The 72,089-nt window shown below is 39.0% G+C and overlaps 2 pseudogenes; both read left to right on the forward strand.

Moving 5' to 3' along the window:
- The first annotated feature begins 16,538 nt into the window (after positions 1-16,538).
- Positions 16,539-32,163, forward strand: LOC123037147 (annotated as a pseudogene).
- Positions 32,164-36,872: 4,709 nt separating this feature from the next.
- Positions 36,873-40,958, forward strand: LOC123037148 (annotated as a pseudogene).
- The last annotated feature ends 31,131 nt before the right edge of the window (positions 40,959-72,089 follow it).

A 72,089-nucleotide genomic window follows, 5' to 3' on the forward strand; every position in this document is an offset into this window, starting at 1 on the left:
TCAAAAGTGTGCAACGCAGTGAAGGAGACATCTCCGACCCTATAAAGTATATATATTCTTGATCAGGATCACCTCCTGAGTTGATATAGCCATGTCCGTCTGTCCGTCTGTCCGTCTGTCCGTCTGTCTGTCCGTCTGTCTGTCCGTCTGTCGTTCGTCCGTCGTCTGTCTGTCCGTCTGTCTGTCCGTCTGTCTGTCCGTCTGTCTGTCCGTCTGTCTGTCCGTCTGTCTGTCCGTCTGTCTGTTTCTACGCGAACTAGTCTCTCAGTTTTAAAGATATCGAATTGAAACTTTGCACACACCCTTCTTTCCTTTGCACGCAGTATATAAGTCGGAACGGCCGGGATCGGCCGACTATATCCTATAGCTGCCATATAACTGATTGATCGGAAATGCCATAACTCTGCTGTTTGTTAAGTTAGGAAGTTGGGATTTTCTATGGGTTTTATATTTGGCCAATCAATCCGACCTACCAAATTTCATAAGGATCGGTCGACTATATCTTATAGCTGCCATATAACTGATTGATCGAAAATGCCATAACTTAAGTGTTTGTTAAGTTAGGAAGTTGGAATTTTCTATGTGTTTTTTTGCCCAATCAATCCGACATATCAAATTTCATAAGGATCGGCCGACTATATTCTATAGCTGCCATATACATAACTGAACGATTGGAAATGCCATAACTTTGGTGTTTTTAAAGTTAGGAAGTTGGGATTTTTGATGAGTATTAAGAATGCATCATATGAATAATTTTGGAGAATATAATTTGCAGAATATTCTGCAAGGGTATTTCAACTTCGGCTCCGCCCGAAGTTAGCTTTCCTTTCTTGTTCAATTTAACTTTGATCAAATTTTTCACCCATTTTCATGTCAGTTATTTCTAATTTGACTTGTTTAACGTTGACCCAAAATAGGACTTAGAGAGTCCATAACTTAACCAAACTTAAGCCGATTCCAAAGTGGCATACCTCTCAAGACTTCTGATTCGATTCTCTAAAAATCTGCATTCAAATTTTTCAATTTAACGTTGACCAAATTTTTCTTATTTGACTTATCTAACGTTGACCCAAAATTGGACTTCGGGAGTCCATAACTTTACCAAACTTAAGCCGATTCCAAAGCGGCATACCTCTAAAGACTTCTGATTCGATTCTCTAAAAATCTGCATTCAAATTTTTCAATTTAACTGTGATCAAATTTTTCACCCATTTTCATGTCAGTTATTTCTTATTTGACTTGTTTAACTTTGACCCAAAATTGAACTTCGAGAGTCCATAACTTTACCAAACTTAAGCCGATTCCAAAGTGGCATACCTCTAAAAACTTCTGATTCGATTCACTAAAAATCTGCATTCAAATTTTTCAATTTAACGTTGATCAAATTTTTGACCCATTTTCATGTCAGTTATTTCTAATTTTCCGATGACTTGTAACAGAGTGACTCAAAATTGGACTAAGAGAGTCCATAACTTTATCAAACTTAAGCCGATTCCAAAGTGGCATACCTCTAAAGACTTCTGATTCGATTCTCTAAAAATCTACATTCAAATTTTTCAATTTAACTTTGATCAAATTTTTCACCCATTTTCATGTCAGTTATTTCTAATTTGACTTGTTTAACGTTGACCCAAAATTGGACTTCGGGAGTCCATAACTTTACCAAACTTAAGCCGATTCCAAAGTGGCATACCTCTAAAGACTTCTGATTCGATTCTCTAAAAATCTGCATTCATATTTTTCAATTTAACGTTGATCAAATTTTTCTAATTTGACTTATTTAACGTTGACCCAAAATTGGACTTCGGGAGTCCATAACTTTACCATACTTAAGCCGATTCCAAAGTGGCATACCTCTAAAAACTTCTGATTCGATTCTCTAAAAATCTGCATTCAAATTTTTCAATTTAACTTTGATCAAATTTTTCACCCATTTTCATGTCAGTTATTTCTAATTTGACTTGTTTAACTTTGACCCAAAATTGAACTTCGAGAGTCCATAACTTAATCAAACTTAAGCCGATTCCAAAGTGGCATACCTCTAAAGACTTCTGATTCGATTCTCTAAAAAGCTGCATTCAAATTTTTCAATTTAACTTTGATCAAATTTTTCACCCATTTTCATGTCAGTTATTTCTAATTTGACTTGTTTAACTTTGACCCAAAATTGAACTTCGAGAGTCCATAACTTAATCAAACTTAAGCCGATTCCAAAGTGGCATACCTCTAAAGACTTCTGATTCGATTCTCTTAAAATCTGCATTCAATAGTTATTTCTAGTTTTCCGAGGACTTTTAACAGAGTGACTCAAAATTGGACTTAGAGAGTCCATAACTTTATCAAACTTAAGCCGATTCCAAAGTGGCATACCTCTAAAGACTTCTGATTCGATTCTCTAAAAATCTACATTCAAATTTTTCAATTTAACTTTGATCAAATTTTTCACCCATTTTCATGTCAGTTATTTCTAATTTGACTTCTTTAACGTTGACCCAAAATAGGACTTAGAGAGTCCATAACTTAACCAAACTTAAGCCGATTCCAAAGTGGCATACCTCTAAAGACTTCTGATTCGATTCTCTAAAAATCTGCATTCATATTTTTCAATTTAACGTTGATCAAATTTTTTTAATTTGACTTATTTAACGTTGACCCAAAATTGGACTTCGGGAGTCCATAACTTTACCAAACTTAAGCCGATTCCAAAGTGGCATACCTCTAAAAACTTCTGATTCGATTCTCTAAAAATCTGCATTCAAATTTTTCAATTTAACGTTGATCAAATTTTTGACCAATTTTCATGTCAGTTATTTCTAGTTTTCCGAGGACTTGTAACAGAGTGACTCAAAATTGGACTTAGAGAACCCATAACTTTATCAAACTTAAGCCGATTCCAAAGTGGCATACCTCTAAAGACTTCTGATTCGATTCTCTAAAAATCTACATTCAAATTTTTCAATTTAACTTTGATCAAATTTTTCACCCATTTTCATGTCAGTTATTTCTAATTTGACTTGTTTAACGTTGACCCAAAATAGGACTTAGAGAGTCCATAACTTAACCAAACTTAAGCCGATTCCAAAGTGGCATACCTCTCAAGACTTCTGATTCGATTCTCTAAAAATCTGCATTCAAATTTTTCAATTTAACGTTGACCAAATTTTTCTTATTTGACTTATCTAACGTTGACCCAAAATTGGACTTCGGGAGTCCATAACTTTACCAAACTTAAGCCGATTCCAAAGCGGCATACCTCTAAAGACTTCTGATTCGATTCTCTAAAAATCTGCATTCAAATTTTTCAATTTAACTGTGATCAAATTTTTCACCCATTTTCATGTCAGTTATTTCTTATTTGACTTGTTTAACTTTGACCCAAAATTGAACTTCGAGAGTCCATAACTTTACCAAACTTAAGCCGATTCCAAAGTGGCATACCTCTAAAAACTTCTGATTCGATTCACTAAAAATCTGCATTCAAATTTTTCAATTTAACGTTGATCAAATTTTTGACCCATTTTCATGTCAGTTATTTCTAATTTTCCGATGACTTGTAACAGAGTGACTCAAAATTGGACTAAGAGAGTCCATAACTTTATCAAACTTAAGCCGATTCCAAAGTGGCATACCTCTAAAGACTTCTGATTCGATTCTCTAAAAATCTACATTCAAATTTTTCAATTTAACTTTGATCAAATTTTTCACCCATTTTCATGTCAGTTATTTCTAATTTGACTTGTTTAACGTTGACCCAAAATTGGACTTCGGGAGTCCATAACTTTACCAAACTTAAGCCGATTCCAAAGTGGCATACCTCTAAAGACTTCTGATTCGATTCTCTAAAAATCTGCATTCATATTTTTCAATTTAACGTTGATCAAATTTTTCTAATTTGACTTATTTAACGTTGACCCAAAATTGGACTTCGGGAGTCCATAACTTTACCATACTTAAGCCGATTCCAAAGTGGCATACCTCTAAAAACTTCTGATTCGATTCTCTAAAAATCTGCATTCAAATTTTTCAATTTAACTTTGATCAAATTTTTCACCCATTTTCATGTCAGTTATTTCTAATTTGACTTGTTTAACTTTGACCCAAAATTGAACTTCGAGAGTCCATAACTTAATCAAACTTAAGCCGATTCCAAAGTGGCATACCTCTAAAGACTTCTGATTCGATTCTCTAAAAAGCTGCATTCAAATTTTTCAATTTAACTTTGATCAAATTTTTCACCCATTTTCATGTCAGTTATTTCTAATTTGACTTGTTTAACTTTGACCCAAAATTGAACTTCGAGAGTCCATAACTTAATCAAACTTAAGCCGATTCCAAAGTGGCATACCTCTAAAGACTTCTGATTCGATTCTCTTAAAATCTGCATTCAATTAGTTATTTCTAGTTTTCCGAGGACTTTTAACAGAGTGACTCAAAATTGGACTTAGAGAGTCCATAACTTTATCAAACTTAAGCCGATTCCAAAGTGGCATACCTCTAAAGACTTCTGATTCGATTCTCTAAAAATCTACATTCAAATTTTTCAATTTAACTTTGATCAAATTTTTCACCCATTTTCATGTCAGTTATTTCTAATTTGACTTCTTTAACGTTGACCCAAAATAGGACTTAGAGAGTCCATAACTTAACCAAACTTAAGCCGATTCCAAAGTGGCATACCTCTAAAGACTTCTGATTCGATTCTCTAAAAATCTGCATTCATATTTTTCAATTTAACGTTGATCAAATTTTTTTAATTTGACTTATTTAACGTTGACCCAAAATTGGACTTCGGGAGTCCATAACTTTACCAAACTTAAGCCGATTCCAAAGTGGCATACCTCTAAAAACTTCTGATTCGATTCTCTAAAAATCTGCATTCAAATTTTTCAATTTAACGTTGATCAAATTTTTGACCAATTTTCATGTCAGTTATTTCTAGTTTTCCGAGGACTTGTAACAGAGTGACTCAAAATTGGACTTAGAGAACCCATAACTTAACCAAACTTAAGCCGATTCCAAAGTGGCATACCTCTAAAGACTTCTGATTCGATTCTCTAAAAATCTGCATTCAAATTTTTCAATTTAACTGTGATCAAATTTTTCACCCATTTTCATGTCAGTTATTTCTAATTTGACTTGTTTAACTTTGACCCAAAATTGAACTTCGAGAGTCCATAACTTTACCAAACTAAAGCCGATTCCAAAGTGGCATACCTCTAAAGACTTCTGATTCGATTCTCTAAAAATCTGCATTTAAATTTTTCAATGTCAGTTATTTCCAATTTTCCGATGACTTGTAACAGAGTGACTCAAAATTGGACTTAGAGAATCCATAACTTAACCAAACTTAAGCCGATTCCAAAGTGGCATACCTCTAAAGACTTCTGATTCGATTCTCTAAAAATCTGCATTCAAATTTTTCAATTTAACTGTGATCAAATTTTTCACCCATTTTCATGTCAGTTATTTCTAATTTGACTTGTTTAACGTTGACCCAAAATAGGACTTAGAGAGTCCATAACTTAACCAAACTTAAGCCGATTCCAAAGTGGCATACCTCTCAAGACTTCTGATTCGATTCTCTAAAAATCTGCATTCAAATTTTTCAATTTAACGTTGATCAAATTTTTCTTTATTTGACTTATCTAACGTTGACCCAAAATTGGACTTCGGGAGTCCATAACTTTACCAAACTTAAGCCGATTCCAAAGCGGCATACCTCTAAAGACTTCTGATTCGATTCTCTAAAAATCTGCATTCAAATTTTTCAATTTAACTGTGATCAAATTTTTCACCCATTTTCATGTCAGTTATTTCTTATTTGACTTGTTTAACTTTGACCCAAAATTGAACTTCGAGAGTCCATAACTTTACCAAACTTAAGCCGATTCCAAAGTGGCATACCTCTAAAAACTTCTGATTCGATTCACTAAAAATCTGCATTCAAATTTTTCAATTTAACGTTGATCAAATTTTTGACCCATTTTCATGTCAGTTATTTCTAATTTTCCGATGACTTGTAACAGAGTGACTCAAAATTGGACTTAGAGAGTCCATAACTTTATCAAACTTAAGCCGATTCCAAAGTGGCATACCTCTAAAGACTTCTGATTCGATTCTCTAAAAATCTACATTCAAATTTTTCAATTTAACTTTGATCAAATTTTTCACCCATTTTCATGTCAGTTATTTCTAATTTGACTTGTTTAACGTTGACCCAAAATAGGACTTAGAGAGTCCATAACTTAACCAAACTTAAGCCGATTCCAAAGTGGCATACCTCTCAAGACTTCTGATTCGATTCTCTAAAAATCTGCATTCAAATTTTTCAATTTAACGTTGATCAAATTTTTCTTATTTGACTTATCTAACGTTGACCCAAAATTGGACTTCGGGAGTCCATAACTTTACCAAACTTAAGCCGATTCCAAAGCGGCATACCTCTAAAGACTTCTGATTCGATTCTCTAAAAATCTGCATTCAAATTTTTCAATTTAACTGTGATCAAATTTTTCACCCATTTTCATGTCAGTTATTTCTTATTTGACTTGTTTAACTTTGACCCAAAATTGAACTTCGAGAGTCCATAACTTTACCAAATTTAAGCCGATTCCAAAGTGGCATACCTCTAAAAACTTCTGATTCGATTCACTAAAAATCTGCATTCAAATTTTTCAATTTAACGTTGATCAAATTTTTTGACCCATTTTCATGTCAGTTATTTCTAATTTTCCGATGACTTGTAACAGAGTGACTCAAAATTGGACTTAGAGAGTCCATAACTTTATCAAACTTAAGCCGATTCCAAAGTGGCATACCTCTAAAGACTTCTGATTCGATTCTCTAAAAATCTACATTCAAATTTTTCAATTTAACTTTGATCAAATTTTTCACCCATTTTCATGTCAGTTATTTCTAATTTGACTTGTTTAACGTTGACCCAAAATAGGACTTAGAGAGTCCATAACTTAACCAAACTTAAGCCGATTCCAAAGTGGCATACCTCTCAAGACTTCTGATTCGATTCTCTAAAAATCTGCATTCAAATTTTTCAATTTAACGTTGACCAAATTTTTCTTATTTGACTTATCTAACGTTGACCCAAAATTGGACTTCGGGAGTCCATAACTTTACCAAACTTAAGCCGATTCCAAAGCGGCATACCTCTAAAGACTTCTGATTCGATTCTCTAAAAATCTGCATTCAAATTTTTCAATTTAACTGTGATCAAATTTTTCACCCATTTTCATGTCAGTTATTTCTTATTTGACTTGTTTAACTTTGACCCAAAATTGAACTTCGAGAGTCCATAACTTTACCAAACTTAAGCCGATTCCAAAGTGGCATACCTCTAAAAACTTCTGATTCGATTCACTAAAAATCTGCATTCAAATTTTTCAATTTAACGTTGATCAAATTTTTGACCCATTTTCATGTCAGTTATTTCTAATTTTCCGATGACTTGTAACAGAGTGACTCAAAATTGGACTAAGAGAGTCCATAACTTTATCAAACTTAAGCCGATTCCAAAGTGGCATACCTCTAAAGACTTCTGATTCGATTCTCTAAAAATCTACATTCAAATTTTTCAATTTAACTTTGATCAAATTTTTCACCCATTTTCATGTCAGTTATTTCTAATTTGACTTGTTTAACGTTGACCCAAAATTGGACTTCGGGAGTCCATAACTTTACCAAACTTAAGCCGATTCCAAAGTGGCATACCTCTAAAGACTTCCTGATTCGATTCTCTAAAAATCTGCATTCATATTTTTCAATTTAACGTTGATCAAATTTTTCTAATTTGACTTATTTAACGTTGACCCAAAATTGGACTTCGGGAGTCCATAACTTTACCATACTTAAGCCGATTCCAAAGTGGCATACCTCTAAAAACTTCTGATTCGATTCTCTAAAAATCTGCATTCAAATTTTTCAATTTAACTTTGATCAAATTTTTCACCCATTTTCATGTCAGTTATTTCTAATTTGACTTGTTTAACTTTGACCCAAAATTGAACTTCGAAAGTCCATAACTTAATCAAACTTAAGCCGATTCCAAAGTGGCATACCTCTAAAGACTTCTGATTCGATTCTCTAAAAAGCTGCATTCAAATTTTTCAATTTAACTTTGATCAAATTTTTCACCCATTTTCATGTCAGTTATTTCTAATTTGACTTGTTTAACTTTGACCCAAAATTGAACTTCGAGAGTCCATAACTTAATCAAACTTAAGCCGATTCCAAAGTGGCATACCTCTAAAGACTTCTGATTCGATTCTCTTAAAATCTGCATTCAATTAGTTATTTCTAGTTTTCCGAGGACTTTTAACAGAGTGACTCAAAATTGGACTTAGAGAGTCCATAACTTTATCAAACTTAAGCCGATTCCAAAGTGGCATACCTCTAAAGACTTCTGATTCGATTCTCTAAAAATCTACATTCAAATTTTTCAATTTAACTTTGATCAAATTTTTCACCCATTTTCATGTCAGTTATTTCTAATTTGACTTCTTTAACGTTGACCCAAAATAGGACTTAGAGAGTCCATAACTTAACCAAACTTAAGCCGATTCCAAAGTGGCATACCTCTCAAGACTTCTGATTCGATTCTCTAAAAATCTGCATTCAAATTTTTCAATTTAACGTTGATCAAATTTTTTTAATTTGACTTATTTAACGTTGACCCAAAATTGGACTTCGGGAGTCCATAACTTTACCAAACTTAAGCCGATTCCAAAGCGGCATACCTCTAAAGACTTCTGATTCGATTCTCTAAAAATCTGCATTCAAATTTTTCAATTTAACTGTGATCAAATTTTTCACCCATTTTCATGTCAGTTATTTCTTATTTGACTTGTTTAACTTTGACCCAAAATTGAACTTCGAGAGTCCATAACTTTACCAAACTTAAGCCGATTCCAAAGTGGCATACCTCTAAAAACTTCTGATTCGATTCACTAAAAATCTGCATTCAAATTTTTCAATTTAACGTTGATCAAATTTTTGACCCATTTTCATGTCAGTTATTTCTAATTTTCCGATGACTTGTAACAGAGTGACTCAAAATTGGACTAAGAGAGTCCATAACTTTATCAAACTTAAGCCGATTCCAAAGTGGCATACCTCTAAAGACTTCTGATTCGATTCTCTAAAAATCTACATTCAAATTTTTCAATTTAACTTTGATCAAATTTTTCACCCATTTTCATGTCAGTTATTTCTAATTTGACTTGTTTAACGTTGACCCAAAATTGGACTTCGGGAGTCCATAACTTTACCAAACTTAAGCCGATTCCAAAGTGGCATACCTCTAAAGACTTCTGATTCGATTCTCTAAAAATCTGCATTCATATTTTTCAATTTAACGTTGATCAAATTTTTCTAATTTGACTTATTTAACGTTGACCCAAAATTGGACTTCGGGAGTCCATAACTTTACCATACTTAAGCCGATTCCAAAGTGGCATACCTCTAAAAACTTCTGATTCGATTCTCTAAAAATCTGCATTCAAATTTTTCAATTTAACTTTGATCAAATTTTTCACCCATTTTCATGTCAGTTATTTCTAATTTGACTTGTTTAACTTTGACCCAAAATTGAACTTCGAGAGTCCATAACTTAATCAAACTTAAGCCGATTCCAAAGTGGCATACCTCTAAAGACTTCTGATTCGATTCTCTAAAAAGCTGCATTCAAATTTTTCAATTTAACTTTGATCAAATTTTTCACCCATTTTCATGTCAGTTATTTCTAATTTGACTTGTTTAACTTTGACCCAAAATTGAACTTCGAGAGTCCATAACTTAATCAAACTTAAGCCGATTCCAAAGTGGCATACCTCTAAAGACTTCTGATTCGATTCTCTTAAAATCTGCATTCAAAGTTATTTCTAGTTTTCCGAGGACTTTTAACAGAGTGACTCAAAATTGGACTTAGAGAGTCCATAACTTTATCAAACTTAAGCCGATTCCAAAGTGGCATACCTCTAAAGACTTCTGATTCGATTCTCTAAAAATCTACATTCAAATTTTTCAATTTAACTTTGATCAAATTTTTCACCCATTTTCATGTCAGTTATTTCTAATTTGACTTCTTTAACGTTGACCCAAAATAGGACTTAGAGAGTCCATAACTTAACCAAACTTAAGCCGATTCCAAAGTGGCATACCTCTAAAGACTTCTGATTCGATTCTCTAAAAATCTGCATTCATATTTTTCAATTTAACGTTGATCAAATTTTTTTAATTTGACTTATTTAACGTTGACCCAAAATTGGACTTCGGGAGTCCATAACTTTACCAAACTTAAGCCGATTCCAAAGTGGCATACCTCTAAAAACTTCTGATTCAATTCTCTAAAAATCTGCATTCAAATTTTTCAATTTAACGTTGATCAAATTTTTGACCAATTTTCATGTCAGTTATTTCTAGTTTTCCGAGGACTTGTAACAGAGTGACTCAAAATTGGACTTAGAGAACCCATAACTTAACCAAACTTAAGCCGATTCCAAAGTGGCATACCTCTAAAGACTTCTGATTCGATTCTCTAAAAATCTGCATTCAAATTTTTCAATTTAACTGTGATCAAATTTTTCACCCATTTTCATGTCAGTTATTTATAATTTGACTTGTTTAACTTTGACCCAAAATTGAACTTCGAGAGTCCATAACTTTACCAAACTTAAGCCGATTCCAAAGTGGCATACCTCTAAAGACTTCTGATTCGATTCTCTAAAAATCTGCATTCAAATTTTTCAATTTAACTGTGATCAAATTTTTCACCCATTTTCATGTCAGTTATTTCTTATTTGACTTGTTTAACTTTGACCCAAAATTGAACTTCGAGAGTCCATAACTTTACCAAACTTAAGCCGATTCCAAAGCGGCATACCTCTAAAGACTTCTGATTCGATTCTCTAAAAATCTGCATTCAAATTTTTCAATTTAACTGTGATCAAATTTTTCACCCATTTTCATGTCAGTTATTTCTTATTTGACTTGTTTAACTTTGACCCAAAATTGAACTTCGAGAGTCCATAACTTTACCAAACTTAAGCCGATTCCAAAGTGGCATACCTCTAAAAACTTCTGATTCGATTCACTAAAAATCTGCATTCAAATTTTTCAATTTAACGTTGATCAAATTTTTGACCCATTTTCATGTCAGTTATTTCTAATTTTCCGATGACTTGTAACAGAGTGACTCAAAATTGGACTAAGAGAGTCCATAACTTTATCAAACTTAAGCCGATTCCAAAGTGGCATACCTCTAAAGACTTCTGATTCGATTCTCTAAAAATCTACATTCAAATTTTTCAATTTAACTTTGATCAAATTTTTCACCCATTTTCATGTCAGTTATTTCTAATTTGACTTGTTTAACGTTGACCCAAAATTGGACTTCGGGAGTCCATAACTTTACCAAACTTAAGCCGATTCCAAAGTGGCATACCTCTAAAGACTTCTGATTCGATTCTCTAAAAATCTGCATTCATATTTTTCAATTTAACGTTGATCAAATTTTTCTAATTTGACTTATTTAACGTTGACCCAAAATTGGACTTCGGGAGTCCATAACTTTACCAAACTTAAGCCGATTCCAAAGTGGCATACCTCTAAAAACTTCTGATTCGATTCTCTAAAAATCTGCATTCAAATTTTTCAATTTAACTTTGATCAAATTTTTCACCCATTTTCATGTCAGTTATTTCTAATTTGACTTGTTTAACTTTGACCCAAAATTGAACTTCGAGAGTCCATAACTTAATCAAACTTAAGCCGATTCCAAAGTGGCATACCTCTAAAGACTTCTGATTCGATTCTCTAAAAGCTGCATTCAAATTTTTCAATTTAACTTTGATCAAATTTTTCACCCATTTTCATGTCAGTTATTTCTAATTTGACTTGTTTAACTTTGACCCAAAATTGAACTTCGAGAGTCCATAACTTAATCAAACTTAAGCCGATTCCAAAGTGGCATACCTCTAAAGACTTCTGATTCGATTCTCTTAAAATCTGCATTCAAAGTTATTTCTAGTTTTCCGAGGACTTTTAACAGAGTGACTCAAAATTGGACTTAGAGAGTCCATAACTTTATCAAACTTAAGCCGATTCCAAAGTGGCATACCTCTAAAGACTTCTGATTCGATTCTCTAAAAATCTACATTCAAATTTTTCAATTTAACTTTGATCAAATTTTTCACCCATTTTCATGTCAGTTATTTCTAATTTGACTTCTTTAACGTTGACCCAAAATAGGACTTAGAGAGTCCATAACTTAACCAAACTTAAGCCGATTCCAAAGTGGCATACCTCTAAAGACTTCTGATTCGATTCTCTAAAAATCTGCATTCATATTTTTCAATTTAACGTTGATCAAATTTTTTTTAATTTGACTTATTAAACGTTGACCCAAAATTGGACTTCGGGAGTCCATAACTTTACCAAACTTAAGCCGATTCCAAAGTGGCATACCTCTAAAGACTTCTGATTCGATTCTCTAAAAATCTGCATTCAAATTTTTCAATTTAACGTTGATCAAATTTTTGACCAATTTTCATGTCAGTTATTTCTAGTTTTCCGAGGACTTGTAACAGAGTGACTCAAAATTGGACTTAGAGAACCCATAACTTAACCAAACTTAAGCCGATTCCAAAGTGGCATACCTCTAAAGACTTCTGATTCGATTCTCTAAAAATCTGCATTCAAATTTTTCAATTTAACTGTGATCAAATTTTTCACCCATTTTCATGTCAGTTATTTATAATTTGACTTGTTTAACTTTGACCCAAAATTGAACTTCGAGAGTCCATAACTTTACCAAACTTAAGCCGATTCCAAAGTGGCATACCTCTAAAGACTTCTGATTCGATTCTCTAAAAATCTGCATTTAAATTTTTCAATGTCAGTTATTTCCAATTTTCCGATGACTTGTAACAGAGTGACTCAAAATTGGACTTAGAGAATCCATAACTTAACCAAACTTAAGCCGATTCCAAAGTGGCATACCTCTAAAGACTTCTGATTCGATTCTCTAAAAATCTGCATTCAAATTTTTCAATTTAACTGTGATCAAATTTTTCACCCATTTTCATGTCAGTTATTTCTAATTTGACTTGTTTAACGTTGACCCAAAATAGGACTTAGAGAGTCCATAACTTTACCAAACTTAAGCCGATTCCAAAGTGGCATACCTCTAAAGACTTCTGATTCGATTCTCTAAAAATCTGCATTTAAATTTTTCAATGTCAGTTATTTCCAATTTTCCGATGACTTGTAACAGAGTGACTCAAAATTGGACTTAGAGAATCCATAACTTAACCAAACTTAAGCCGATTCCAAAGTGGCATACCTCTCAAGACTTCTGATTCGATTCTCTAAAAATCTGCATTCAAATTTTTCAATTTAACGTTGATCAAATTTTTCTTATTTGACTTATCTAACGTTGACCCAAAATTGGACTTCGGGAGTCCATAACTTTACCAAACTTAAGCCGATTCCAAAGCGGCATACCTCTAAAGACTTCTGATTCGATTCTCTAAAAATCTGCATTCAAATTTTTCAATGTAACTTTGATCAAATTTTTCACCCATTTTCATGTCAGTTATTTCTAATTTGACTTCTTTAACGTTGACCCAAAATTGGACTTCGGGAGTCCATAACTTTACCAAACTTAAGCCGATTCCAAAGTGGCATACCTCTAAAGACTTCTGATTCGATTCTCTAAAAATCTGCATTCATATTTTTCAATTTAACGTTGATCAAATTTTTCTAATTTGACTTATTTAACGTTGACCCAAAATTGGATTTCGGGAGTCCATAACTTTACCAAACTTAAGCCGATTCCAAAGTGGCATACCTCTAAAAACTTCTGATTCGATTCTCTAAAAATCTGCATTCAAATTTTTCAAATTTAACTTTGATCAAATTTTTCACCCATTTTCATGTCAGTTATTTCTAATTTGACTTGTTTATTTTGACTCAAAATTGGACTTAGAGGTCCATAACTTTATCAAACGTAAGCCGATTCCAAAGTGGCATACCTCTCAAGACTTCTGATTCGATTCTCTAAAAATCTGTGTTTACGCCGCTCTCCCCTCGTTTAAACTGCCCGCGCTTCCCTCGTAGCGAATGCCCACTCGCCCGCACTGGCCAGGCTCTCCCGCTCTCCCGCTCTCCCGCACTGGACGCTTGCGATTCCAGGCTCTCCCGCCTTCCCGCTCCCGGAATCTCTCCACTGCGCTTTGAAACGCAGCGTTCAATTAGGTTTAAGTTAGTCTTTCATTGTACCACTAGTGAAATACATCGCCCGGCCGGTCCGCGCTATAACCCGAAAAGTTCACCGAGTTTTTTTTGTTTCATTACTTTGCGCACCGCGATCGAGTGTCTCTTCACCACGTATTTTCCAGCTTGCGACCCGGCTACGTGCGACAGCCGCAACCACCGACGAAGCTGCCCCCAAGCGACGACATCCCCGACGCCCCACCTCTTCATTTTTTGATCCATTCGAGCCAGATAAGTGCCAATTAATTAATTTTTGTATTAACTGCCGATCGACAGTCAGCCATTCGAAGAACATAATTCGTTTGACTTTCTGTACGATTTGTCTAAAATCCAAGTCCGATTTAATCCGACGACGGCAGTTAGTAAATTACAATTCCAATTCCGTCTTTTATTTCTTCGTTCTCTTTTAACGTGCGGCCATATTGCCTATTTTCTAATTCCTTTTCGTGTGCATATTGATGTACAAGTTTCATATTCGCATTTGGCCGTACATCCACTAAATATACATCCAACATCAAATCGAAGAAAAATAAAAAGTAGAAATCCAAATTAAAGTGTGCAAATAAAAAGTCAAGCGTACAGTGAAAAAAATTAATTTCAAAAAATTCAGTGAACAGTGAAAAAATAAATCAATTTAAAAATTGAGTTCAAATTAATTTTCCACAAAAAAGTGAAACAAAAATTAAGTGTTCCGCCAATTTCGGCCCACAAATATTTTTTTGATATTAATTTTTTATTGTACATCCGCTGTGACAATATTTGCTTACATTATTACAAATCCAAATACAGTCCACAATAAATCGAAAATTTACAACACATACCCGCCGGCAAAATTTACAATAAAATTTTCCGCCATATTGATTACATATATTACATCCATATTACATATATTACATCCATATTACATATATTACATCCATATTACATATATTACATATTCCATATATATATACATACATTTATACATATTTTTTCTACACAACTACACCCCAATTCCGAAAGCTCAAGTATTTCCGTCGGCCATCCAATAAATATATATAAAACGAATTCCTAAAGCTGACGTGAAATAACTTTTGTGTCTCAGTGTGTTTTACTTATTTACATATTTTGGGCACTATCCATCCATACATCTACACATACACGCGAATTGCAGTACCGCAAAAAGCTCGATAATCCCGCGCATTCCAGCGTCACCAATACACAGCCCGCAAAAGTTCGGGCAGTTGTTTTTCAATCATCCAATTAATAAATTAATTAATAAATTCCAACAAAATTAATAAACACCAAGTTCAACTCCAATAAAATTAAACAAATACTGAGAATTACTGCCAGTTCCAAAAAGAAAAAAAAAAAAAAAGGGGGAAAAAATATAAAATACTGTCGCCATCGCGGAACTAGTGGAATCAATTTATTAATTTATTGATTTATTAATTTGTTTCTTCGGTTTCACATTTTTTTTTTCAAAAAAAAAAACGCCCTTTCCAGTATTTTGTCTTCTTATTTATTGAGCTTGGTAAATCTGCAGATACATCGATACTCAATTTTTTCTTTTGGGGATAAAAAGACAAAAATTCGAAAAAATACCACCCGCATACCACTGAAAGGTATTATTTTTGTTTTTTTGTCTCCGAATATTTTTTTAAAATAAAGAAAAACAAAACCAATAAACTCCAAACACTGCCGGGGACATCCAATCCCATCCTAATTCGGCCAACCACCCACTATAAAATACTAAACGACAAATACCTCATCCAATCCAGTATTTTTTCAGTATTTTTATTTTGTGGTATTTTTTTTTGGTATTTTTTTTTTCCATTCTTGCTCCATCGTTCCACCAAAAGCCTGGCGAATATTTCAACAATAATTCAGCCACGCATATCGACTATTTTTTGAGCTAGTCGATATCCTATTTCCACCGGTCCATAAGTGGGTCCGTAATTGTTTCTCTGATTTTTGTCCGAAACATCAGCGCGCACATTCCATCCTAACAGCATCCTAGTTTGGTATGTCCGGGGAAAGTTCCAACAAACTATCCCCTGTTCCATCACCGAAAATACCAAAAATCACGGTAAGGACGCCCACACCTAAAAAGGTCAAGACGTCACCTCCCAAAAAGGCTCCTTCTTCCATCGAAAGAACCACGCGAGCCAGCACAAAAATGGTTGCAACGGCTGCCGACCTCGCTATGAGCCAATTTATTGAAGTCTCGGATCGACTGTCCGAATTGGAATCGCGGATAAATATTCCCTCGGCGGTCCCTCCTACGTTATCCGTCCTCAATATTCGCCGAGACGAAATCCGAGAGGTATGGATCCGCATCAAAAAGAATACGATGCCTGTACCGCATGCCTTGTAGCAGCCGGAGAAGGTGCAGCTGACAGCTTGCCAGTCCTCAAGGCTAAGTACGGGTATTGCTACAGCGCGTACGAAAGGTGCGGTGCCCAGATAGCAGACATGATAGCGCAAACTCCGCAACTTCCGCAACCTTCCCCAACGCCAGCTGATCCTTCTCAGACATACATTCCGTCAGGCTGCCGGCTTCCGCCGTGCGATACCGAAGTTTTTACCGGCGACTATCTTCGTTGGCCAACCTTTAGGGATCTATTCACGGCAATTTATATCAACAATCCCAGACTCACTCCTGTCGAAAAATTATTTCACCTTAATGCTAAAACGAGTGGCGACGCTCACAATATAGTTTCAAATTCACCCCTTACTAATGATGGCTTTTGATCAGCGTGGGATAACCTCACTGAGCGTTTCGAAAACAAGCGATTGTTAGTAAACAGTCAATTAAAGATACTTTTCAATGTACCGTCCGTCACACAGGAGTCTGGGTCAGCCTTGAAAGAACTTCAAAGTACCATCCAGGGTTGCCTTACTGCACTAGAAATGTCCGGTATTCAGGTCGAAACTTGGGATTGCCTCTTGGTATATATGTGCTCGTCCAAACTCCCAAAGCTTACGCTTTCCCTATGGGAGCAGTCCCTCCATAACAAAGCCGAGATCCCTCGTGGACGAAAATTTCAAAGGAAAAAAAAAAAAAAAATAGCCTAAAAGCCTTTACTTTTAAAAATTTTCATAATATCCAGCAAAGCCTGACTTAAACTGACCTTGTTAATCGAAGATATTATGGACATTTTCGAACAAGTTAAGTAAGGATTCAAACCGGACTTGAAAATCCTGTAGAGATTTTCAGTAGATTGCCAGATCAAAAAGTGTTCTAAAATTTGAACAGTCAAGCCGATCTTAGAGCAGTGTTGCCGGATTGATATCGATAGTTGGCAGGGTTTCTTTGGAAAGCCTAGCCTTGATACCTGTCAGCAACAGCTGCCACGTATTTCCGCAGCCATGTTAACTGATCAAGCCCCGGTTCCGCCAACCATTCTTTTTCTCTGAACCGGCGGCCGATACAGACGTGTAGCTCTTCATACGTTTGAAAAACGCGGAAAAGTTTTAAAGTGCGAAATATTAAGTCGCGAAGTGGCATCCAGCTATTTAAAGTGGCCAATAAGTGCTACAAGTGCTTATTTTAAAGTGAGTGCGTTTGCGTCTGCAGTTTTGGTTATTTTTAACCACCAAATTCTCTGCAGATCGCAACAAAGGTGTCTTGGCCGGCGCTGCCGCCAATAAAATACACCCAACGCTGCCGCTGCTGCTGCACAAGTTGCGCCGCAGCCGCATCTCTCGCCAATTCAGAGGAAAACCCGAAAGAAAACCCAGCAAGTCAGTTTTCGGGGCACATAGGTATGTTTTAAGTCTCAAGCCGCTGCCAGTGCAAATGGCTAATGAAATCTTTGATCCATAGATTGTGCCCCACGATATAAACTCCCCGAGAGTTCCAGAGAGCTGAAGAACTAAGGAGAACCCAGCTCAGTGAACCTCTGCATGTAGTGTCCCGAGGAGCACCCCCTCGCGCCTTAGCGCGTCCCGAGGAGCACCCCACATGGTGATCTCCTAGACGGGGCTCCAGTGCCCGACAAGATGACGGACTTACAGCTAAACGCTGCTGCTTCGCTGAGGGAAAATCCAGCAGCGCTTTTCCGGCTAAACAAGTAGCCATATCTCTGCCAGGAGGAAAACAACGACAGATGAGTGGAAATTAAATCCTTTTTCGTACATAATTTGGCCTGCGTGCCATATCAGCCATAACCTAATGCATATCGGCCATAACCATATTGCCTCGCCTTTGCCTTGGCCGATCGAGCCTAATCTAAATTTTTTCTCGGTCGAACTTAACCTCAGAAAAGATATACATTCAACCTCGTGGAAATAACTTTCAATTATCCAACAAAAATCAAGAAGCTGAAAGATAAATTACATAAATATAAAGTTAATTAATTAATTTAAATATTGAAAAAAAATGAAGAAGATGCAACGCCTTAAGGCAAATGGAAATAATTAGTTTATAGATTTTTTTGTTTATTGTTTAGATTTAAATTTAACATTTTCTTAATCTTATTTAAATGAGATTTCGGTGTTGGCTATAAAAGCAAATAATCAAGGCTTGAGTAGAAATGTATGAGAATTTAATTATTTTTAAAACCTTTGCAAATTATCACAAAAATTGTTTTCAGTGTAAGCCACGCAGGAGATCGATCTTCATCGTTGGATACAAATGAGTGAGTCACATCATGCGTATACATTATTTTGTATTTATTTCAATTCTTGCCAAACTAAAAGCCAAATATAACCTCTCCGAATACTCTTTCTACACTGAGAATTAAATGTTACTGAAAATACTTTAAAGTTTAAATCTTAAAATTTATTAAATGATTTTTGAATTAAAATCTAGCCATACATTAAACTCTTAATAGAATTTACAATTAGTAAATTAAATTAAAAATGGAAGAAGACCATGAAATATTTCTGGACTTAATTTAAAACATTCAACTACATTTAATTAAATATTTTTCTGAATTTAAACTTAATAGTTAACTACACTTAAAGAAATATTTTCTGAATTTAAACTTAATAGTTAACTACACTTAAAGAAATATTTTCTGAATTTAAACTTAATAGTTAACTACACTTAAAGAAATATTTTCTGGATTTAATTTAAAATATTCAACTACATTTAATTAAATATTTTCTGAATTAAAACTTAAATATTTAACTACACTTAAAGAAATATTTTCTAAATTTAAAACTTAAATATTTAACTACACTTAAAGAAATTTCTTCTTATCCTAACTTTAAATATTATTCTACTTCACTACTATTTAAATTTAATTTACTTTGTTTTATAAATATAACTTCTATCATCGAAACATCATTATGTTTATATATCAATATTTTCTTATTATAAAGAAAGCCGCTAATTAAAGCTATGAATAACTAAAACCATATATTTTTGAACTCTGCTGAGGTACCCGCGTTCGTAGGGTATTAAAGGGGTCACCGGAGACAGGCTCCAAGGAAGGTGATCATAGGTTGGGAGGGCAAAATGCGACCACAACAACACCAGTGGCTTCGCGATCTCTGACTTTCTCTCTAACTTTTCTATCTCTTTACTTCCTTCCTCAATTTATCTGTTTTCTCTTCCGGTTTCGTTTAACTTATTCTCTCTTGTCGCTAGCTTGCTCAATTCTAGTCTTAGCAATAATAATGTGTAGTTAGTGTTAGGATCTGTACGCGCAAGACCACCACCCCCAAAGCCGACGAGCGAGAGCCGGATCCTATAGCAAGCACCCGCAACTACAGATTCCACCGGAAACAAAACACTTCTCCCAGTCGTTACACGCTACAGTTATAATTCATTATTATTAATAAGAAAAGTGGCGCCCCAACGTGTAGGGCCTCAGTGAGTACAGTAATAACTCATTGAGACTCACCGATAGATAAATTGAAATTCTTTTCTATACCTTTCAAATTTCAACTTTACTTTCATTCCTAAACAAAATTTTCTCGTTGATTTTTAATTGTTTTGGAGAACAGAGATGGAGAACAATAGTTTTCTTTTTGGCCACAATTAAATTTTAACGTTAAAGATTTTCCTACATTAAGTAATGGTAAGAAAGAGTTAGATAGAGGAAAATACAGAAAGCATCGAACTTCTTTTGATCTTCTGGCCCTGTCTGATTTGCCAAATCAGTACTTAAACTTATCTTTGGAAATTAAAACTTTTTGTTAGATTCAAACGTCCTGGAAAATGGAGGTACAGTTTTGAAGATGTACTCTATCCGCGAATGACTAATAAGAAGATTTAATTTCAATTCGCCTTAGAGGAGTTAGATTTGTCAAAGGAGAAGCAGGAATACAACCATTTTGTTTTCGAATAATACGTTGTCCGGTTTTAAATTTTATAAATTCTAACAACCTCCCTTCTTTGTTTTTATTTTTGTTGAAAGATAGAAAACAAACAGTACTATAACTTAAATTTCTTTTCTTTTTTCGAGGAAGTTCAGTATTAATAAACATTATCCTACGATACGTGGACCTCAAGCAACGAGTTCAATCTTATTTTATTTACATTGAACTATTTATCGCTATTACGATTTATATAAATATTTTCTTGATTTCTTGTTGATTCGATATTTCGTTATATCTCGCTTATATTTATCTTATCGTTATCTTACCGTTATCTTATCTGAAAATGGGTTTAGACCGATCCCCAGGCCAAGGCTCACAGGAAGCCACAAAGCCAGTCTGTCCGTTGTGTAAAGCCGAAATTAATTCCGCAGCTGATCTGCTTAAAACGTCATGCAACCACGAGTTTCATAGGAAATGCCTGGAAGCCCATCTAAAGAAAAGCGGAAGCTGTCCAGTTTGCAAAACGTCCTGCAGACCAGTAGCCGATAACAAAGGTTTACAAACACGATCTCGATCTAAAAGTCGTCAAACAGAAATTAGCGAGACTAGAAACCCAGTTGAGGAAAGCCCTGGTACATCTGGAAGCTCAATAAGCAATGTAGCTAGGGATAACAATCAAATGAACACTATTAATGCTATTACTCTTCTTGCAATGGAGCGAAGGATGCTCACAATACTCTCAGAGAAAATGGCTGAACTAGTACAGACAACAGTAGTGGAAAGTGTACAAAGATTGATTGCAACTCCTGCAAATTCCGCCACTAATGGCGATGAAAGATCAACTACGTCTCCACTGTTAGTAGAAGTTGTTAACAACCATGCTGCTAGGGGTGAACAAATACCAATCACAAACATGGCCCTGCCTAACACAGGCTCCCCCATTTCAAATAGAAGTTCCTCGTCCGATCTCATAAACAGGCCCGACAAGGTCGTTCACATCCTAAACGGATGGAAAATTAAATATTCCGGATCCGGTGTGACCATCGATAATTTTATCTACAGAGTCGACGCGCTTACGCACCAAACTTTAGAAGGAAACTTCTCGGTGCTTTGCAAACACGTTAGCGTTCTATTCGAAGGTAAAGCCAACGAGTTTTATTGGCGTTACCACAAGTCAGTGTCAGAAGTCCATTGGGATAGACTATGCTCAGCTCTGCGTTTGCAATTTCGTCAAAGAAGGGATGATGTTGACATTGAGGAGTTAATCCGAAACAGAAAGCAGAAACCCAATGAAACCTTTGATAGCTTTTACGACAGCGTAAATGTTTTAATCGATCAGCTAGAGACACCATGGTCTACACGAAAACTTGCTAGAGTTCTCAAGAACAATTTAAGACCTGAAATAAGGCATGAAATATTAAATGTTGATATTGGAACCGTACCCGAACTGAGAGAAATCTGTCGTCGACGCGAAGCTTTTCTAGACGATGTCAAGCACTCTCATGGTTACTCTAGAGTCACTCCTTTCAGACGTGAGGTCTCGGAGTTGACTCAAGAAAACGAGTCGCAAATCGGTGCCGAATCCGAAAGCGAGTTTGAAGTTGACGCTTTTTCCTTGTTGTGCTGGAATTGCCGCAAAGACGGGCACAGATACCAGGATTGCTTATCGGAAAAACGCGTATTTTGCTACGGCTGTGGAGCAGCTAACACTTATAAACCAAATTGTACTAAGTGTGCAAAAAACTCAAAATTCGGCATTTCGAAGTCGCCATACAAACCGAAGATTTCGAATGCCGCTCGAAACCAGTCAACTATGACCGATTAAAGGTGGATGCATATGTAGAAGCAACACCAACAACAACCCCTGACGTTCCAAATAGCAATGTCAGTCTATTGCATTGTAAAATTCAAAATTTACCTGAAGTTCCTATTCCTTACTTTTGTCCTGAACCACCTATTCAGAAACCAATATCTCGAAGTTCTAGGAGAATAAAATCATTTTGGCAGAATGTCAGAAATTGTAAACTTGGATTGAAGTACATTTGTTCTATTCCTACGGGAACCCGAGATCCTCGTCCATTCTTGCCTATACGGTTATTAGACCGGACTGTATACGGTTTACTCGATTCTGGTGCTTCAATTAGTTGTTTTGGCGGTGAATTAGCCAAAGAAGTCATGTCAAAAGATTATGCTTATAAGTCGTTGAACGTTAGCGCTACCACGGCCGATGGAAGTCCACAACGTATAATAGGAAAAATTAAAGTTGACGTTGAATATGGCGATGTTAGAAAGACACTGCTTATCTATATTGTGCCTTCTCTAAAACAAGATCTGTACTTGGGTATAGATTTTTGGAGACTTTATGATATTCTTCCCAAGAATTTGTGCATATCGGAGTTAGAAGCGAACGATGTTAGCAAAGTCAACAGTGATGTCGAAGTTGATCAACACGACTTGACTGAAGAAAATAAAGCTAAATTGGTTCATGTTATCAACTTTTTCCCTTCATTTACACAGGAAGGGCTTGGCAAGACCAGTTTAATAACCCATTCGATTGATGTAGGTATGGCAAAACCGATTAAACAGCGGCATTTCCCCGTTTCACCTGCTGTGGAGAAGAGTATGTATGAAGAAATCGACAGAATGTTGAGACTAGGTGTGATTGAGGAATCAGAAAGCGCGTGGTCTTCTCCTATTGTCATGGTTACAAAACCGGGCAAAGTGAGAATTTGTTTAGATTGCCGAAAGGTCAATAGTTTCACTGAGAAGGACGCGTATCCACTTCCACAAATCAGCGGAATTCTAAGTCGATTACCTAAAGCCGAGTATATCTCAAGTCTCGACTTAAAGGATGCTTATTGGCAAGTGCCACTAGAAGTGCAATCTCGAGATAAGACTGCCTTCACAGTTCCTGGTAGGCCACTCTACCAATTTAAAGTGATGCCTTTTGGGCTGTGTAATGCCACAAGTACCATGTCTCGCTTAATGGACAAAGTGGTACCCGCGCATCTTAGAAACGAAGTATTCGTCTACCTTGATGATCTCTTAGTAGTTTCATCTAATTTCGAGAGTCACCTAGATGTTCTCAGGGAGATAGCCGTTCACATCAAGCGTGCAGGATTGACAATCAATATTGGCAAAAGTCATTTCTGCATGCGACGGGTTCGGTATCTTGGCCATATCATAGGTGATGGCGGGATACGAACAGATCCTGAAAAGGTGAAAGCAATTACCGATTTTCCGGTGCCGAAAACTCTTCGAGGCTTGAGAAGCTTTATGGGTTTATGCGGTTGGTACCGTAAATTCGTTCCGAATTTCGCTACTCTTGCTTCCCCACTAACCGATCTTATGACTACAAAGCGAAGATTCTCTTTAACATCCGAAGCGCTAAGCGCATTTGAAGTACTGAAGACTCGTCTTAGCGAAGCTCCGGTTTTATGTAGCCCGGACTTCTCTAAGCCATTCGCCATCCATTGTGATGCTAGCAAGTCTGGTGTCGGTGCTGTGCTAGTGCAAGTATCCGAGGAAGGAGACGAGCGTCCGCAATTATACCGTGACCGAGCAGGAATGTTTAGCCGCGATAGTAGCTTTGAGAAATTTTAGAGCTTACGTAGAAGGTCACGAGTTCACCATTATAACTGATCACGCATCGTTGAAATGGCTTATGTCAAATCACGATCTTAGTTCGCGATTAGCTCGATGGGCGTTAGCTCTGCAAAGATATCGTTTTAAAATCGAACATCGTAAAGGTACTCTGAACGTTGTTCCTGATTCTTTGTCACGTGTTAACGAAGACGAAGTAGCAGCTATAGATCTGCAGGAAGGTTTGCTTGTCGATTTAAATTCAGAAGAATTCAAATCTCCTGAATATAGAGATCTAGTAGCAAAGGTTGACGCGAATAAAGACAACTTTCCTGATCTAAAAACGGAAAGTGGATATGTCTACAGGAAAGCAGAACATTTGACGGGAGAACAAAAGCATGATGAATACGCATGGAAGTTGTGGATACCCGCAAATTTGGTTCCTAAAGTTCTTTTCCAAGCGCACAATAGTCCTTTAACTTCCCACGGTGGAATACATAAGACTATCGAGCGAGTAAGAAGGTATTATTTTTGGCCTCGACTTGTACCTGATGTGAAAGCATACATCAATGATTGTGAGACTTGTAAGGTTACGAAATCACCGAATCATGTTCTCAGGCCACCTTTAGGAAAAGCTCCAGAAACAGTTCGACTTTTCCAAAGGATTTTCATCGACTTTCTTGGACCATACCCACGTTCAAGAAGTGGTAATATTGGGATATTCATTGTCCTCGATCATTTTTCTAAGTTTGTGTTTTTGAAACCGGTAAAGAAGATAAATGCAAGTGTGGTTATCAAGTATCTTGAGGGAGAGCTGTTCATGACTTTTGGAGTCCCGGAAACAGTTGTATCAGACAACGGGTCCCAATTTCGTTCCGAAGCATTTCAAAAGCTAATGCGGCAGTACGAAATATCGCACACGCTAACAGCTGTCCATTCGCCCCAAGCCAACGCTTCCGAGCGCGTGAATCGCTCTGTCATCTCTGGCATAAGGGCTTATCTACGTCCAGATCAAAAGGACTGGGACGAGTACCTAAATAAGATATGTTGTGCCTTAAGGTCTTCAATCCATTCGAGTATAGGAACTACTCCATACTATATGGCGTTTGGTCAACATATGGTAACCTCCGGTTCAACGTACTCCTTGTTAAGGAAGTTGAACATGCTAGATGACCGTTCCCTGATGTTTAACCGGCAAGATTCGTTCGAGATAATTCGAGAGGAAGCGACTAAGCAAATGCAGAAAGCTCACGATTCGAACGAAAAGCGATATAATTTGCGGTCACGAGAAGTTTCTTTTGCTGTAGGGCAGGAAGTATTCCGACGCAATTTTAAGCAAAGTTGCTTTCAAACCGGCTACAACGCTAAATTTGGGCCAGCATTTGTGAAAGCCCGGGTAAGAAGAAAGTTAGGAAGTTCTTATTACGAACTAGAAGACTTACAAGGTCGAGTTCTGGGTAATTATCATGCCAAGGACATTCGACAATAGTGTCGCTTCAGGCGGTATCAGTCTAGGGTAACTAGAGTGAGATACCCTAGTCTGATTGTAGCAGGGGGGTTTTGTAGCGGCGCCAGTAGCGACTGCAAAACCTGTTTTGCCTAAAAGCATACTTTAAAAATTTTCGTAATATCCAGCAAAGCCTGACTTAAACTGACCTTGTTAATCGAAGATATTATGGACATTTTCGAACAAGTTAAGTAAGGATTCAAACCGGACTTGAAAATCCTGTAGAGATTTTCAGTAGATTGCCAGATCAAAAAGTGTTCTAAAATTTGAACAGTCAAGCCGATCTTAGAGCAGTGTTGCCGGATTGATATCGATAGTTGGCAGGGTTTCTTTGGAAAGCCTAGCCTTGATACCTGTCAGCAACAGCTGCCACGTATTTCCGCAGCCATGTTAACTGATCAAGCCCCGGTTCCGCCAACCATTCTTTTTCTCTGAACCGGCGGCCGATACAGACGTGTAGCTCTTCATACGTTTGAAAAACGCGGAAAAGTTTTAAAGTGCGAAATATTAAGTCGCGAAGTGGCATCCAGCTATTTGAAGTGGCCAATAAGTGCTACAAGTGGTTATTTTAAAGTGAGTGCGTTTGCGTCTGCAGTTTTGGTTATTTTTTAACCACCAAATTCTCTGCAGATCGCAACAAAGGTGTCTTGGCCGGCGCTGCCGCCAATAAAATACACCCAACGCTGCCGCTGCTGCTGCACAAGTTGCGCCGCAGCCGCATCTCTCGCCAATTCAGAGGAAAACCCGAAAGAAAACCCAGCAAGTCAGTTTTCGGGGCACATAGGTATGTTTTAAGTCTCAAGCCGCTGCCAGTGCAAATGGCTAATGAAATTTTTGATCTATAGATTGTGCCCCACGATATAAACTCCCCGAGAGTTCCAGAGAGCTGAAGAACTAAGGAGAACCCAGCTCAGTGAACCTCTGCATGTAGTGTCCCGAGGAGCACCCCCTCGCGCCTTAGCGCGTCCCGAGGAGCACCTCACATGGTGATCTCCTAGACGGGGCTCCAGTGCCCGACAAGAAGACGGACTTACAGCTAAACGCTGCTGCTTCGCCGAGGGAAAATCCAGCAGCGCTTTTCCGGCTAAACAAGTAGCCTTATCTCTGCCAGGAGGAAAACAACGAGTGATGAGTGAAAATTAAATCTTTTTCGTGCATAATTTGGCCTGCGTGCCATATCAGCCATAACCTGATTCATATCGGCCATAACCATATTGCCTCGCCTTTGCCATGGCCGATCGAGCCTAACCCAATTTTCACTCGTTCGATCTTAACCTCAGAAAAGATATACATCTAACCTCGTGGAAATACCTTTTAATTATCCAACAAAAATCAAGAAGCTGAAAGATAAATTACTTAAATATAAAGTTAATTAATTAATTTAAATATTAAAAAGAAAATGAAGAAGATGCAACGCCTTAAGGCAAATGGAAATAATTAGTTTATAGATTTTTTTGTTTATTGTTTAGATTTAAATTTAACATTTTCTTAATCTTATTTAAATGAGATTTCGGTGTTGGCTATAAAAGCAGATAATCAAGGCTTGAGTAGAAATGTATGAGAATTTAATTATTTTTTAAAACCTTTGCAAAATATCACAAAAAAAATTGTTTTCAGTGTAAGCCACGCAGGAGATCGATCTTCATCGTTGGACAAAAATGAGTGAGTTACATCATGCGTATACATTATTATGTATTTATTTTAATTCTTGCCAAACTAAAAGCCAAATATATCCTCTCCGAATACTCTTTCTACACTGAGAATTAAATGTTACTAAAATTACTTTAAAGTTTAAATCTTAGAATTTATTAAATGATTTTTGAATTTAAATCTAGCCATACATTAAACTCTTAATAGAATTTACAATTATTAAATTAAATTAAAAAATGGAAGAAGACCATGAAATATTTCTGAATTTAAAACTTAAGTATATAAATACACTTAAAGAAACATTTTCTGAATTTAAACTTAATAGTTAACTACACTAAAAAAATATTTTCTGAATTTAAACTTAATAGTTAACTACACTTAAAGAAATATTTTCTGGATTTAATTTAAAATATTCAACTACATTTAATTAAATATTTTCTGAATTAAAACTTAAATATTTAGCTACACTTAAATAAATATTTTCTAAATTTAAAACTTAAATATTTAACTACACTTAAAGAATTTTCTTCTTATCCTAACTTTAAATATTATTCTACTTCACTACTATTTAAATTTAATTTACTTTGTTTTATAAATATAACTTCTATCCTCGAAACTTCATTATGTTTATATATCAATATTTTCTTATTATAAAGAAAGCCGCTAATTAAAGCTATGAATAACTAAAACCATATCTTTTTGAACTCTGCTGAGGTACCCGCGTTCGTAGGGTATTAAAGGGGTCACCGGAGACATGCTCCAAGGAAGGTGATCATAGGTTGGGAGGGCAAAATGCGACCACAACAACACCAGTGGCTTCGCGATCTCTGACCTCCTCTCTAGCTTTTCTATCTCTTTACTTTCTTCCTCAATTTATCTGTTTTCTCTTCCGGTTTCGTTTAACTTATTCTCTCTTGTCGCTAGCTTGCTCAATTCTAGTCTTAGCAATAATAATGTGTAGTTAGTGTTAGGATCTGTACGCGCAAGACCACCACCCCCAAAGCCGACGAGCGAGAGCCGGATCCTATAGCAAGCACCCGCAACTACAGATTCCACCGGAAACAAAACACTTCTCCCAGTCGTTACACGCTACAAAGCCATAGATGATGTACGACCATCAGGTTCTAGTCAGACTCAGCCCAGGGCATCCACTGAGATACCAACCCCAAAAACTTAGAGGGTGCGATCTCTGTAATAGAGAGAACCATCCTGTACGCACATGCGCCAAATTTCTCCAGATGACGGTCGACCAACGCATCGCATATATAAAAAAGAAAACAGCTGTGTTTAAACTGCTTTGCGCGGACACATCAGTTGCGCGACTGCGAAAGCGCACATAACTGCTTCACGTGCCGCGGCCACCATCACACGCTCCTACACCGAGGCAGCCCATCCCCAGCGCGCGCAAATCCAACGCCAACGCCCAGATCCAGACCAAATACTCTCGGTCCCTCGGCTGCCAGTGGCACGCAGTCAACGCTTCAGAATTATTTTGCGGCAGGCACTAGGTCAGTCCTCCTAGGCACCGCTATAATTAATATATGCCATCGAGGTTCCAATTTCCAAGCGCGAGCCTTAATAGACTCCGGATCTGAGGCGACCTTCATCACTGAGCGCCTTTTCAACCTGATTAAACTGCCGTTCCAGGTTATCCGAGCACAGGTCTCAGGACTTAATCAAACGGTCTCCGCTGAGACCAAAAAGATCTGTCAATTCACGATCCGTTCTCCAACCCGGCCTAGCTTGCAGTTAAACACCACTGCCTACGTGCTTCCACAAATAGCCGGAAATCTTCCTTCATGTCCGCTTCCGCAACATTTCCTGCGAGACCTTCCCGAACTTCCGCTAGCGGATCCAAAGTTCTATGAGAGCGCACAAATAGATATTCTAATCGGGGCCGATATACTTCCATCCATTCTACTAAGCGGTACCCGAGCGAACATCTGTGGCTCGCTTCTCGGTCAAGAGACTATTTTCGGCTGGATTCTAACAGGACCAGTACCAGCTCCGAGGCATGATCAAATATCATCCTTTTCCACGCAAGTTGAACACACGTATGAAGCGTCTCTCGATAAACTCCTCACCAAATTCTGGGAGGTGGAGGATCTGCCAGTAAAAGTGGCAAAAGAATCCGACGTGATTTGTGAGGACAATTTTCTTCGGACCACCACAAAAGACGAAACCGGCAGGTATGTCGTGAGTCTTCCTTTTCGAGATCCTGAGAACATTAATTGCTCCCTGGGACATTCCAGATCCCAGGCGCTGGCTCAATTCTTAAGAAACGAGCAGCGGCTAAAAAGGGACAGTACGTTAAAATCCAAGTACGACTCAGTTATTCAAGAATATCTCGACCTCAATCACATGAGAGAAGTCCTTCCTACCCACGATTCAGCATGTTACTACCTGCCACACCACGCAGTGTTAAAACCGGAGAGTACGACCACCAAACTTCGAGTGGTATTCAACGCCTCCAGCCCTTCAGACAATGGGGTCAGCTTAAATGATATCCTTCATGCTGGCCCGGTCCTATAGTCCGATCTAACCATCCAGATCCTGAAGTGGCGATATTTCCGATTTGTGTATAGTGCTGACATCGAAAAAATGTACCGGCAGATCTGGGTAGATCCGAAGCAGACAGCGTTCCAACGTATCTTATTCCGCGATAGGGAAGGGTACATTCGAGATTTTGAGCTAAAAACTGTTACGTTTGGGGTCAATTGTGCACCGTTCCTGGCAATTCGGGTACTGCAACAGCTGGCGACCGACGTGCAACTAACCCATCCGAGGGCGAGTAAAGTTATTCGTGGTTGCATGTATGTCGATGATGTCCTTTCGGGAGCTGACTCTGCAGAAGAGGCTCACCTCACCATTCGCGAGTTGCAGAGTGCCCTCGATTCGGCTGGTTTTCCATTGAGGAAATGGACCTCCAACCACAAAGAAGTTCTGGCTCATATCGGAACCGATCATCTTCTAAATGCCGATTTCCTCGAAATAGATACGGAAAGCACGGCGAAAACTCTCGGAGTCCGTTGGAAAGCAACATCCGATGAGTTTTTCTTCGCCCTCCCCGACCTATCCACCGAAGCTACACTCACAAAACGGCATGTTCTCTCCCAAATTGCGAAGCTGTTTGATCCAGCAGGCTGGCTCGCCCCTTTCGTGGTCTGTGCCAAGATTTTCATGCAGGAGATCTGGCTGCGTGATCTAGGGTGGGATGATGAACTTCCCATTGAACTGTGCCAAAAGTGGCGTGATTTCCTTAAAAGCTACTCAGTCCTAGATCAAGTCCGAATTCCCAGATGGGTTTCCTTCCGCCCAGAATTCCGAGTGGAACATCACGGATTCTGTGATGCCTCTCAAAAGGCGTACGGTGCTGCGATCTATGTGCGCGTCGAGATGGGGCACACGACGCTAGTGCATCTTCTCACGGCCAAGACGCGCGTGGCGCCAGTAAAAACTGTGTCGCTTCCCAGACTAGAGCTGTGTGGAGCTCTATTGCTATCCGAGATGGCCGAATCCATCCTCCCCCATATGCCGATGCTGTCCTCGAAACTCCATTGTTGGACCGATTCCACGATTGTGCTTGCATGGCTAGCCAAACCAGCATGCCAGTGGACAACGTTCGTTGACAATCGGGTAACAAAGATCACCCAGTCCACAGAGGCAGCCAATTGGTCGCATGTTCAATCCGAACACAATCCAGCTGACTTGGCCAGTCGGGGCGTGCCATTACAAGAACTGGTCGACAACTCCCTTTGGTGGCATGGGCCCACTTGGTTGCAAAAGCCACGAGATCAGTGGCCTGCCCAAAGCACCGATTTACAGGTGACCGAAGTGGAAAGGCGTCCTGTCAAGGCCCACGTTGCGTCCAATCCGACAGAAGACATCCTTGATCGCTTTTCCAAGTTAAATAGAGCTTTACGGGTCCTTGCGTATGTCCACCGTTTTGTCCAGCGATGTAGGAAACAGTCGCCGATTCCGGAAGTCCATCTAGAAGCCCAAGAACTTGTCGCCGCTGAACGGCTCATGGTCATTAGCACTCAGCGCAGATATTTTGCTAATGAATATCGCTGCTTGAGTCAAAAGCGTCCTGTGTCCGCGACAAGTTCCATCCTCTCCTTGAACCCTTTTCTAGATGAGAAAGGGCTTATAAGGGCGTGCGGCCGAATAACGGTCTCCGAAAATTTGCGATATGATGAACGACATCCTATAATCCTCCCGTACGAATGTGCACTCTCGCGACTACTGGTAAACTTTACGCATCTCATAACGTTGCATGGAGGTAACCAGTTAGTCGTACGTCTCACCCGGTCCAGATATTGGGTTCCGAAAATAAAGAACTTGGTAAAGGCCGTTATTAACTCCTGCAAGGTCTGCGTTATCCATAAGAAGCGATTGCAAGTTCAGATGATGGGAAGTTTTCCGAAAGAGCGAGTCTCTTTTTCCCGGCCATTCACGTACACAGGGATGGACTACGCTGGCCCTTTCGACATAAAAAATTACACAGGCAGAGCTTGCCTAATTACAAAAGGGTATGTGTTGGTTTTCGTGTGTTTCTCTACAAAGGCCATCCATCTAGAGCCTACATCCGATCTGACGACCGAGAAATTTCTCGCCGCTTTCGCTCGGTTCGTATCCAGAAGAGGTTGTCCCCGTCAAGTGCAGTCCGACAATGGGAAAACCTTTGTCGGCGCTGCCACCCTGCTCTCCCGAGATTTTCTACAAGCCGTAAAAGAGTCTGTGACTGATGCGTATAGTCATCAGCAGCTCAACTGGCAATTCATTCCTCCGGGGGCACCCCATATGGGAGGCCTGTGGGAAGCGGGTGTCAAAAGCTTCAAAACCTTGTTTTACAAGTCCACCGCTACTCGAAAGTACACTTTTGAAGAACTTTCAACCCTCCTAGCGAAAATTGAAGCTTGTCTAAATTCCAGACCGCTATCTCCTATGTCTGAAGATCCCACTGATCTCTTAGCATTGACACCAGGGCATTTTCTAGTCGGCGGACCTCTTCTGTCCATAGTGGAACCCGAATTAAAAGGGGAATCCAAGTCCATTGTAAATCGGTGGCAACACTTAAAGGCGCTCCATCAACAATTCCAAGCTCGATGGAAAGAGGAGTATCTCAAAGAGCTCCACAAGCGTAACAAGTGGCAGTCCCCGACCGCAAATCTCCGCGTTGGCGACATGGTAGTCGTCAAGGAGGACAATCTGCCCTCGAATGAGTGGCGCCTTGGCAGAATCGACTCTGTCTTTCCGGGGGCTGACGGCAATGTCCGTGTCGTCAGCATTCTCACGGCACGTAGGATTATCAAGCGTCCCGTGACCAAGGTGGTTCTTCTGCCAGGAGAACCCTCCAACCGTCTTCCTCAACCAACATCCTCCACATAATTCCCCAACAATCCTCGCCATCGAAGCATCTCAAATCATCTTTTTTTATCCATTACTCCCCACCAGATCACATCATGGTTCCTCGTCCACGCAGCGCTCAGGCATTAGAAAGCAGACGTACTCGAGGTATACATTCCTACCGATGCCGAGTCTGCCGTGGAATCCATCCGCTTCGAAAGTGCCAGAGGTTCCTAAAGCTGAGCGCAGAGAAGCGGCTTCGGGCAGTGCTGATTAATAAGTACTGCTCAAATTGTCTCGCCCACGAGCACTCCGACGGGAGTTGTCGCAGTGGCGACAAATGCAAAACGTGCAACGGGAAGCACCACACGCTCCTCCATATGCACGAGCGTCCCCTGCCGTCGGCTAATCAACAGCGTTCGCGCCGGCAGAATCCGCCAACTCGCCAAGCGCTAGCCCCGGCAAGGCGCTCGGCATCCGCCGCTTCTCAGCAGCGCTCGCGCCGGCAAGATCCGCCAACTCGCAGAGCGCTTGCCTCTCCGCCGCGCTCAGCCTCCTCGGCACCGGCTCCGTCACTGGCGTCCATTCTCCAACGGCACAGCGTCAATGTCCTGCCGACGGCCATGGTCACTTTGGAGACCGGGCTGAAGACCTTCGACACGGCCGCCCTCATCGACCCGTGTACACCGACGAGCTGCATCGACGCATCATTGGCGTCCGCGTTCCGCTTGCCGACTACGACCGTCGGCGACGAGAGCATCTGCACGGCGACAATTCGGTCGAAGTGCGACAACGGCTTCAAGCTAGAGGTGGTCTTGAAAGTGGAGCCGAACGTCCGCATCCGCACCCCCATCCGAGAGCTCTCGGACACCGTGGTCGGCAGATACGGAGACTCAGATACGGGCCCGTTGGCCGACAAACGCTTTTTTACTTGCCGGCAACCATCTCGGTAGTCCTGGGTGCGGATGTCTACGCCAAGGTCATCCGACCGGGCTTCCATCTGGTCGACGAGGGACTCCCAGTGGCCCAGAGGACGGCATTCGGGTGGATCCTGTCCGGCGCCTGCAGTCAAGCCTAGACGACAGGAGTGGGCTTGTCTTTTGCAACGCTAGCGATTGCAAGGGGGCGGAATGTTTACGCCGCTCTCCCCTCGTTTAAACTGCCCGCGCTTCCCTCGTAGCGAATGCCCTCTCGCCTCCCAGGCTCTCCCGCTCTCCCCTCGCACTGGACGCTTGCGATTCCAGGCTCTCCCGCCTTCCCGCTCCCGGAATCTCTCCACTGCGCTTTGAAACGCAGCGTTCAATTAGGTTTAAGTTAGTCTTTCATTGTACCACTAGTGAAATACATCGCCCGGCCGGTCCGCGCTATAACCCGAAAAGTTCACCGAGTTTTTTGTTTCATTACTTTGCGCACCGCGATCGAGTGTTTCTCTTCACCACGTATTTTCCAGCTTGCGACCCGGCTACGTGCGACAGCCGCAACCACCGACGAAGCTGCCCCCAAGCGACGACATCCCCGACGCCCCACCTCTTCATTTTTTGGTCCATTCGAGCCAGATAAGTGCCAATTTATTAATTTTTTTATTAACTGCCGGTCGACAGTCAGCCATTCGAAGAACATAATTCGTTTGACTTTCTGTACGATTTGTCTAAAATCCAAGTCCGATTTAATCCGACGACGGCAGTTAGTAAATTACAATTCCAATTCCGTCTTTTATTTCTTCGTTCTCTTTTAACGTGCGGCCATATTGCCTATTTTCTAATTCCTTTTCGTGTGCATATTGATGTACAAGTTTCATATTCGCATTTGGCCGTACATCCACTAAATATACATCCAACATCAAATCGAAGAAAAATAAAAAGTAGAAATCCAAATTAAAGTGTGCAAATAAAAAGTCAAGCGTACAGTGAAAAAAAAATTAATTTCAAAAAATTCAGTGAACAGTGAAAAAATAAATCAATTTAAAAATTGAGTTCAAAGTAATTTTCCAAAAAAAAGTGAAACAAAAAATTAAGTGTTCCGCCAATTTCGGCCCACAAATATTTTTTTGATATTAATTTTTTATTGTACATCCGCTGTGACAATATTTGCTTACATTATTACAAATCCAAATACAGTCCACAATAAATCGAAAAATTTACAACACATACCCGCCGGCAAAATTTACAATAAAATTTTCCGCCATATTGATTACATATATTACATCCATATTACATATATTACATCCATATTACATATATTACATCCATATTACATATATTACATATTCCATATATATATACATACATTTATACATATTTTTCTACACAACTACACCCCAATTCCGAAAGCTCAAGTATTTCCGTCGGCAATCCAATAAATATATATTAAATGAATTCCTAAAGCTGACGTGAAATAACTTTTGTGTCTCAGTGTGTTTTACTTATTTACATATTTTGGGCACTATCCATCCATACATCTACACATACACGCGAATTGCAGTACCGCAAAAAGCTCGATAATCCCGCGCATTCCAGCGTCACCAATACACAGCCCGCAAAAGTTCGGGCAGTTGTTTTTCAATCATCCAATTAATAAATTAATTAATAAATTCCAACAAAATTAATAAACACCAAGTTCAACTCCAATAAAATTAAACAAATACTGAGAATTACTGCCAGTTCCAAAAAAAAAAAAAAAAAAAAGGGGGAAAAAATATAAAATACTGTCGCCATCGCGGAACTAGTGGAATCAATTTATTAATTTATTGATTTATTAATTTGTTTCTTCGGTTTCACATTTTTTTCAAAAAAAAAAAACGCCCTTTCCAGTATTTTGTCTTCTTATTTATTGAGCTTGGTAAATCTGCAGATACATCGATACTCAATTTTTTCTTTTGGGGATAAAAAAGAAAAATTCGAAAAAAATACCACCCGCATACCACTGAAAGGTATTATTTTTTGTTTTTTTTTGTCTCCGAATATTTTTTTAAAATAAAGAAAAACAAAACCAATAAACTCCAAACACTGCCGGGGACATCCAATCCCATCCTAATTCGGCCAACCACCCACTATAAAATACTAAACGACAAATACCTCATCCAATCCAGTATTTTTTCAGTATTTTTATTTTGTGGTATTTTTTTTTTTTGGTATTTTTTTTTCCATTCTTGCTCCATCGTTCCACCAAAAGCCTGGCGAATATTTTAACAATAATTCAGCCACGCATATCGACTATTTTTTAGCTGGTCCATAAGTGGGTCCGTAATTGTTTCTCTGAATTCTGTCCGAAATATCAGCGCGCACATTCCATCCTAACAGCATCCTAGTTTGTTATGTCCAGGGAAAGTTCTAACAAACTATCCCCTGTTCCATCACCGAAAATACCAAAAATCACGGTAAGGACGCCCACACCTAAAAAGGTCAAGACGTCACCTCCCAAAAAGGCTCCTTCTTCCATCGAAAGAACCACGCGAGCCAGCACAAAAATGGTTGCAACGGCTGCCGACCTCGCTATGAGCCAATTTATTGAAGTCTCGGATCGACTGTCCGAATTGGAATCGCGGATAAATATTCCCTCGGCGGTCCCTCCTACGTTATCCGTCCTCAATATTCGCCGAGACGAAATCCGAGAGGTATGGATCCGCATCAAAAAAGAATACGATGCCTGTACCGCATGCCTTGTAGCAGCCGGAGAAGGTGCAGCTGACAGCTTGCCAGTCCTCAAGGCTAAGTACGGGTATTGCTACAGCGCGTACGAAAGGTGCGGTGCCCAGATAGCAGACATGATAGCGCAAACTCCGCAACTTCCGCAACCTTCCCCAACGCCAGCTGATCCTTCTCAGACATACATTCCGTCAGGCTGCCGGCTTCCGCCGTGCGATACCGAAGTTTTTACCGGCGACTATCTTCGTTGGCCAACCTTTAGGGATCTATTCACGGCAATTTATATCAACAATCCCAGACTCACTCCTGTCGAAAAATTATTTCACCTTAATGCTAAAACGAGTGGCGACGCTCACAATATAGTTTCAAATTCACCCCTTACTAATGATGGCTTTCGATCAGCGTGGGATAACCTCACTGAGCGTTTCGAAAACAAGCGATTGTTAGTAAACAGTCAATTAAAGATACTTTTCAATGTACCGTCCGTCACACAGGAGTCTGGGTCAGCCTTGAAAGAACTTCAAAGTACCATCCAGGGTTGCCTTACTGCACTAGAAATGTCCGGTATTCAGGTCGAAACTTGGGATTGCCTCTTGGTATATATGTGCTCGTCCAAACTCCCAAAGCTTACGCTTTCCCTATGGGAGCAGTCCCTCCATAACAAAGCCGAGATCCCTACGTGGCACGAGCTGAACGTTTTCCTAACGGAGCGTCACAGGACACTAGAAGCCATAGATGATGTACGACCATCAGGTTCTAGTCAGACTCAGCCCAGGGCATCCACTTCCAACTCGGCGTCTCGAAGAATAAATTCATACGAGACAAGGGTAGCACCTAGGCAACTTAGAGGGTGCGATCTCTGTAATAGAGAGAACCATCCTGTACGCACATGCGCCAAATTTCTCCAGATGACGGTCGACCAACGCATCGCATATATAAAAAGAAAACAGCTGTGTTTAAACTGCTTTGCGCGGACACATCAGTTGCGCGACTGCGAAAGCGCACATAACTGCTTCACGTGCCGCGGCCGCCATCACACGCTCCTACACCGAGGCAGCCCATCCCCAGCGCGCGCAAATCCAACGCCAACGCCCAGATCCAGACCAAATACTCTCGGTCCCTCGGCTGCCAGTGGCACGCAGTCAACGCTTCAGAATTATTTTGCGGCAGGCACTAGGTCAGTCCTCCTAGGCACCGCTATAATTAATATATGCCATCGAGGTTCCAATTTCCAAGCGCGAGCCTTAATAGACTCCGGATCTGAGGCGACCTTCATCACTGAGCGCCTTTTCAACCTGATTAAACTGCCGTTCCAGGTTATCCGAGCACAGGTCTCAGGACTTAATCAAACGGTCTCCGCTGATCTGTCAATTCACGATCCGTTCTCCAACCCGGCCTAGCTTGCAGTTAAACACCACTGCCTACGTGCTTCCACAAATAGCCGGAAATCTTCCTTCATGTCCGCTTCCGCAACATTTCCTGCGAGACCTTCCCGAACTTCCGCTAGCGGATCCAAAGTTCTATGAGAGCGCACAAATAGATATTCTAATCGGGGCCGATATACTTCCATCCATTCTACTAAGCGGTACCCGAGCGAACATCTGTGGCTCGCTTCTCGGTCAAGAGACTATTTTCGGCTGGATTCTAACAGGACCAGTACCAGCTCCGAGGCATGATCAAATATCATCCTTTTCCACGCAAGTTGCACACACGTATGAAGCGTCTCTCGATAAACTCCTCACCAAATTCTGGGAGGTGGAGGATCTGCCAGTAAAAGTGGCAAAAGAATCCGACGTGATTTGTGAGGACAATTTTCTTCGGACCACCACAAAAGACGAAACCGGCAGGTATGTCGTGAGTCTCTCCTTTTCGAGATCCTGAGAACATTAATTGCTCCCTGGGACATTCCAGATCCCAGGCGCTGGCTCAATTCTTAAGAAACGAGCAGCGGCTAAAAAGGGACAGTACGTTAAAATCCAAGTACGACTCAGTTATTCAAGAATATCTCGACCTCAATCACATGAGAGAAGTCCTTCCTACCCACGATTCAGCATGTTACTACCTGCCACACCACGCAGTGTTAAAACCGGAGAGTACGACCACCAAACTTCGAGTGGTATTCAACGCCTCCAGCCCTTCAGACAATGGGGTCAGCTTAAATGATATCCTTCATGCTGGCCCGGTCCTACAGTCCGATCTAACCATCCAGATCCTGAAGTGGCGATATTTCCGATTTGTGTATAGTGCTGACATCGAAAAAATGTACCGGCAGATCTGGGTAGATCCGAAGCAGACAGCGTTCCAACGTATCTTATTCCGCGATAGGGAAGGGTACATTCGAGATTTTGAGCTAAAAACTGTTACGTTTGGGGTCAATTGTGCACCGTTCCTGGCAATTCGGGTACTGCAACAGCTGGCGACCGACGTGCAACTAACCCATCCGAGGGCGAGTAAAGTTATTCGTGGTTGCATGTATGTCGATGATGTCCTTTCGGGAGCTGACTCTGCAGAAGAGGCTCACCTCACCATTCGCGAGTTGCAGAGTGCCCTCGATTCGGCTGGTTTTCCATTAAGGAAATGGACCTCCAACCACAAAGAAGTTCTGGCTCATATCGGAACCGATCATCTTCTAAATGCCGATTTCCTCGAAATAGATACGGAAAGCACGGCGAAAACTCTCGGAGTCCGTTGGAAAGCAACATCCGATGAGTTTTTCTTCGCCCTCCCCGACCTATCCACCGAAGCTACACTCACAAAACGGCATGTTCTCTCCCAAATTGCGAAGCTGTTTGATCCAGCAGGCTGGCTCGCCCCTTTCGTGGTCTGTGCCAAGATTTTCATGCAGGAGATCTGGCTGCGTGATCTAGGGTGGGATGATGAACTTCCCATTGAACTGTGCCAAAAGTGGCGTGATTTCCTTAAAAGCTACTCAGTCCTAGATCAAGTCCGAATTCCCAGATGGGTTTCCTTCCGCCCAGAATTCCGAGTGGAACATCACGGATTCTGTGATGCCTCTCAAAAGGCGTACGGTGCTGCGATCTATGTGCGCGTCGAGATGGGGCACACGACGCTAGTGCATCTTCTCACGGCCAAGACGCGCGTGGCGCCAGTAAAAACTGTGTCGCTTCCCAGACTAGAGCTGTGTGGAGCTCTATTGCTATCCGAGATGGCCGAATCCATCCTCCCCCATATGCCGATGCTGTCCTCGAAACTCCATTGTTGGACCGATTCCACGATTGTGCTTGCATGGCTAGCCAAACCAGCATGCCAGTGGACAACGTTCGTTGCCAATCGGGTAACAAAGATCACCCAGTCCACAGAGGCAGCCAATTGGTCGCATGTTCAATCCGAACACAATCCAGCTGACTTGGCCAGTCGGGGCGTGCCATTACAAGAACTGGTCGACAACTCCCTGTGGTGGCATGGGCCCACTTGGTTGCAAAAGCCACGAGATCAGTGGCCTGCCCAAAGCACCGATTTACAGGTGACCGAAGTGGAAAGGCGTCCTGTCAAGGCCCACGTTGCGTCCAGTCCGACAGAGGACATCCTTGATCGCTTTTCCAAGTTAAATAGAGCTTTACGGGTCCTTGCGTATGTCCACCGTTTTGTCCAGCGATGTAGGAAACAGTCGCCGATTCCGGAAGTCCATCTAGAAGCCCAAGAACTTGTCGCCGCTGAACGGCTCATGGTCATTAGCACTCAGCGCAGATATTTTGCTAACGAATATCGCTGCTTGAGTCAAAAGCGTCCTGTGTCCGCGGCAAGTTCCATCCTCTCCTTGAACCCTTTTCTAGATGAGAAAGGGCTTATAAGGGCGTGCGGCCGAATAACGGCCTCCGAGAATTTGCGATATGATGAACGACATCCTATAATCCTCCCGTACGAATGTGCACTCTCTCGACTACTGGTAAACTTTACGCATCTCATAACGTTGCATGGAGGTAACCAGTTAGTCGTACGTCTCACCCGGTCCAGATATTGGGTTCCGAAAATAAAGAACTTGGTAAAGGCCGTTATTAACTCCTGCAAGGTCTGCGTTATCCATAAGAAGCGATTGCAAGTTCAGATGATGGGAAGTTTTCCGAAAGAGCGAGTCTCTTTTTCCCGGCCATTCACGTACACAGGGATGGACTACGCCGGCCCTTTCGACATAAAAAATTACACAGGCAGAGCTTGCCTAATTACAAAAGGGTATGTGTTGGTTTTCGTGTGTTTCTCTACGAAGGCCATCCATCTAGAGCCTACATCCGATCTGACGACCGAGAAATTTCTCGCCGCTTTCGCTCGGTTCGTATCCAGAAGAGGTTGTCCCCGTCAAGTGCAGTCCGACAATGGGAAAACCTTTGTCGGCGCTGCCACCCTGCTCTCCCGAGATTTTCTACAAGCCGTAAAAGAGTCTGTGACTGATGCGTATAGTCATCAGCAGCTCAACTGGCAATTCATTCCTCCGGGGGCACCCCATATGGGAGGCCTGTGGGAAGCGGGTGTCAAAAGCTTCAAAACCTTGTTTTACAAGTCCACCGCTACTCGAAAGTACACTTTTGAAGAACTTTCAACCCTCCTAGCGAAAATTGAAGCTTGTCTAAATTCCAGACCGCTATCTCCTATGTCTGAAGATCCCACTGATCTCTTAGCATTGACACCAGGGCATTTTCTAGTCGGCGGACCTCTTCTGTCCATAGTGGAACCCGAATTAAGAGGGGAATCCAAGTCCATTGTAAATCGGTGGCAACACTTAAAGGCGCTCCATCAACAATTCCAAGCTCGATGGAAAGAGGAGTATCTCAAAGAGCTCCACAAGCGTAACAAGTGGCAGTCCCCGACCGCAAATCTCCGCGTTGGCGACATGGTAGTCGTCAAGGAGGACAATCTGCCCTCGAATGAGTGGCGCCTTGGCAGAATCGACTCTGTCTTTCCGGGGGCTGACGGCAATGTCCGTGTCGTCAGCATTCTCACGGCACGTAGGATTATCAAGCGTCCCGTGACCAAGGTGGTTCTTCTGCCAGGAGAACCCTCCAACCGTCTTCCTCAACCAACATCCTCCACATAATTCCCCAACAATCCTCGCCATCGAAGCATCTCAAATCATCTTTTTTTTATCCATTACTCCCCACCAGATCACATCATGGTTCCTCGTCCACGCAGCGCTCAGGCATTAGAAAGCAGACGTACTCGAGGTATACATTCCTACCGATGCCGAGTCTGCCGTGGAATCCATCCGCTTCGAAAGTGCCAGAGGTTCCTAAAGCTGAGCGCAGAGACGCGGCTTCGGGCAGTGCTGATTAATAAGTACTGCTCAAATTGTCTCGCCCACGAGCACTCCGACGGGAGTTGTCGCAGTGGCGACAAGTGCAAAACGTGCAACGGCAAGCACCACACGCTCCTCCATATGCACGAGCGTCCCCTGCCGTCGGCTAATCAACAGCGTTCGCGCACACGAGCACTCCAACGGGAGTTGTCGCAGGGGAAAAGTGCAAAACGTGCAACGGCAAGCACCACACGCTCCTCCATATGCACGAGCGTCCCCTGCCGTCGGCTAATCAACAGCGTTCGCGCCGGCAGAATCCGCCAACTCGCCAAGCGCTAGCCCCGGCAAGGCGCTCGGCATCCGCCGCTTCTCAGCAGCGCTCGCGCCGGCAAGATCCGCCAACTCGCAGAGCGCTTGCCTCTCCGCCGCGCTCAGCCTCCTCGGCACCGGCTCCGTCACTGGCGTCCATTCTCCAACGGCACAGCGTCAATGTCCTGCCGACGGCCATGATCACTTTGGAGACCGGGCTGAAGACCTTCGACACGGCCGCCCTCATCGACCCGTGTACACCGACGAGCTGCATCGACGCATCATTGGCATCCGCGTTCCGCTTGCCGACTACGACCGTCGGCGACGAGAGCATCTGCACGGCGACAATTCGGTCAAAGTGCGACAACGGCTTCAAGCTAGAGGTCGTCTTGAAAGTGGAGCCGAACGTCCGCATCCGCACCCCCATCCGAGAGCTCTCGGACACCGTGGTCGGCAGATACGGAGACCTCCCGTTGGCCGACAAACGTTTCTACTTGCCGGCAACCATCTCGGTAGTCCTGGGTGCGGATGTCTACGCCAAGGTCATCCGACCGGGCTTCCATCTGGTCGACGAGGGACTCCCAGTGGCCCAGAAGACGGCATTCGGGTGGATCCTGTCCGGCGCCTGCAGTCAAGCCTAGGCGACAGGAGTGGGCTTGTTGTTTTTTCTTTCGCAACGCTAGCGATTGCAAGGGGGCGGAATGTTTACGCCGCTCTCCCCTCGTTTAAGCTGCCCGCGCTTCCCTCGTAGCGAATGCCCACTCGCCCGCACTGGCCAGGCTCTGCCTCCCGCTCTCCCGCACTGGACGCTTGCGATTCCAGGCTCTCCCGCCTTCCCGCTCCCGGAATCTCTCCACTGCGCTTTGAAACGCAGCGTTCAATTAGGTTTAAGTTAGTCTTTCATTGTACCACTAGTGAAATACATCGCCCGGCCGGTCCGCGCTATAACCCGAAAAGTTCACCGAGTTTTTTTTTTTTTACTTTGCGCACCGCGATCGAGTGTCTCTTCACCACGTATTTTCCAGCTTGCGACCCGGCTACGTGCGACAGCCGCAACCACCGACGAAGCTGCCCCCAAGCGACGACATCCCCGACGCCCCACCTCTTCAATCTGCATTCAAATTTTTCAATTTAACGTTGACCAAATTTTTTTTTTTTAAATTATTAAAAATTAACCAAAAATTTTGTGACTTCGGGAGTCCATAACTTTACCAAACTTAAGCCGATTCCAAAGCGGCCCACCTCTAAAGACTTCTGATTCGATTCTCTAAAAATCTGCATTCAAATTTTTCAATTTAAATTTAATAAAATTTTCCCCCCTTTTTTCATGTCAGTTATTTCTTATTTGACTTGTTTAACTTTGACCCAAATTATTGAACTGCGAGTGTACTTTACCAAGCTTAAGATGATCATCCTTTAAAAACTTTTATTTCAATTCATAAAAATTTTAAATTATATTTAAAAAAATTAAATTTTGACCCATTTTCATGTCAGTTATTTCTAATTTTCCGATGACTTGTAACAGAGTGACTCAAAATTGGACTAAGAGAGTCCATAACTTTATCAAACTTAAGCCGATTCCAAAGTGGCATACCTCTAAAGACTTCTGATTCGATTCTCTAAAAATCTACATTCAAATTTTTCAATTTAACTTTGATCAAATTTTTCACCCATTTTCATGTCAGTTATTTCTAATTTGACTTGTTTAACGTTGACCCAAAATTGGACTTCGGGAGTCCATAACTTTACCAAACTTAAGCCGATTCCAAAGTGGCATACCTCTAAAGACTTCTGATTCGATTCTCTAAAAATCTGCATTCATATTTTTCAATTTAACGTTGATCAAATTTTTCTAATTTGACTTATTTAACGTTGACCCAAAATTGGACTTCGGGAGTCCATAACTTTACCATACTTAAGCCGATTCCAAAGTGGCATACCTCTAAAAACTTCTGATTCCATTCTCTAAAAATCTGCATTCAAATTTTTCAATTTAACTTTGATCAAATTTTTCACCCATTTTCATGTCAGTTATTTCTAATTTGACTTGTTTAACTTTGACCCAAAATTGAACTTCGAGAGTCCATAACTTAATCAAACTTAAGCCGATTCCAAAGTGGCATACCTCTAAAGACTTCTGATTCGATTCTCTAAAAAGCTGCATTCAAATTTTTCAATTTAACTTTGATCAAATTTTTCACCCATTTTCATGTCAGTTATTTCTAATTTGACTTGTTTAACTTTGACCCAAAATTGAACTTCGAGAGTCCATAACTTAATCAAACTTAAGCCGATTCCAAAGTGGCATACCTCTAAAGACTTCTGATTCGATTCTCTTAAAATCTGCATTCAAAGTTATTTCTAGTTTTCCGAGGACTTTTAACAGAGTGACTCAAAATTGGACTTAGAGAGTCCATAACTTTATCAAACTTAAGCCGATTCCAAAGTGGCATACCTCTAAAGACTTCTGATTCGATTCTCTAAAAATCTACATTCAAATTTTTCAATTTAACTTTGATCAAATTTTTCACCCATTTTCATGTCAGTTATTTCTAATTTGACTTCTTTAACGTTGACCCAAAATAGGACTTAGAGAGTCCATAACTTAACCAAACTTAAGCCGATTCCAAAGTGGCATACCTCTAAAGACTTCTGATTCGATTCTCTAAAAATCTGCATTCATATTTTTCAATTTAACGTTGATCAAATTTTTTTAATTTGACTTATTTAACGTTGACCCAAAATTGGACTTCGGGAGTCCATAACTTTACCAAACTTAAGCCGATTCCAAAGTGGCATACCTCTAAAAACTTCTGATTCGATTCTCTAAAAATCTGCATTCAAATTTTTCAATTTAACGTTGATCAAATTTTTGACCAATTTTCATGTCAGTTATTTCTAGTTTTCCGAGGACTTGTAACAGAGTGACTCAAAATTGGACTTAGAGAACCCATAACTTAACCAAACTTAAGCCGATTCCAAAGTGGCATACCTCTAAAGACTTCTGATTCGATTCTCTAAAAATCTGCATTCAAATTTTTCAATTTAACTGTGATCAAATTTTTCACCCATTTTCATGTCAGTTATTTATAATTTGACTTGTTTAACTTTGACCCAAAATTGAACTTCGAGAGTCCATAACTTTACCAAACTTAAGCCGATTCCAAAGTGGCATACCTCTAAAGACTTCTGATTCGATTCTCTAAAAATCTGCATTTAAATTTTTCAATGTCAGTTATTTCCAATTTTCCGATGACTTGTAACAGAGTGACTCAAAATTGGACTTAGAGAATCCATAACTTAACCAAACTTAAGCCGATTCCAAAGTGGCATACCTCTAAAGACTTCTGATTCGATTCTCTAAAAATCTGCATTCAAATTTTTCAATTTAACTGTGATCAAATTTTTCACCCATTTTCATGTCAGTTATTTCTAATTTGACTTGTTTAACGTTGACCCAAAATAGGACTTAGAGAGTCCATAACTTAACCAAACTTAAGCCGATTCCAAAGTGGCATACCTCTCAAGACTTCTGATTCGATTCTCTAAAAATCTGCATTCAAATTTTTCAATTTAACGTTGATCAAATTTTTCTTATTTGACTTATCTAACGTTGACCCAAAATTGGACTTCGGGAGTCCATAACTTTACCAAACTTAAGCCGATTCCAAAGCGGCATACCTCTAAAGACTTCTGATTCGATTCTCTAAAAATCTGCATTCAAATTTTTCAATTTAACTTTGATCAAATTTTTCACCCATTTTCATGTCAGTTATTTCTAATTTGACTTCTTTAACGTTGACCCAAAATTGGACTTCGGGAGTCCATAACTTTACCAAACTTAAGCCGATTCCAAAGTGGCATACCTCTAAAGACTTCTGATTCGATTCTCTAAAAATCTGCATTCATATTTTTCAATTTAACGTTGATCAAATTTTTCTAATTTGACTTATTTAACGTTGACCCAAAATTGGACTTCGGGAGTCCATAACTTTACCAAACTTAAGCCGATTCCAAAGTGGCATACCTCTAAAAACTTCTGATTCGATTCTCTAAAAATCTGCATTCAAATTTTTCAATTTAACTTTGATCAAATTTTTCTAATTTGACTTGTTTAACTTTGACCCAAAATTGAACTTCGAGAGTCCATAACTTAATCAAACTTAAGCCGATTCCAAAGTGGCATACCTCTAAAGACTTCTGATTCGATTCTCTTAAAAAAACTTAATCAAACTTAAGCCGATTCCAAAGTGGCATATCTCTAAAGAGTTCTGATTCGATTCTCTTAAAATCTGCATTCAAAGTTATTTCTAGTTTTCCGAGGACTTTTAACAGAGTGACTCAAAATTGGACTTAGAGAGTCCATAACTTTATCAAACTTAAGCCGATTCCAAAGTGGCATACCTCTAAAGACTTCTGATTCGATTCTCTAAAAATCTGCATTAAAATTTTTCAATTTAACTTTGATCAAATTTTTCACCCATTTTCATGTCAGTTATTTCTAATTTGACTTCTTTAACGTTGACCCAAAATAGGACTTAGAGAGTCCATAACTTAACCAAACTTAAGCCGATTCCAAAGTGGCATACCTCTAAAGACTTCTGATTCGATTCTCTAAAAATCTGCATTCATATTTTTAAATTTAACGTTGATCAAATTTTTTTAATTTGACTTATTTAACGTTGACCCAAAATTGGACTTCGGGAGTCCATAACTTTACCAAACTTAAGCCGATTCCAAAGTGGCATACCTCTAAAAACTTCTGATTCGATTCTCTAAAAATCTGCATTCAAATTTTTCAATTTAACGTTGATCAAATTTTTGACCAATTTTCATGTCAGTTATTTCTAGTTTTCCGAGGACTTGTAACAGAGTGACTCAAAATTGGACTTAGAGAACCCATAACTTAACCAAACTTAAGCCGATTCCAAAGTGGCATACCTCTAAAGACTTCTGATTCGATTCTTTAAAAATCTGCATTCAAATTTTTCAATTTAACTGTGATCAAATTTTTCAAACATTTTCATGTCAGTTATTTATAATTTGACTTGTTTAACTTTGATCCAAAATTGAACTTCGAGAGTCCATAACTTTACCAAACTTAAGCCGATTCCAAAGTGGCATACCTCTAAAGACTTCTGATTCGATTCTCTAAAAATCTGCATTTAAATTTTTCAATGTCAGTTATTTCCAATTTTCCGATGACTTGTAACAGAGTGACTCAAAATTGGACTTAGAGAATCCATAACTTAACCAAACTTAAGCCGATTCCAAAGTGGCATACCTCTAAAGACTTCTGATTCGATTCTCTAAAAATCTGCATTCAAATTTTTCAATTTAACTGTGATCAAATTTTTCACCTATTTTCATGTCAGTTATTTCTAATTTGACTTGTTTAACGTTGACCCAAAATAGGACTTAGAGAGTCCATAACTTAACCAAACTTAAGCCGATTCCAAAGTGGCATACCTCTCAAGACTTCTGATTCGATTCTCTAAAAATCTGCATTCAAAGTTATTTCTAGTTTTCCGAGGACTTTTAACAGAGTGACTCAAAATTGGACTTAGAGAGTCCATAACTTTATCAAACTTAAGCCGATTCCAAAGTGGCATACCTCTAAAGACTTCTGATTCGATTCTCTAAAAATCTGCATTCATATTTTTAAATTTAACGTTGATCAAATTTTTTTAATTTGACTTATTTAACGTTGACCCAAAATTGGACTTCGGGAGTCCATAACTTTACCAAACTTAAGCCGATTCCAAAGTGGCATACCTCTAAAAACTTCTGATTCGATTCTCTAAAAATCTGCATTCAAATTTTTCACTTTAACGTTGATCAAATTTTTGACCAATTTTCATGTCAGTTATTTCTAGTTTTCCGAGGACTTGTAACAGAGTGACTCAAAATTGGACTTAGAGAACCCATAACTTAACCAAACTTAAGCCGATTCCAAAGTGGCATACCTCTAAAGACTTCTGATTCGATTCTCTAAAAATCTGCATTCAAATTTTTCAATTTAACTGTGATCAAATTTTTCAAACATTTTCATGTCAGTTATTTATAATTTGACTTGTTTAACTTTGATCCAAAATTGAACTTCGAGAGTCCATAACTTTACCAAACTTAAGCCGATTCCAAAGTGGCATACCTCTAAAGACTTCTGATTCGATTCTCTAAAAATCTGCATTTAAATTTTTCAATTTAACTTTGATCAAATTTTTCACCCATTTTCATGTCAGTTATTTCTAATTTGACTTCTTTAACGTTGACCCAAAATAGGACTTAGAGAGTCCATAACTTAACCAAACTTAAGCCGATTCCAAAGTGGCATACCTCTAAAGACTTCTGATTCGATTCTCTAAAAATCTGCATTCATATTTTTAAATTTAACGTTGATCAAATTTTTTTTAATTTGACTTATTTAACGTTGACCCAAAATTGGACTTCGGGAGTCCATAACTTTACCAAACTTAAGCCGATTCCAAAGTGGCATACCTCTAAAAACTTCTGATTCGATTCTCTAAAAATCTGCATTCAAATTTTTCAATTTAACGTTGATCAAATTTTTGACCAATTTTCATGTCAGTTATTTCTAGTTTTCCGAGGACTTGTAACAGAGTGACTCAAAATTGGACTTAGAGAACCCATAACTTAACCAAACTTAAGCCGATTCCAAAGTGGCATACCTCTAAAGACTTCTGATTCGATTCTCTAAAAATCAGCATTCAAATTTTTCAATTTAACTGTGATCAAATTTTTCAAACATTTTCATGTCAGTTATTTATAATTTGACTTGTTTAACTTTGATCCAAAATTGAACTTCGAGAGTCCATAACTTTACCAAACTTAAGCCGATTCCAAAGTGGCATACCTCTAAAGACTTCTGATTCGATTCTCTAAAAATCTGCATTTAAATTTTTCAATGTCAGTTATTTCCAATTTTCCGATGACTTGTAACAGAGTGACTCAAAATTGGACTTAGAGAATCCATAACTTAACCAAACTTAAGCCGATTCCAAAGTGGCATACCTCTCAAGACTTCTGATTCGATTCTCTAAAAATCTGCATTCAAAGTTATTTCTAGTTTTCCGAGGACTTTTAACAGAGTGACTCAAAATTGGACTTAGAGAGTCCATAACTTTATCAAACTTAAGCCGATTCCAAAGTGGCATACCTCTAAAGACTTCTGATTCGATTCTCTAAAAATCTGCATTCATATTTTTAAATTTAACGTTGGTCAAATTTTTTTAATTTGACTTATTTAACGTTGACCCAAAATTGGACTTCGGGAGTCCATAACTTTACCAAACTTAAGCCGATTCCAAAGTGGCATACCTCTAAAAACTTCTGATTCGATTCTCTAAAAATCTGCATTCAAATTTTTCACTTTAACGTTGATCAAATTTTTGACCAATTTTCATGTCAGTTATTTCTAGTTTTCCGAGGACTTGTAACAGAGTGACTCAAAATTGGAGTTAGAGAACCCATAACTTAACCAAACTTAAGCCGATTCCAAAGTGGCATACCTCTAAAGACTTCTGATTCGATTCTCTAAAAATCTGCATTCAAATTTTTCAATTTAACTGTGATCAAATTTTTCAAACATTTTCATGTCAGTTATTTATAATTTGACTTGTTTAACTTTGATCCAAAATTGAACTTCGAGAGTCCATAACTTTACCAAACTTAAGCCGATTCCAAAGTGGCATACCTCTAAAGACTTCTGATTCGATTCTCTAAAAATCTGCATTTAAATTTTTCAATGTCAGTTATTTCCAATTTTCCGATGACTTGTAACAGAGTGACTCAAAATTGGACTTAGAGAATCCATAACTTAACCAAACTTAAGCCGATTCCAAAGTGGCATACCTCTAAAGACTTCTGATTCGATTCTCTAAAAATCTGCATTCAAATTTTTCAATTTAACTGTGATCAAATTTTTCACCCATTTTCATGTCAGTTATTTCTAATTTGACTTGTTTAACGTTGACCCAAAATAGGACTTAGAGAGTCCATAGCTTAACCAAACTTAAGCCGATTCCAAAGTGGCATACCTCTCAAGACTTCTGTTTCGATTCTCTAAAAATCTGCATTCAAATTTTTCAATTTAACGTTGATCAAATTTTTCTTATTTGACTTATCTAACGTTGACCCAAAATTGGACTTTGGGAGTCCATAACTTTACCAAACTTAAGCCGATTCCAAAGCGGCATACCTCTAAAGACTTCTGATTCGATTCTCTAAAAATCTGCATTCAAATTTTTCAATTTAACTGTGATCAAATTTTTCACCCATTTTCATGTCAGTTATTTCTTATTTGACTTGTTTAACTTTGACCCAAAATTGAACTTCGAGAGTCCATAACTTTACCAAACTTAAGCCGATTCCAAAGTGGCATACCTCTAAAAACTTCTGATTCGATTCACTAAAAATCTGCATTCAAATTTTTCAATTTAACGTTGATCAAATTTTTGACCCATTTTCATGTCAGTTATTTCTAATTTTTCGATGACTTGTAACAGAGTGACTCAAAATTGGACTTAGAGAGTCCATAACTTTATCAAACTTAAGCCGATTCCAAAGTGGCATACCTCTAAAGACTTCTGATTCGATTCTCTAAAAATCTACATTCAAATTTTTCAATTTAACTTTGATCAAATTTTTCACCCATTTTCATGTCAGTTATTTCTAATTAGACTTGTTTAACGTTGACCCAAAATAGGACTTAGAGAGTCCATAACTTAACCAAACTTCAGCCGATTCCAAAGTGGCATACCTCTCAAGACTTCTGATTCGATTCTCTAAAAATCTGCATTCAAATTTTTCAATTTAACGTTGATCAAATTTTTCTTATTTGACTTATCTAACGTTGACCCAAAATTGGACTTCGGGAGTCCATAACTTTACCAAACTTAAGCCGATTCCAAAGCGGCATACCTCTAAAGACTTCTGATTCGATTCTCTAAAAATCTGCATTCAAATTTTTCAATTTAACTCCATAACTTTACCAAACTTAAGCCGATTCCAAAGTGGCATACCTCTAAAAACTTCTGATTCGATTCACTAAAAATCTACATTCAAATTTTTCAATTTAACGTTGATCAAATTTTTGACCCATTTTCATGTCAGTTATTTCTAATTTTCCGATGACTTGTAACAGAGTGACTCAAAATTGGACTTAGAGAGTCCATAACTTTATCAAACTTAAGCCGATTCCAAAGTGGCATACCTCTAAAGACTTCTGATTCGATTCTCTAAAAATCTACATTCAAATTTTTCAATATAACTTTGATCAAATTTTTCACCCATTTTCATGTCAGTTATATCTAATTTGACTTGTTTAACGTTGACCCAAAATTGGACTTCGGGAGTCCATAACTTTACCAAACTTAAGCCGATTCCAAAGTGGCATACCTCTAAAGACTTCTGATTCGATTCTCTAAAAATCTGCATTCAAATTTTTCAATTTAATGTTCAATTCAAAATCAATTCGGCGTGCAGACGTGTTTTATTAACGCTCCGGAAAAACAATTAACCAATCAGTCGAAAACGTTCAAAAAAAAACAAGAAAGGAAAGCTAACTTCGGGCGGAGCCGAAGTTGAAATACCCCTGCAGAATATTCTGCAAATTATATTCTCCAAAATCATTCATAATGCATTCTTAATACTCATAAAAAATCCCAATTTCCTAACTTTAAAAACACTAAAGTTATGGCATTTCCAATCGTTCAGTTATATGGCAGTTATAGAATATAGTCGGCCGATCCTTATGAAATTTGATATGTCGGATTGATTAGGCAAAAATAAAACCCATAGAAAATCCCAACTTCCTAACTTAACAAACACCAAAGTTATGGCATTTCCGATCAATCAGTTATATGGCAGCTATAAGATATAGTCGGCCGATCCTTATGAAATTTGGTACGTCTGATTGATTGGCCAAATATAAAACCCATAGAAAATCCCAACTTCCTAACTTTACAAACACCAAAGTTATGGCATTTCCGATCAATCAGTTATATGGCAGCTATAAGATATAGTCGGCCGATCCTTATGAAATTTGGTACGTCGGATTGATTGGCCAAATATAAAACCCATAGAAAATCCCAACTTCCTAACTTTACAAACACCAAAGTTATGGCATTTCCGATCAATCAGTTATATGGCAGCTATAAGATATAGTCGGCCGATCCCGGCCGTTCCGACTTATATACTGCGTGCAAAGGAAAGAAGGGTGTGTGCAAAGTTTCAATTAGATAGCTTTAAAACTGAGAGACTAGTTTGCGTAGAAACAGACAGACGGACAGACAGACGGACAGACGGACAGACGGACATGGCTATATCAACTCAGGAGGTGATCCTGATCAAGAATATATATACTTTATAGGGTCGGAGATGTCTCCTTCACTGCGTTGCACACTTTTGACCAAAATTATAATACCCTCTGCAAGGGTATAAAAATTTGAATGCAGATTTTTAGAGAATCGAATCAGAAGTCTTTAGAGGTATGCCACTTTGGAATCGGCTTAAGGGGGTCTTCTAGTCTAGAGGCTCGAATTTCGACCTTTTTTTAACGATTAATAAAAAAAAACCAATAGATATTTTTACTATCCGTTTTTTTTATCATTTGTTTATTAAACTTAAAGGAGTACAGAAAATAAATTTCAAAAAAAAACGAGGACGGAAGCTAACTTCGGCAAGCCGAAGTTTTAATACCCTTGCAGACTTTGCCGAAATTGCTAAAACTGAAAAAGTAGCCAAAGGAATAAGGTATACATAAATAAACTAGATTTTCATCGTTTAATGTCAATTGCTTTTATACTGCAAAAATGTCATATAAAAATAGAAAAAAAGGGATACTTTCGCAGCCTTTAACTATTTTTCCTACGGAAGCTATAAGAAATAGACGTCCGATCGACAAGCGCTTTTATCCTAATCAAGATATGCGTAAATAAATAAGACTTGGAAAAATTTATGTCAGTAGCTTACACACTACGCGAAAAATTCAGAAAATCATCAAATTTGGACCGATTTCACCCTGTTGTTCCTATGGGAGCTGTAGGATATAGACGTCCGAACGTCACGTGCTTTTATCATAATCAAGGTATGCATAAAAAAATACGATTTGAAAAAAATTATAGCAATAGCTTTTACACAGCGCGAAATATTCTGAAAAACATAAAATTTGGACCGATTTTACCCTATTTTTCCTATGGGAGCTATAGGATATAGACGTCCGATTGCCACGCGCTTTTACCCTGATCAAGGTATGCATAAAAAAATACGATCATATCATCATACGATCATATCATCATACGATCATATCATACGATCATATCATCAATTTTTGCTAGATATATCCGATTGTTCCTATGGGAGCTATAGGATATAGACGTCCGATCGGGGCTTTCAAACTTGATCTGCGTACACATGTTTTAGGACGCGTGTGAAAGTTTCAGATCGCTAGCTTTTAAACTGAGCTCACAAACGGTATTGAAACAGACGGACAGACGGACAGACGGACATGGCTATATCGACTCCCCTATTGATCCTGATCAAGAATATATATACTTTATGGGGTCGGAAACGTCTCCTTCACTGCGTTACAAACTTCTGACCAAAATTATAATTCCCTCTGCAAGGGTATAAAAATTAGTTTTCATTGAGTTATTCGGTCTTGAAGAAGAGGGGAAAAAAAAGAGGCCGTGTCCGCGTCGCCATGATATCTATGCTTGTAATTATCTGAAAAATAAAACAAGAAAGGAAAGCTAACTTCGGGCGGAGCCGAAGTTGAAATACCCTTGCAGAATATTCTGCAAATTATATTCTCCAAAATCATTCATAATGCATTCTTAATACTCATAAAAATCCCAATTTCCTAACTTTAAAAACACTAAAGTTATGGCATTTCCAATCGTTCAGTTATATGGCAGTTATAGAATATAGTCGGCCGATCCTTATGAAATTTGATATGTCGGATTGATTAGGCAAAAATAAAACCCATAGAAAATCCCAACTTCCTAACTTAACAAACACCAAAGTTATGGCATTTCCGATCAATCAGTTATATGGCAGCTATAAGATATAGTCGGCCGATCCTTATGAAATTTGGTACGTCGGATTGATTGGCCAAATATAAAACCCATAGAAAATCCCAACTTCCTAACTTTACAAACACCAAAGTTATGGCATTTCCGATCAATCAGTTATATGGCAGCTATAAGATATAGTCGGCCGATCCTTATGAAATTTGGTACGTCGGATTGATTGGCCAAATATAAAACCCATAGAAAATCCCAACTTCCTAACTTTACAAACACCAAAGTTATGGCATTTCCGATCAATCAGTTATATGGCAGCTATAAGATATAGTCGGCCGATCCTTATGAAATTTGGTACGTCGGATTGATTGGCCAAATATAAAACCCATAGAAAGTCCCAACTTCCTAACCTAACAAACAGCAGAGTTATGGCATTTCCGATCAATCAGTTATATGGCAGCTATAGGATATAGTCGGCCGATCCCGGCCGTTCCGACTTATATACTGCGTGCAAAGGAAAGAAGGGTGTGTGCAAAGTTTCAATTCGATATCTTTAAAACTGAGAGACTAGTTCGCGTAGAAACTGACAGACGGACAGACAGACGGACAGACGGACAGACGGACAGACGGACATGGCTATATCAACTCAGGAGGTGATCCTGATCAAGAATATATATACTTTATAGGGTCGGAGATGTCTCCTTCACTGCGCTGCACACTTTTGACCAAAATTATAATACCCTCTGCAAGGGTATAATAAGCGCGAGGTTTTGCGTTTCGCGATGCAAATCGCATATCGTAAACTAAAGTTTTAATTAATTAAATAATTAATCTTTACGCACTAACTATAAACAAATGAGTAAGAACGTGGATCAGCGCACTCAACGACAAAAACAACAAGACGAAACCCGTGAAAAAATTCAGAGAGAACAAGACAAACGTCGTCTCTCTTTGGCCCGTAACAACGCCTATTTTACGGTGACGAGTAATACTCTAGAACCGAAAGTGCTTGAAGGTGCAAGTTTACTGACCGCCGAAAACCAGAGAGCTAACTCTTGCTCTCCCGCCCTGCTCTTCACCGCTCGAACGCCATGGAGTGAGCAATGCAAGACTCCAACAGAGCTTCTGCCGCCTAGCGCAACAACAACAGAAACTACTACGACTACTACAACGGTCTCTGTCGCCAACAATGCAATAACGACTCCACCCTCTTCTTGTGCTGCGGGTAAAGAAACAACACAACCAAGTGAAAAAATCGGTGCAAACGGCAAAAACAAAGCTACGGTAGAAGAAGTGACAATTCTGCAAGCGGGTTCGGCCATTCAGACAGGCATGAATCGCTACATTAATATCTCCAAGCGCAAGCTAACACCCCCAAAAAACTCGGACGGCAATAAGCCCAAAATAAATCGTTCCAACAAAGGCCCTGTAAATCCCGGGCCATTAGATGAAAACAGATTTTCCATTCTGGCGGAGCCTGAAACAGAGTCTGAACAATTAGCCCCAAGGAAACTAAAGCCCCCACCTATTTTTATTCGGGAGAAGATCTCGAATGCCCTAGTCAACAAAATAGTTGAGCTTGTCGGAAAAGATAACTTTCATGTTATTCCGCTTATGAAAGGGAATATAAGCGAAACTAAACTTCAAACCAAAACCGAAGACGATTTCCGAGCAGTGTCGAAGTACTTAAACGATTTTTTCAATTTAACGTTGATCAAATTTTTGACCAATTTTCATGTCAGTTATTTCTAGTTTTCCGAGGACTTGTAACAGAGTGACTCAAAATTGGACTTAGAGAGTCCATAACTTTATCAAACTTAAGCCGATTCCAAAGTGGCATATCTCTAAAGACTTCTGATTCGATTCTCTAAAAAGCTGCATTCAAATTTTTCAATTTAACTTTGATCAAATTTTTCACCCATTTTCATGTCAGTTATTTCTAATTTGACTTGTTTAACTTTGACCCAAAATTGAACTTCGAGAGTCCATAACTTTACCAAACTTAAGCCGATTCCAAAGTGGCATACCTCTAAAGACTTCTGATTCGATTCTCTAAAAATCTGCATTCAAATATTTCAATTTAACTGTGATAAAATTTTTCACCCATTTTCATGCCAGTTATTTCTAATTTGACTTGTTTAACTTTGACCCAAAATTGAACTTCGAGAGTCCATAACTTTACCAAACTTAAGCCGATTCCAAAGTGGCATACCTCTAAAGACTTCTGATTCGATTCTCTAAAAATCTTCATTCAAATTTTTCAATTTAACTTTGATCAAATTTTTCACCCATTTTCATGTCAGTTATTTCTAATTTGACTTTTTTAACTTTGACCCAAAATTGAACTTCGAGAGTTCATAACTTAATCAAACTTAAGCCGATTCCAAAGTGGCATACCTCTTAAGACTTCTGATTCGATTCTCTAAAAAGCTGCATTCAAATTTTTCAATTTAACTTTGATCTAATTTTTCACCCATTTTCATGTCAGTTATTTCTAATTTGACTTGTTTAACTTTGACCCAAAATTGAACTTCGAGAGTCCATAACTTAATCAAACTTAAGCCGATTCCAAAGTGGCATACCTCTAAAGACTTCTGATTCGATTCTCTTAAAATCTGCATTCAAAGTTATTTCTAGTTTTCCGAGGACTTTTAACAGAGTGACTCAAAATTGGACTTAGAGAGTCCATAACTTTATCAAACTTTAGCCGATTCCAAAGTGGCATACCTCTAAAGACTTCTGATTCGATTCTCTAAAAATCTGCATTCAAATTTTTCAATTTAACTTTGATCAAATTTTTCACCCATTTTCATGTCAGTTATTTCTAATTTGACTTCTTTAACGTTGACCCAAAATAGGACTTAGAGAGTCCATAACTTAACCAAACTTAAGCCGATTCCAAAGTGGCATACCTCTAAAGACTTCTGATTCGATTCTCTAAAAATCTGCATTCATATTTTTCAATTTAACGTTGATCAAATTTTTCTAATTTGACTTATTTAACGTTGACCCAAAATTGGTTTTCGGGAGTCCATAACTTTACCAAACTTAAGCCGATTCCAAAGTGGCATACCTCTAAAAACTTCTGATTCGATTCTCTAAAAATCTGCATTCAAATTTTTCAATTTAACGTTGATCAAAATTTTGACCAATTTTCATTTCAGTTATTTCTAGTTTTCCGAGGACTTGTAACAGAGTGACTCAAAATTGGACTTAGAGAGTCCATAACTTTATCAAACTTAAGCCGATTCCAAAGTGGCATGCCTCTAAAGACTTCTGATTCGATTCTCTAAAAATCTGCATTCAAATTTTTCAATTTAACTTTGATCAAATTTTTTACCCATTTTTATGTCAGTTATTTCTAATTTGACTTGTTTAACTTTGACCCAAAATTGAACTTCGAGAGTCCATAACTTTACCAAACTTAAGCCGATTCCAAAGTGGCATACCTCTAAAGACTTCTGATTCGATTCTCTAACAAGAAAGGAAAGCTAACTTCGGGCGGAGCCGAAGTTGATATACCCTTGCAGAATACTCTGTAAATTATATTCTCCAAAATTATTCATATGATGCATTCTTAATACTCATAAAAAATCCTAACTTCCTAACTTTAAAAACACCAAAGTAATGACATTTCCAATCGTTCAGTTATATGGCAGCTATAGGATATAGTCGGCCGATCCTTATGAAATTCGGCATGTCGGATTGATTAGCCAAATATAAAACCCATAGAAAATCCCAACAGTCTAACTTTACAAACACCAAAGTTATGGCATTTCCGATCAATCAGTTATATGGCAGCTATAGGATATAGTCGGCCGATCCCGGCCGTTCCGACATATATACTGCGTGCAAAGGAAAGAAGGGTATGTGCAAAGTTTCAATTCGATAGCTTTAAAACTGAGAGACTAGTTTGCGTAAAAACAGACAGACGGACAGACAGACGGACAGACAGACGGACAGACGGACAGACAGACGGACAGACAGACGGACAGACAGACGGACAGACGGACATGGCTATATCAACTCAGGAGGTGATCCTGATCAAGAATATATATACTTTATAGGGTCGGAGATGTCTCCTTCACTGCGTTGCACACTTTTGACCAAAATTATAATACCCTCTGCAAGGGTATAAAAATCTGCATTCAAATATTTCAATTTAACTGTGATCAAATTTTTCACCCATTTTCATGTCAGTTGTTTCTAATTTGACTTGTTTAACTTTGACCCAAAATTGAACTTCGAGAGTCCATAACTTTACCAAACTTAAGCCGATTCCAAAGTGGCATACCTCTAAAAACTTCTGATTCGATTCTCTAAAAATCTGCATTCAAATTTTTCAATTTAACGTTGATCAAATTTTTGACCCATTTTTATACCCTTGCAGAGGGTATTATAATTTCAGTCAAAAGTTTGCAACGCAGTGAAGGAGACATTTCCGACGCTATAAAGTATATATATTCTTGATCAGCATCACCAGGAGAGTCGATCTAGCCATGTCCGTCTGTCCGTCTGTCCGTCCGTCTGTCCGTCCGTCCGTCCGTTTCTACGCAAACTAGTCCCTCAGTTTTAAAGCTATCTGCTTGAAACTTTCCCAAAAGTTGTCTTTCTATTGCAGGTAGTATATAAGTCGGAACGAGCCAGATCGGGCGACTATATCATATAGCTGCCATATAACTGAACGATCGAAAAAGCCATAACTTTGGTGTTTTTAAAGTTAGGAAGTTGGGATTTTTTATGGGTTTTATTTTTGGCCAATAAATCCGACCTACCAAATTTCATAAGGATCGGCCGACTATATCTTATAGCTGCCATATAACTGAACGATTGGAAATGTCATAACTTTGGTGTTTTTTAAGTTAGGAAGTTGGGACTTTTTATGAGTATTAAGAATGCATCATATGAATCATTTTGGAGAATATAATTTATAGAATATTCTGCAAGGGTATATCAACTTCGGCTCCGCCCGAAGTTAGCTTTCCTTTCTTGTCATGTCAGTTATTTTTTGTTTTCCGAGGACTTGTAACAGAGTGACTCAAAATTGGACTTAGAGAGTCCATAACTTTATCAAACTTAAGCCGATTCCAAAGTGGCATACCTCTAAAGACTTCTGATTCGATTCGCTAAAAATCTGCATTCAAATTTTTCAATTTAGCTTTGATCAAATTTTTCACCCATTTTCATGTCAGTTATTTCTAATTTGACTTGTTTAACTTTGACCCAAAATTGAACTTCGAGAGTCCATAACTTTACCAAGCTAAAACCGATTGCAAAGTGGCATACCTCTAAAGACTTCTGATTCGATTCTCTAAAAATCTGCATTCAAATTTTTCAATTTAATGTTCAATTCAAAATCAATTCGGCGTGCAGACGTGTTTTATTAACGCTCCGGAAAAACAATTAGCCAATCAGTCGAAAACGTTCGAAAAAAAAATAAGCGCGAGGTTTTGCGTTTCGCGATGCAAATCGCATATCGTAAACTAAAGTTTTAATTAATTAAATAATTAATCTTTACGCACTAGAGAGAACAAGACAAACGTCGTCTCTCTTTGGCCCGTAACAACGCCTATTTTACGGTGACGAGTAATACTCTAGAACCGAAAGTGCTTGAAGGTGCAAGTTTACTGACCGCCGAAAACCAGAGAGCTAACTCTCTCCGCCCTGCTCTTCACCGCTCGAACGCCATGGAGTGAGCAATGCAAGACTCCAACAGAGCTTCTGCCGCCTAGCGCAACAACAACAGAAACTACTACGACTACTACAACGGTCTCTGTCGCCAACAATGCAATAACGACTCCACCCTCTTCTTGTGCTGCGGGTAAAGCAACAACACAACCAAGTGAAAAAATCGGTGCAAACGGCAAAAACAAAGCTACGGTAGAAGAAGTGACAATTCTGCAAGCGGGTTCGGCCATTCAGACAGGCATGAATCGCTACATTAATATCTCCAAGCGCAAGCTAACACCCCCAAAAAACTCGGACGGCAATAAGCCCAAAATAAATCGTTCCAACAAAGGCCTGTAAATCCCGGCCATTAGATGAAAACAGATTTTCCATTCTGGCGGAGCCTGAAACAGAGTCAGAACAATTAGCCCCAAGGAAACTAAAGCCCCCACCTATTTTTATTCGGGAGAAGATCTCGAATGCCCTAGTCAACAAAATAGTTGAGCTTGTCGGAAAAGATAACTTTCATGTTATTCCGCTTATGAAAGGGAATATAAGCGAAACTAAACTTCAAACCAAAACCGAAGACGATTTCCGAGCAGTGTCGAAGTACTTAAACGATTTTTTCAATTTAACGTTGATCAAATTTTTGACCAATTTTCATGTCAGTTATTTCTAGTTTTCCAAAGACTTGTAACAGAGTGACTCAAAATTGGACTTAGAGAGTCCATAACTTTATCAAACTTAAGCCGATTCCAAAGTGGCATACCTCTAAAGACTTCTGATTCGATTCTCTAAAAAGCTGCATTCAAATTTTTCAATTTAACTTTGATCAAATTTTTCACCCATTTTCATGTCAGTTATTTCTAATTTGACTTGTTTAACTTTGACCCAAAATTGAACTTCGAGAGTCCATAACTTTACCAAACTTAAGCCGATTCCAAAGTGGCATACCTCTAAAGACTTCTGATTCGATTCTCTAAAAATCTGCATTCAAATATTTCAATTTAACTGTGATAAAATTTTTCACCCATTTTCATGTCAGTTATTATACCCTTGCAGAGGATATTATAATTTTGGTCAAAAGTGTGCAACGCAGTGAAGGAGACATCTCCGACCCTATAAAGTATATATATTCTTGATCAGGATCACCTCCTGAGTTGATATAGCCATGTCCGTCTGTCCGTCTGTCCGTCTGTCTGCTTCTACGCAAACTAGTCTCTCAGTTTTAAAGCTATCGAGTTGAAACTTTGCACACACCCTTCTTTCCTTTGCACGCAGTATATATGTCGGAACGGCCGGGATCGGCCGACTATATCCTATAGCTGCCATATAACTGATTGATCGGAAATGCCATAACTTTGGTTTTTGTTAAGTTAGGAAGTTGGGATTTTTTATGGGTTTTATTTTTAGCCAATCAATCCAACCTATCAAATTTCATAAGGATCGGCCGACTATATCCTATAGCTGCCATATAACTGAACGATTGGAAATGCCATAACTTTGGTGTTTTTAAAGTTAGGAAGTTGGGATTTTTTATGAGTATTAAGACTGCATCATATGAATAATTTTGGAGAATATAATTTACAGAATATTCTGCAAGGGTATATCAACTTCGGCTCCGCCCGAAGTTAGCTTTCCTTTCTTGTTTCTAATTTGACTTGTTTAACTTTGACCCAAAATTGAACTTCGAGAGTCCCTAACTTTATCAAACTTAAGCCGGTTCCAAAGTGGCATACCTCTAAAAACTTCTGATTCGATTCTCTAAAAATCTGCATTCAAATTTTTCAATTTAACGTTGATCAAATTTTTGACCAATTTTCATGTCAGTTATTTCTAGTTTTCCGAGGACTTGTAACAGAGTGACTCAAAATTGGACTTAGAGATTCCATAACTTTATCAAACTTAAGCCGATTCCAAAGTGGCATACCTCTAAAGACTTCTGATTCGATTCTCTAAAAATCTGCATTCATATTTTTCAATTTAACTTTGATCAAATTTTTCACCCATTTTCATGTCAGTTATTTCTAATTTGACTTGTTTAACTTTGACCCAAAATTGAACTTCGAGAGTCCATAACTTAATCAAACTTAAGCCGATTCCAAAGTGGCATACCTCTAAAGACTTCTGATTCGATTCTCTTAAAATCTGCATTCAAAGTTATTTCTAGTTTTCCGAGGACTTTTAACAGAGTGACTCAAAATTGGACTTAGAGAGTCCATAACTTTATCAAACTTAAGCCGATTCCAAAGTGGCATACCTCTAAAGACTTCTGATTCGATTCTCTAAAAATCTGCATTCATATTTTTCAATTTAACGTTGATCAAATTTTTCTAATTTGACTTATTTAACGTTGACCCAAAATTGGTTTTCGGGAGTCCATAACTTTACCAAACTTAAGCCGATTCCAAAGTGGCATACCTCTAAAAACTTCTGATTCGATTCTCTAAAAATCTGCATTCAAATTTTTCAATTTAACGTTGATCAAAATTTTGACCAATTTTCATTTCAGTTATTTCTAGTTTTCCGAGGACTTGTAACAGAGTGACTCAAAATTGGACTTAGAGAGTCCATAACTTTATCAAACTTAAGCCGATTCCAAAGTGGCATACCTCTAAAAACTTCTGATTCGATTCTCTAAAAATCTGCATTCAAATTTTTCAATTTAACGTTGATCAAAATTTTGACCAATTTTCATTTCAGTTATTTCTAGTTTTCCGAGGACTTGTAACAGAGTGACTCAAAATTGGACTTAGAGAGTCCATAACTTTACCAAACTTAAGCCGATTCCAAAGTGGCATACCTCTAAAGACTTCTGATTCGATTCTCTAACAAGAAAGGAAAGCTAACTTCGGGCGGAGCCGAAGTTGATATACCCTTGCAGAATACTCTGTAAATTATATTCTCCAAAATTATTCATATGATGCATTCTTAATACTCATAAAAAATCCTAACTTCCTAACTTTAAAAACACCAAAGTAATGACATTTCCAATCGTTCAGTTATATGGCAGCTATAGGATATAGTCGGCCGATCCTTATGAAATTCGGCATGTCGGATTGATTAGCCAAATATAAAACCCATAGAAAATCCCATTATTCTAACTTTACAAACACCAAAGTTATGGCATTTCCGATCAATCAGTTATATGGCAGCTATAGGATATAGTCGGCCGATCCTTATGAAATTCGGCATGTCGGATTGATTAGCCAAATATAAAACCCATAGAAAATCCCAACATTCTAACTTTACAAACACCAAAGATATGGCATTTCCGATCAATCAGTTATATGGCAGCTATAGGATATAGTCGGCCGATCCCGGCCGTTCCGACATATATACTGCGTGCAAAGGAAAGAAGGGTATGTGCAAAGTTTCAATTCGATAGCTTTAAAACTGAGAGACTAGTTTGCGTAGAAACAGACAGACGGACAGACAGACGGACAGACAGACGGACAGACGGACAGACGGACATGGCTATATCAACTCAGGAGGTGATCCTGATCAAGAATATATATACTTTATAGGGTCGGAGATGTCTCCTTCACTGCGTTGCACACTTTTGACCAAAATTATAATACCCTCTGCAAGGGTATAAAAATCTGCATTCAAATATTTCAATTTAACTGTGATCAAATTTTTCACCCATTTTCATGTCAGTTGTTATACCCTTGCAGAGGGTATTATAATTTCAGTCAAAAGTTTGCAACGCAGTGAAGGAGACATTTCTGTCCGTCCGTCCGTTTCTACGCAAACTAGTCCCTCAGTTTTAAAGCTATCTGCTTGAAACTTTCCCAAAAGTTGTCTTTCTATTGCAGGTAGTATATAAGTCGGAACTACCCGGATCGGGCCACTATATCATATAGCTGCCATATAACTGAACGATCGGAAATGCCATAACTTTGGTGTTTTTCAAGTTAGCAAGTTAGGAAGTTCTATGGGTTTTATTTTTGGCTAATCAGTCTGACTTACCAAATTTTATAAGGATCGGCTGACTATATCCTATAGCTGCCATATAACTGATTGATCGGAAATGCCATAACTTTGGTGTTTGTAAAGTTAGGAAGTTGGGATTATCTATGGGTTTTATTTTTGGCTAATCAATCCGACCTACCAAATTTCATAAGGATCGGCCGACTATATGCTATAGCTGCCATATAACTGAACGATTGGAAATGACATAACTTTGGTGTTTGTTAAGTTAGGAAGTTGGGATTTTTTATGAGTATTAAGAATGCATCATATGAATAATTTTGGAGAATATAATTTGCAGAATATTCTGCAAGGGTATTTCAACTTCGGCTCCGTCCGAAGTTAGCTTTCCTTTATTGTGTCTAATTTGACTTGTTTAACTTTGACCCAAAATTGAACTTCGAGAGTCCATAACTTTACCAAACTTAAGCCGATTCCAAAGTGGCATACCTCTAAAAACTTCTGATTCGATTCTCTAAAAATCTGCATTCAAATTTTTCAATTTAGCTTTGATCAAATTTTTCACCCATTTTCATGTCAGTTATTTCTAATTTGACTTGTTTAACTTTGACCCAAAATTGAACTTCGAGAGTCCATAACTTTACCAAGCTAAAACCGATTGCAAAGTGGCATACCTCTAAAGACTTCTGATTCGATTCTCTAAAAATCTGCATTAAAATTTTTCAATTTAATGTTCAATTCAAAATCAATTCGGCGTGCAGACGTGTTTTATTAACGCTCCGGAAAAACAATTAGCCAATCAGTCGAAAACGTTCGAAAAAAAAATAAGCGCGAGGTTTTGCGTTTCGCGATGCAAATCGCATATCGTAAACTAAAGTTTTAATTAATTAAATAATTAATCTTTACGCACTAACTATAAACAAATGAGTAAGAACGTGGATCAGCGCACTCAACGACAAAAACAACAAGACGAAACCCGTGAAAAAATTCAGAGAGAACAAGACAAACGTCGTCTCTCTTTGGCCCGTAACAACGCCTATTTTACGGTGACGAGTAATACTCTAGAACCGAAAGTGCTTGAAGGTGCAAGTTTACTGACCACCGAAAACCAGAGAGCTAACTCTTGCTCTCCCGCCCTGCTCTTCACCGCTCGAACGCCATGGAGTGAGCAATGCAAGACTCCAACAGAGCTTCTGCCGCCTAGCGCAACAACAACAGAAACTACTACGACTACTACAACGGTCTCTGTCGCCAACAATGCAATAACGACTCCACCCTCTTCTTGTGCTGCGGGTAAAGCAACAACACAACCAAGTGAAAAAATCGGTGCAAACGGCAAAAACAAAGCTACGGTAGAAGAAGTGACAATTCTGCAAGCGGGTTCGGCCATTCAGACAGGCATGGATCGCTACATTAATATCTCCAAGCGCAAGCTAACACCCCCAAAAAACTCGGACGGCAATAAGCCCAAAATAAATCGTTCCAACAAAGGCCCTGTAAATCCCGGGCCATTAGATGAAAACAGATTTTCCATTCTGGCGGAGCCTGAAACAGAGTCTGAACAATTAGCCCCAAGGAAACTAAAGCCCCCACCTATTTTTATTCGGGAGAAGATCTCGAATGCCCTAGTCAACAAAATAGTTGAGCTTGTCGGAAGAGATAACTTTCATATTATTCCGCTTATGAAAGGGAATATAAGCGAAACTAAACTCCAAACCAAAACAGAAGACGATTTCCGAGCAGTGTCGAAGTACTTAAACGATGCCAAAAAGAATTACTACACGTACCAGCTGAAAAGTTGCAAAGGTTTGCAAGTTGTGCTTAAGGGAATAGAACCCGATGTGACCCCCTGCGAAATTACAGAGGCCTTAAAGAAAACGGTTTTTGCGCAAAAATGTTATAAACATTATGAACAAAAACAAGAAGCCGCAACCACTCTTCAAGGTCGAGCTGGAGCAAGACAGCAGAACTTTGAAAAAAAACGCAGTGCAACCGATCTACAAGTTGCAGTACCTTCTGCACCGTAGGATCACAGTGGAAGAGCCGCACAAACGGACCGGACCAGTGCAATGCACAAACTGCCAGGAATACGGTCATACCAGAGCTTACTGCACCCTCAGGTCAGTATGTGTAGCTTGTGGAAACTGCTACGGCTCCGAACCCTGCCCTGCCAACAAGGAAGACTCCCTCACTAAAAAGTGTGTAAACTGCCAAGGAAACCACACAGCTAACTACAGAGGCTGTCCAGTCTACAAGGCGATGAAAAGTCGGATGCAACGAGCAACAACGGCACGCTCCCTGAACACACAAAACACTTACATGAGATCACAAACGACACCGGAAGTTTTCTTCGCAAAAGCAGCCAGATCATCATTTGGCCCTTCAGTTACCACCAACGGAATTTCTTACGCCAGTGCTCTAAGATCAGGCACAGCTCACATAGAGCCGAAAGTTGATAACATCCAGCAGGCCATGGGACAGCCACAAAGTAACATGGAATCTATGATGATTACTTTGCAACAAAATATGATGGAATTTATGTCCTTCATGAAAACCACCATGCAAACCCTTATGCAAAACCAAAATATCTTACTACAAATGCTTGCAGCTCAGCAGTCCAAATAAACCATGCCTAGCCTTCGTATAACTCTGTGGAACGCCAACGGTGTTTCACGGCATAAACCTGAAATAACTCAATTTCTGAACGAAAACCACATCGACGTTATGTTGCTGGCAGAAACGCATCTCACCAGCAAATATAACTTTCAAATACGGGGATACACGTTCTATGGCACAGATCATCCAGATGGTAAAGCGCATGGCGGCACTGGAATCTTAATAAGAGACCGCGTCAAACACCACTTTCACCAACGGTTTGCTAAAAATAATCTGCAAGCTACATCGATAAAATTACAGTTGGGCAACTGCAACCTTGCCATTGCCGTTGTCTACTGCCCACCCCGCTTTACAGTCTCCGAAGACCAATTCATGGACTTCAATTCGCTTGGAGAGCGATTCATAGCAGCAGGAGATTACAACGCCAAGCACACGCACTGGGGATCCCGCCTTGTGACCCCAAAGGAAGGCAACTATATAATGCACTCATTAAAACATGCAACAAACTGGACTACGTTTCACCAGGCAGCCCTACATACTGGCCTACAGATCCTAGAAAACTACCTGATTTAATTGATTTTGCTGTGACAAAAAACATCTCTCGCAATCTAATATCTGCAAAATCGCTTTTGGATCTATCATCGGACCACTCACCAGTGCTAATAACTTTTCTTCAAAGCCCGGAATTAATCGAGCACCCTCTCAGGCTGACGTCGCATCGAACCAACTGGCTGAAGTTCAAAAAGTACGTAAGTTCCCACATTGAACTAACTCCACAGCTCAACATCAAGGAGGACATCGACTGCTACGCCGATGCCCTGGAGTCTGTACTCGTCACAGCAGCCAAAGTCTCAACACCGCAAGGGAGGGATGGGCACACACACCAACACAAAACTAACCATGAAATCGAACAGCTTGTTCTGGAGAAAAGACGTTTGAGACGTACTTGGCAAACCAGCAGATCGCCATCCTCAAAACAAAGTCTTAAAGAAGCTGGTCGCAGACTTACCAGGGCTCTAAGGCAAGAAGAAGAAAAAGCACAACGCCAGTACATTGAGAAACTTTCACCCACCAGCACTAAGCATCCCTTGTGGAGGGCCCACCCAAAACTAAGTGCGCCGGCCGAAACAGTAATCCCCATAAGAGACTCTTCAGGCAGCTGGGCCAGAAGCGACAAAGACAGAGCTTGTACATTTGCTTTACACCTTCGAAATGTTTTTCAGCCAAACCCTGCAACTAATTCATTCGCACTACCGTCGCCGTCAATTCGAATTGAATCTGAGACGGAGCCAATTCTGTTTCAACCAAATGAAATTGCAAAAGTAATCAGCGAGCAATGGAAACCAAAAAAGGCCCCAGGCGGTGATTAAATAACTCCCAAAATGTTAATCGAACTTCCAAACTGTGCAGTTGAGGTTATTTGTAAACTCTTCAACGGGATTACACGACTTGGCTATTTCCCAAAAAAATGGAAAAAATCGGTAATCATAATGATCCCAAAGCCAGGGAAAGATCACACAATACCAGCTTCGTATAGACCGATAAGTTTACTCTCGTGTCTGTCAAAACTGCTCGAAAAATGCCTTTTGACGCGCATCATTCCATATCTGAAAGAGCACAACGTTATTCCAGCACATCAATTTGGCTTTCGAGAAAGCCATGGAACAATAGAGCAAGTTAACAGATTAACAACAGAAATAAGGACTGCATTCGAGCTTCGGGAATACTGCAGTGCGGTATTCCTTGACGTTGCACAGGCTTTCGACCGAGTCTGGCTTGATGGCCTTATCCATAAAATCAGAACGATCCTGCCAGGAAACACTCACAGGATACTGGAATCGTACCTTTACAACAGAGCCTTCGCCGTGAGATGCAACACCACAACATCCGATGACTACGCTATAGAGGCTGGAGTTCCCCAAGGTAGCGCCCTTGGCCCAACTCTATTCCTCCTCTACACTGCAGATATTCCCACGAACGAGCGGCTTACTACTTCTACATTGGCAGACGATACCGCGATCATAAGTCGGTCCAAATGCCCAACTCAGGCAACAGCACTACTAGCTGATCATCTCGTTGTAGTGGAGAGGTGGTTATCAGACTGGCGTATAAAAATAAATGCGCAAAAGTGTAAACACATAACGTTTACTCTTAACAGACAAACGTGTCCCCCCGCTAACCCTGAATAACACGCCACTTCCACAAGCTGACGATGTAACGTACCTTGGCATCCACCTAGACAGGAGACTTACATGGCGGAGACATATCGAAGCTAAGAAAATTCACCTAAAACTAAAATCAAACAGTCTCCATTGGCTTTTAAACGCGCGCTCCCCCTCTGCCTGGACTTCAAGGTCCTGCTCTACAATTCAACGCTTAAGCCAGTCTGGACCTACGGCTCCCAATTGTGGGGAAACGCGAGCAGCAGCAACATCGACATTATTCAGCGAGCACAATCAAAAATCCTGAGAACTATCACTGGGGCACCTTGGTATGTTCGGAACGACAACATCCACAGAGATCTTGGCATTTTACCCGTAAAAGATGAAATATCAAAACAAAAAGCGTCCTACCACACCAAGCTAACTTCTCATCCAAACCAGCTCGCCAGGGGCCTAGCCAGAGCTTCCATCCGGACCCGATTGCAACGCAATGACCTTCCAGCTCAGCAACAGTTATTAGAGCCCCTAAATTTTCGCGCCAGTCACCTTGACTGTCAGATAGCTTTTTAATTTAAGATTCTATATACTTATTGTTAGTCTCATTTCAGAGAAGATCCAATAAATAAAATGCAAATGTTAAAAAAAAAAAAAAAAAAAACGTCGATTAAAATTTTGACCCATTTTCATGTCAGTTATTTCTAGATTTCCGAGGACTTGTAACAGAGTGACTAAAAATTGGACTTAGGGTGTCCATAACTTTACCAAACTTAAGCCGTTTCCAAAGTGGCATACCTCTAAAGACTTCTGATTCGATTCTCTAAAAATCTGCATTCAAATTTTTCAATTTAACTTTGATCAAATTTTTCACCCATTTTCATGTCAGTTATTTCTAATTTGACTTGTTTAACTTTGACCCATAATTGAACTTCGAGAGTCCATAACTTAATCAAACTTAAGCCGATTCCAAAGTGGCATACCTCTAAAGACTTCTGATTCGATTCTCTTAAAATCTGCATTCAATTTTTTAAATTTAACGTTGATCAAATTTTTGACCCATTTTCATGTCAGTTATTTCTAATTTGACTTGTTTAACTTTGACCCAAAATAGGACTTAGAGAGTCCATAACTTAACCAAACTTAAGCCGATTCCAAAGTGGCATACCTCTAAAGACTTCTGATTCGATTCTCTAAAAATCTGCATTCAAATTTTTCAATTTAACGTCGATTAATTTTTTGACCCATTTTCATGTCAGTTGTTTCTAGACTTCCGAGGACTTGTAACAGAGTGACTAAAAATTGGACTTAGGGTGTCCATAACTTTACCAAACTTAAGCCGTTTCCAAAGTGGCATACCTCTAAAGACTTCTGATTCGATTCTCTAAAAATCTGCATTCAAATTTTTCAATTTAACTTTGATCAAATTTTTCACCCATTTTCATGTCAGTTATTTCTAATTTGACTTGTTTAACTTTGACCCAAAATTGAACTTCGAGAGTCCATAACTTTACCAAACTTAAGCCGATTCCAAAGTGGCATACCTCTAAAGACTTCTGATTCGATTCTCTAAAAATCTGCATTCATATTTTTCAATTTAACGTTAATCAAATTTTTCTAATTTGACTTATTTAACGTTGACCCAAAATTGGACTTCGGGAGTCCATAACTTTACCACACTTAAGCCGATTCCAAAGTGGCATACCTCTAAAGACTTCTGATTCAATTCTCTAAAAATCTGCATTCAAATTTTTCAATTTAACTTTGATCAAATTTTTCAACCATTTTCATGTCAGTTATTTCTAATTTGACTTGTTTAACTTTGACCCAAAATTGAACTTCGAGAGTCCATAACTTAATCAAACTTAAGCCGATTCCAAAGTGGCATACCTCTAAAGACTTCTGATTCGATTCTCTTAAAATCTGCATTAAAATTTTTCAATTTAACTTTGATCAAATTTTTGACCCATTTTCATGTCAGTTATTTCTAATTTGACTTGTTTATTTTGACCCAAAATTGAACTTCGAGAGTCCATAACTTTACCACACTTAAGCCGATTCCAAAGTGGCATACCTCTAAAGACTTCTGATTCGATTCTCTAAAAATCTGCATTCAAATTTTTCAATTTAACTTTGATCAAATTTTTCACCCATTTTCATGTCAGTTATTTCTAATTTGACTTGTTTAACTTTGACCCAAAATTGAACTTCGAGAGTCCCTAACTTAATCAAACTTAAGCCGATTCCAAAGTGGCATACCTCTAAAGACTTCTGATTCGATTCTCTTAAAATCTGCATTCAAATTTTTCAATTTAACGTTGATCAAATTTTTGACCCATTTTCATGTCAGTTATTTCTAATTTGACTTGTTTAACTTTGACCCAAAATTGAACTTCGAGAGTCCATAACTTTACCAAGCTTAAGCCGATTGCAAAGTGGCATACCTCTAAAGACTTCTGATTCGATTCTCTAAAAATCTGCATTTAAATTTTCGGGAGTCCATAACTTTACCAAACTTAAGCCGATTCCAAAGTGGCATACCTCTAAAGACTTCTGATTCGATTCTCTAAAAATCTGCATTCATATTTTTCAATTTAACGTTAATCAAATTTTTCTAATTTGACTTATTTAACGTTGACCCAAAATTGGACTTCGGGAGTCCATAACTTTACCAAACTTAAGCCGATTCCAAAGTGGCATACCTCTAAAGACTTCTGATTCGATTCTCTAAAAATCTGCATTTAAATTTTTCAATGTCAGTTATTTCCAATTTTCCGATGACTTGTAACAGAGTGACTCAAAATTGGACTTAGAGAATCCATAACTTAACCAAACTTAAGCCGATTCCAAAGTGGCATACCTCTAAAGACTTCTGATTCGATTCTCTAAAAATCTGCATTAAAATTTTTCAATTTAACTGTGATCAAATTTTTCACCCATTTTCATGTCAGTTATTTCTAATTTGACTTGTTTAACTTTGACCCAAAATTGAACTTCGAGAGTCCATAACTTTACCAAACTTAAGCCGATTCCAAAGTGGCATACCTCTAAAGACTTCTGATTCGATTCTCTAAAAATCTGCATTCATATTTTTATACCCTTGCAGAGGGTATTATAATTTTGGTCAAAAGTGTGCAACGCAGTGAAGGAGACATCTCCGACCCTATAAAGTATATATATTCTTGATCAGGATCACCTCCTGAGTTGATATAGCCATGTCCGTCTGTCCGTCTGTCTGTCCGTCTGTCTGTCCGTCTGTCTGTTTCTACGCAAACTAGTCTCTCAGTTTTAAAGCTATCGAATTGAAACTTTGCACATACCCTTCTTTCCTTTGCACCCAGTATATATGTCGCAACGGCCGGGATCGGCCGACTATATCCTATAGCTGCCATATAACTGATTGATCGGAAATGCCATATCTTTGGTGTTTGTAAAGTTAGAATGTTGGGATTTTCTATGGGTTTTATATTTGGCTAATCAATCCGACATGCCGAATTTCATAAGGATCGGCCGACTATATCCTATAGCTGCCATATAACTGAACGATTGGAAATGTCATTACTTTGGTGTTTTTAAAGTTAGGAAGTTAGGATTTTTTATGAGTATTAAGAATGCATCACATGAATAATTTTGGAGAATATAGTTTACAGAGTATTCTGCAAGGGTATATCAACTTCGGCTCCGCCCGAAGTTAGCTTTCCTTTCTTGTTCAATTTAACGTTAATCAAATTTTTCTAATTTGACTTATTTAACGTTGACCCAAAATTGGACTTCGGGAGTCCATAACTTTACCAAACTTAAGCCGATTCCAAAGTGGCATACCTCTAAAGACTTCTGATTCTCTAA

The sequence above is a fragment of the Drosophila rhopaloa genome, unplaced genomic scaffold, assembly GCF_018152115.1.
Source record: "Drosophila rhopaloa isolate 14029-0021.01 unplaced genomic scaffold, ASM1815211v1 contig_148, whole genome shotgun sequence".
NCBI lineage: Eukaryota > Metazoa > Arthropoda > Insecta > Diptera > Drosophilidae > Drosophila > Drosophila rhopaloa.